Below are 71009 nucleotides of genomic sequence, written 5' to 3'. Positions count from 1 at the left end.
TTGTGTACCTCATCGACAACCTGCAGGTAAGATGCAAAGGCGGGGTGCCAGTGGGAAAGGCAGCTATTGAAAATTGAAGTGAAATATAAGAGGAAGAACGACATACCACTCTTCATGGGTTCTTGTTTCTCTACTTTTTAGAAAGACACATCTTCAAACTGCAGCTGCAGCACCGATGTAAGTAGATGCTCTTAAGAACTTTCGAAACTGATTTTTATATTCTCACCTGGGATCTTCACATCTGAAATTCCTCTTTTGCAGGCGGCTGATTGTTTGTGTCTGCCCATTTCCTCTGTAAGTATAGTAAAAGTGAATTATCTTGATCTTGTTTTATCTTAAGCTTTTAAGTCAAAATTGTTCGATTTGATGTATTTTAAGTAAGAAAGTGTGACTTCATTACAATCATTATAGATTAGTAACAATTTTGAAAACATTTCAAAATCTTGAAATTCTATACTGTACACATTTCTTTGCATTTAGTCTCCTTGAGAAGTCTGAACACTTTTCAATAAAAAGAATCTTGAATGTGTTTTGAGATTAGTGGCCATGTGCACAATTAAATCAGTCTGGGACTGAGAATAGAATAAGTGATGTCGTTCGTAGCGCATTGTTTTCTAATCCATTTACTGGTAACTCCAGGGTTGCAAAACAGTGTAGATAAGATGACAGCCCTTTGTCCTTCCTCTGGCCTCAACTGTGCATATGCTCTGTCTTCTCCCTCTGTCTGTCCCGCCCTGCTTCTCTCCTTCCATCCCTGTACTTCTCTTCAGCTGATTTATAGTGGTTATTGCAAGGTTTGAAGGCTGACCTCCGGGAGGATAGGGTGTCTGAGATTGCGGGTGGAGGGGAAGTAAAAAGGGTTTCCGGGGAGGAAAGCTTCTGAGGAGGAACCACACATTTATGGCCTAGCCCATCCCCTGGGTTTATAATCCACACTTTTAGCTGCTGCTGAAACAATGGTGGTGGTGGTTTAGTTGCTATGTCACGTCCAACACTTGCGATCCCGTGGATGCAAGGCTCCTCTGTCCATGGGATTCTCCAGGCAAGAATACTAGAGTGGGTTGCTATTGCCCTCTCCAGGGGATCTTCCCAACCCAGGGATCGAACTCGCATCTCTTGGATGGGCAGGCGGATTCTTTACCACTGAGCCACCTGGGAAGCCCAAGTTTAGATTACACTGGTTAAATTAAAATCGCCTTTAAAAGCATTCTCTGTGATTCCTACTCAAAGCTGCCTCTAGGTGTTTCTTTTCCTAACTCCCTGTTATTCACCAGGGCAACTGCTCCACAGCATGCTTCCAAGAGGGCCTGTCACAGCTGAGCAACTCCACAGTGAGCACGAGATTCCGCCTGACTGTCAACCAGTTGAAGAGAATAGTCGTAACCCTCAAGAGCAACAAGTGTGGAGTAAGTGTGTTTTTATATGTGATGTGCTCTGGTTAGTTATTTCTGTGTGAATGTCGATGCCAACTCCACCTGAATGAGAAAGGGTGATAAGGTTGGCACTGGTAGTTCAGGGTTGATTAGAGACATCTAAGAAACCTATTCAGAACAAGAGAATTAATATGAGCTCTGCCTGGAGGCCATGGGATCCCAGAGTCAGACACAGCTGAGCAACTGAACTGAACTAAACTGCCCGGATGGCTCATTGTTCTATCTCATTTTAAAAAAACACTCACCTCCCTGTTGGCTTTTACTTCTCTCCACCTCTTCAATAATGAAAGAATCTAGCCACATTGTAATTAGAAGCTAAATCTTGAGAATCAGGGCTATAGCCCCATACCATTCTAAATTATCCTAGAGATTCAGTTAGCTGTGTAGACGATGTGACCTGTAAGTTACAGGTTTTCTTTCCACTGTACAGGGAGGTGTTTAAAGGAAGACACATCCACATCCAGGTGGAAGCTTGTCACATGCCCTAAATGCCTGTATATATATATATATATATATATATATATATATATATATATATACACCCTAGACCCTGGAGGAAAGGGCAGGGGGTAAACTATTTCATTACTATTGCTACAAGGGCCCCTCCTCACTCAGTTACTGGATTGCAGAGGTTTCTGCCATCAATAGCATGCAGTTCTAAGTGCTTCATTTATACTGTTTCCCTGAATACCTGCCTTAATGACAATTGTCAGACTTAAGCCCTATGCTGTGAAGGAGGAAACTGACGCTCAGTGAGGTTAACTGATTTGCCCAAGGCTACATGTTTAACAAATGGCAGTGTTGAGATTTGAACTCTGGTCTATAAAACGGCCAAATCCTGTTCTTAGTCATTGTGCTATAAAACAACCTTGGAAGGACAACCAAACAGGACAACAACAAAATTTTAAGCCTCAAAGTATCTCAAGAAGACATCCTCTAATAAGATTTAGGACCCCTTGATAAGGGTGTGTGTGTGTGGCAAGCAGGCACCTGAAATCCTACCACAAAGTCAAGCATCTGTGCCACCTACACAAATGTTAGCCCTGGAGCCTCACTCATTTGCTTCTTACCTCAGGCCCCTTACTGCCTGCACACCCTCCATCCCAATGACCACCCCTCTCCTGCTCACCAGGTTCTAGGCAGGGCAGTTTCTGGGGTTGCTGGGCTCCATACTGTCCTAGTCACTCTGCCTTTTTCAACTTTTATCCCCACAGTCTTTTGCCTGTGAACAGCCATGCAACCGAACCACAACAGGCAATACGCTGACATTTCTGAACACTCTGCTGGAAAGTTTCCAGAATGAAAATATGAGAGGCAAAGTGTGAAGCTGAAATGTTATTTATTCTATTTATTGAATTTAGAAAGCCTCCTCTTTAAGTTGTTGTAATTTAAAAAATCAAATAATCCATGTTAAATCAAAATCAGCTGTAATAATTTGTTTAAATTTTTATGTGTTTATTTTGGAATAAATAGATATGGGAGAAAAGCTCAACCTGGTCTACAAGTGCTTATTTGTTCCTTGATGCTCAGAACAAAGAAAGCTACGAGCTCTGTCAATGAGCTGATGGGTCAAGTGAAAGTGGAAAGTGTTGATCGCTCAGTTGTGTCTGACTCTTTGTGACCCCATGGACTGCAGCCCATCAGGCTCCTCTGTCCATGGAACTCTTCTGGCAAGAACACTGGAGTGGGTAGCCATTCCCTTCTCCAAGGGATCTTCCTGACTCAGGGATCGAACCCAGGTCTCCTGCATTGCAGGCAGATTCTTTACTGTCTGAGCCACCAGGGAAGCTCCTGATGGATCAAATACTCCTGTAATAACTGTAAGGCTTATTCCCTGAACAAAAACTTGAAGCCTCAAGAACTGTGTCTGGGGTTGTTAGAAAGGGTACATGGGAGTGGGCAGACAGTCTGAGGGTGTTGGAGGGGAGGCCAGAGGCAGAACTGAGGTACCCTATCCATGGGTTTTGTTGGAGGGATGTTCAGGGCACTGCCAAGGCATTTGGGGTCCTGAAAAGCCAACTATGTATCTGAAATGGGAGAAGGCAGCAGTTTGGTCAGGCCAGGAGATGAAGGACACACAAGAACGTGGGCATGTGTGTTTGTAAGAGAGGAAAGCCCTTGACCAAGCTGAAGAAGCAGATGATCTGGGTCAGAGCAGAAAGCAGAGAAACCCTGGGGTCAACACAGTCACCCACTCCCCTGAAGGAGCCTCAGTTAGCACCCACCTTCTGCCAGATGCAGTGCCAAGCTGGGGTGCAGAGCTTCATGGGAGTGTACTGCAGCAATGGTTGAACTAGGTTGTCTGGCTGCCATGGTGTGACTGTAGCTATCTGTCAATTTTATGTGTCAACTTGACCAGGCCTGGCATGCCCAGATATTTGACTAAACGCTATTCTGAGTTTATGAGGGTGTTTCTGGAAGAGGTGAACACCTGAATTGGTAGATCGGATTAAGTGGATGCTCTCCTAGTGTGGGTGGGCCCCATCCAATCCACTGAGGGCCTGAAGAGAACACAAAGGAAAGGTAAGGAGAACTCACACTCCGCCCGACAGCTTGAGCTGGGACACTGGTCTCCTAACACTCGGACCAGGACTCACACCACCAGCTCCCCGGCTTCTCAGGCCTTTGACTTGGATTAGAACTACACCACCAGCTTTCTGGTCCTCCAGCCTGGAGACAGCAGAGAGGGGAACTCCTCAGCCTCCATAATTGCATTAGCCAATCCCTTATAATAAAGCTATCTGTCTATTTGCCTGTCTATCCATCCATCCACCTATCCATCAATCTTACTGGTTCTGTTTCTCTAGAGAACTCTGACTATTAAACCATCCATCTCCTGCCTGCCAATGCAGGAGATGTTAAAAAAGTAAGGGTTCCATCCCTGGGTCAGGAAGATCCCTTGGAGGTGGGCCTGGCAACCCACTCCAGTATTCTTGCCTGGAGAATCCCATGGACAGAGGAGCCTGGTGGGCTATGGTCCATAGGGTTGCAAAGAGTCAGGCACGACTGAAGCAACTTAGCATGCACACACCTTAATACTCAACCTACCTCCCCCCCCAAATCAGTACTTCTGATTCTGTTTCTATGCCACAGTGCTCACCGCCTTCTAGGATGCTCTCTCGTGTACTATTTCATCATGGTCACTGTTTACTGTCCTGAGGACAGAGAACTTGGTGTTGCTCACGTTTGTGTCCTGAATGCCTATCTTGGGCCTGTCCTGCTCGTGCCCTGGAGGAGGTGCTCTATAAATATTGACTGAATGGATGAAACGCCTTTAAGGTGAAAAGCAAAGGACAAAGTTGTATGTGGACAGGGAATGTGCCCACCTGTAGAAGGAATGGTACCCAGAGCATACTATACAAGCTCAGAAAGGTGAATTCCATTCAAACACCCCCAGGAGGGCCCACAGCATGGGATTCACATGGCCTGGCCCCTTGCGGGTGGTGGTGGAGGGGGCAGCCTGCCAGCATCCCTCCTGCTTGGCCTCCCTGGCTCTGTGTGATAGGCAGGAAGGAGGCAGGGTGAAGGGTCTCGGGGTTGGGGTGGTGTGGCAATCAGGATGGCTTTTTCCGCACTGCCTGAAGGCTCAGAGGCTTGGGAAGATCTTAGAGGAATCTAAGCAGGGCAGTCTTTTTCTAGGTACTGGCAAAATTAAAATGGTTTCTTTTTCCTATGAGTCTAGACCATCCTTTAGTGCTTCTGATGTCAATAATACGTAAAGCTCAGAGCAGCAAGAGCCAGGATTCCTCAAAGGGATTTCCTCAAAGGAATTTCCATCAGTTACAATGTCAAGCAATATCCAACATAACCTGCACAACAAATAGGCCTGGGCCAGAGATGAGGTTCCCTAATGATGTGGGCAGCATGGTCCCCGTAGCCATCCAGCATGGTTAGCAATGGGGTTGGCATGAATTTCACCCTCCACCTGCATCCAAGCCCCTCCCGCACAGGGAAAGTGGAGGAGTTTTGGCACAGGGGGCCAAAGTCAAGGGAGCTTTTTATTATTAGTGAGTCCATGGGAACATCCAATCACGACTATGTTAGTCTTGGTTTTGACACAGACAAGCTTCTCAGTGATGAATTCACAGTGCTGTGTTTGTCAAAGGGCAACAAGTTGGATCTTTAAGTCCAGAGGCTTTCAGGTCAGTGCTTTAAACCTGGTCCTCCCTCAGCACCAAATGCCATCAGGCACGTGGCAGGGGACACATACCTCCATACAGATGACAGTCACAATCTGTCGACCCTGAGAAAATGGAAAACTTCATGCAGCAGGGGTGGGGCACAGGCTTCCTCGGGATCTTCCGCAACCTTAGAATTCAGGCTCCAGCTATGACTGTTTTTACGCGCATCTCCCAGCAGCTCCTATATGACTTCCTCCGGGAGGTTCAAAGGCTGACCCCCACGTGTCCCCAGGGCTCTGCCTCTTGGCGCCCAGCTCCCAGGACTGGAGGCTGCCCTGCCGGCTGTGCTGAGGGCACAGCTCAGCTCTGGCTGCTGTGTGGGCTCCCCAGCTGGCCCGTGGAATCCCACAGAAAAGGCACGGTGAAAAAGGCCTATCAAATAATAGACTTACTATTATGTTTTAATATTACTCATGTAATATTAAGCCCTTACTCTCTATGGTCCTTATTGCAAAATTCAGACTTAAATTGAAGAAAGTAGGGAAAACCATTAGACCACTCAGGTATGACCTAAATCAAATCCCTTACAATTATACAGTGGAAGTGACAAGTAGATTCAAGGGATTAGATCTGATAGAGTGCCTGAAGAACTATGGATGAAGGTTCGTAACACTGTACAGAAGGCGGTGAACAAAACCATCCCCAAGAAGAAGAAATGCAAAAAGGCAAAATGGCTGTCTGAGGAGGCCTTATAAATAGCTGAGAAAAGAAGAGAAGCAAAAGGCAAAGGAGAAAAGGGAAGATATATCCATCTGAATGGGAGAAGGAAATGGCAACCCACTCCAGTATTCCTGCCTGGAAAATTCCATGAATGGAGGAGCCTGGTAGGCTATAGTTCATGGGGTCGCCAAGAGTTGGACACTCCTGAGCGACTTCACTTTCTTTCATTCTATAGTTCCTTTTGAAGAAGGAGATGGCAACCCACTCCAGTGTTCTTGCCTGGAGAATCCCATGGGCAGAGGGGCCTGGTGGGCTACAGTCTATGGGGTTGCAAAGAGTCCAACACAACTAAGCAACTAACACACACACACACACCCATCTGGATGCAGAGCTCCAAAGAATTGCAAGGAGAGACAAGAAAGTCTTCCTAAGTGATAAATGCAAAGTAATAGAGGAAAACAGAATGGGAAAGACTAGAGATCTCTTCAGGAAAACTAGAGATACCAAGGGAACATATCATGCAAAGATGGGCACAATAAAGGACAGAAATGGTATGGACCTAACAGAAGCAGAAGATATTAAGAAGAGGTGGCAAGAATACACAGAAGAACTGTACAAAAAAGATCTTCATGACCCAGATAACCACAATGGTGTAATCACTCACATAGAGCCAGACATCCTGGAATGTGAAGTCAAGTGGGCCTTAGGAAGCATCACTATGAACAAACCTAGTAGAGGCGATGGAATTCTAGTTGAGCTATTTCAAATCCTGAAAGATGTTGCTGTGAAAGTGCTGCACTCAGTATGCCAGCAAATTTGGAAAACTCAGCAGTGGCCACATGACTGGAAAAGGTCAGTTTTCATTCCAATCCTAAAAAAAGGCAATGTCACAGAATGTTCAAACTACCTCACAATTGCACTCATCTCATACGCTAGCAAAGCAATGCTCAAAATTCTCCAAGCCAGGCTTTAACAGTATGTGAACCAAGAACTTCCAGATGTTCAAGTTGGATTTAGAAAAGCAGAGGAACCAGAGATCAAATTTCCAATATCTGCTGGATCACAGAAAAAAGCGAGAGAGTTCAAGAAAAACATCTACTTCTGTTTTATTGACTACATCAAAGCCTTTGACTGTGTGGATCACAACAAACTGTGGAAAATTCTTAGAGATGGGAATACCAGACCACCTTACCTCCCTCCTGAGAAATCTGTACACAGGTCAAGAAGCAACAGTTAGAACTGGACATGGAACAATGGATTGGTTCAAAATTGGGAAAGGAGTACTTCAAGGCTGTATGTTGTCATCCTGCTTATTTAATTTATATGCAGAGTACATCATGTGAAATGCCAGGCTGGATGAATCACAAGCTGGAATCAAGATTGCTAGGAGAGATATCAATAACTTTAGATATGCAGATGATACCACCCTTATGGCAGAAAGCAAAGAGAAACTAAAGAGCCTCATGATGAGGGTGAAAGAGGAGAGAGAAAAAGCTGGCTTAAAACTTAGTATTCAAAGAACTGAGATCATGGCATTTGATCCCATCACTTCATGGCAAATAGATGGGGGGAAAATGGAAACAGTGATGGACTTTGTTTTCTTATGCTCCAAAATCACTGTGGATGATGACTGAAGCCATGAAATTAAAAGATGCTTGCTTCTTTGAAGAAAATCTATGACAAACCTAGACAGCATATTAAAAAGCAGAGACATTACTTTGCTCTAAAAGGTCCATAGAGTCAAAGCTATGGTTTTTCCGGTAGTCGTGTATGGATGAGACTGAGAAAGCTGAGAACCAAAGAACTGATGCTTTTGAACTGCGGTGTTGGAGGAGACTCTTGAGCGTCACTTGGACTGCAAGGAGATCCAACCAGTCCGTCCTAAAGAAATCAGTCATGAATATTCATTGGAAGGACTGATGCTGAAGCTGAAGCTTCAGTTCTTTGGCCACCTGATGTGAAGAACTGATTTATTGGAAAAGACCTTGATGCTGGGAGAGATTGAAGGCAGGAGAAGAGAACAACAGAGGATGAGAGGGTTGGATATCGTTAACTTGAGGGACGTGTGTTTGAGCAAGCTCTGGGAGTTAGTGATGGACAGAGAAGTCCAGCATGCTGCAGTCCACGGACTTGCAACGAGTCTGACATGACTGAGCAACTGAACTGAACTGAACTGTATGGACTGGACTCCTCGTGGCTCAGATGGTAAAGAAGCCCAAGGAATATGGGAGACCTGGATTTGATCCCTGGGTTGATAAGGTCCTCTGGGGAAGGGAATGGCAATCCACTCCAGTATTCTTGCCTTAGAGAATCCCCATGGACAGAGGCGCCTGGAGGGTGACAGCCGAGTCGGACACGATGGAGCGACTAACACTTTCTTCCTTCTTCCTGTATGTACTAAGCATGCATTATCTCATTTGTGTTACTCGCTCCTTCACATCTGACTCTGTGTGACCTCATGGACTGTATAGATCGCCAGGTTTCTCCATCCATTAGGATTCTCTAGGCAAGAATAATGGAGTGGGTTGCCATTCCCGTCTCCAGGAGATGTTCCCAACCCAGGGATCGAACCTGGGTCTCCCACATTGCAGGCAGATTCTTTACATCTGAGCATTTAACATCCTAGTAAACAGCAGGAGACAGGTATTATTTCTGTTTTACAGATGAGGAAATCAAGGCTCAAAAAGGTTAAATGACCTTCCCAAGGTCCCATGGGTTCTGAGATTCAGAGTAGTGATCCAGCCCCAGTTGTCTCTGATTCCAAACGCTTTGCTCTCTGCATTCTGCTCATTTCTTACACTGTGTAGATCAAGTTTCTATGTTGTGCTTCCTCTGATGACAGCCCAACAGTAAAACAGATTCATGATAATATGGGTCCACATTCTATTATCCAAAAACCTGGGGGCCAGAGGGTTTTCAGAATTCAAACTGTTTAGCCTTTTAGAAAGAGAATATGCTGTTCACACGCCATATATTACACAACATCCAAAGAGAGCCTGGGGTAGGATGCTGTAATTAAACACATTAATATTCTGCAAAACACACAGAGCCATCACCAAGGCAGTCAGGCTTGGCAGCCAAATGAGTCTCAACGAATCTTGGACTGTTTGGATTTCAGAAATGTGATAAGGGATTTGTTGGGTGTTTCTTCAGCTCTGACCCCACTTACAGAAACTGGGGGACACTCTCTCAGCTCCTCTCTGGGCTTTGCTGGGGCACCTACAGGAAGGTCAGAGACCTCGGTAGCTCCCTGGATGGCCCACCACGAGGCATCCAGGTCACGGCAGCAGGGCCTCCCCCTCTGCTCGCCTCTCCATCCATCTGGGTTTTCTGAATGACTGGTCCCAAACACAGAGCTGTGTCGTGTTACACAATGAGGTTTACAGCCTGCAGCTTCGGAAGTGCCTCCTCAGCAACACTCACCTCACACGGGGATCACAGCAAGGACACATGCTGGCAGTTGGGGATGATTTCAAACACAACCTAAGGACACGACCAGATGCCAGAGAAGATGGCAGAGAGATAAGCTGCAGCCCACTGTCACAGCTTAGTCACCAGCAGAGCTTTGTGGTTTCCCTCGGCTTTTCTGCAAAAGTGGTATTACCCACAGCTTGCACCCCTGCAGACAGCTCAGAGCAGGGTTCTCAGGGCTGTCTGCAGTGAGGTGCCCTGTTATAACTCTCCTTCCTGTGCCAGGGCAGTTGAGATTGATCTACAAGTCACCTTGCAGACAGGAGAAGAAGGACTAGTATTTACTGTTTACTATATTACCAGGCACTTGGTGAAGGATGTTTTGTTCACTCTCTAGTTGAAACTTCATGAAGCCCATGAGGTAGGTGTGAAAAGTGAAAGTGAAAGTCGCTCAGTCATACCTGACTCTTTGTGACCCCATGGACTATATAGCCCATGGAATTCTCTAGGCCAGAACACTGGAGTGGGCAGCCTTTCCCTTCTCCAAGGTAGGTGTAGGTAGGTTATTATGATCAGCTCACAAAAGAGGAAACTGAGGCCCAGAATGGTAATATAGCTTGCCTGGGCACACTGCTCACAAGTGGAGAAGCCAAGATTCCAACTCAGGTAACTGACTCTACAGCTACATTCTTAAATCTGACCCACAGGAGGGTGGGCCAGCTGCTTTGTTCATGTTGCCCGGTCCCTGGCGGGGCTGGTTTTCAGGAGATTCCAGACCAGGGCACGCTGCAGAGGGCCAAAGCCAAGCTCAGACACTGCTGGCCTGAGAGTTACCAGCCTACATGCACCTGTTGGTCTGTCCCTCTCTGCCCATCCATCCGATGTGAGGCAGGAAGATACTGTACAGTCTCAGCCCTGCAATTCCTTTCCTACCTTGCTCCCCTCCTTATTCATCCCAGACCAACACCTTTCATCCTCTGGGAAGGGAGTGCTCGGCAGAACTGCAAAGACCATTCACCTATTGACAGTGTACAAACTCAGTGGTTTTGAGTATATTGACAGGGCTGGGCAGCCATCAGCACAGTCTAATTTCAGAACATTTTCATCACCCACAAAAGAAACACATTAGCAGCCATTTCCTCTTCTCCCTTCCCCCAACCTAACCAACTAATAATCTTTCTGTCTCTATAAATTTGCCCCTTCTGAATTCCCCCATAAATGAAATATGACATGTGTTTTTCTGGGACTGGCTTCTTTGACTTATAATGATGCTTTCAAGGTTCATTATGTTGTAGTATGCATCAGTAGCTCATGTCTTTTTATCTCTTTATTATTATTTTTTTTAATTTGGCCATGCTACACAGCATGTGGGATCTTAGTGCCTTGACCAGGGATTGAACCCGCGCTCCCTGCAATGGAAGCCTGGAGTCTTAACCACTGGACCACCAGGGAAGTCCCGTTTCATTTCTTTTCATAGCCAAATAATATTCCACTGCATGGATATACTCTATTTTGTTTATCCAATCAGTTGATAGACATTTGCATTGATTCTGTTCTTTGGCTGTTATGAATAATGCTGCTGTAAATACTCATAGGGCTTCCCAGGTGGCTCAGTGGTTAAAACTCTGCCTGCCAAAGCAGGGGCCACAGGAGACATGGGTTTGATCCTTAGGCTGGGAAGATTCCCCTGGAGGAGGAAATGGAACCTGCCCTGGTATTCTTGTCTGGGAAACCCCATGGACAGAACAGCCTGGTGGGCAACAGTCCATGGGGTCACAAAGAGTTGGACGCGACTGAACCGTTGAGCACGCATGCATGCAAACATTCACATAAAGGTTTTTTGTGTGGATACGTCTTCATTTCTCTCAGGTATATACCTACGAGTGGAACTGCTGAGTCATAAGGTAATGCTGTGTTTAACTTTTGAGGAAATGTCAACCTGTTTACCAAGGTGGTTGCACCATTTTCCATTTCCACCCAGCAATGTATGAGGGTTCCAATTTCTCCACTTAATTGTCACCACTTGTAACTATCTTTCTGACGGCAGCCATCCTGGTGGACAGGAGCGGTACCTCGTGGTAGCTTTGATTTGCATTTCCCTTATAACTAGTGATACACCTTTCCATGTGCTCACTGGCCACCTGTAGAGAAATACCTATTCAAATCTTTTGTTTATTTTTAAGCTGAGTTGTCTTTTTATAGTTGAGTTGTAAGAGTTCTTTGTATCTTCTGGATAAAAGTACCTTATCTGACACAGGTTTTTGCAAATATTTTCTCCCATTTTGTGAGTTGTCTCTTTTCTTCAAGGTACTGATAGTACAAAAGTTTGAAAGTTATCATCCAATGTGTCTGTTTTGTTACCTGTACTTTCATTGTTCTAAGAACTCTTTGCCTAACCCAAGGTCACAAAGATATAGTTCTGTGTCTTCTTCTACTGGTTTCACAGTTTTACCTCTTACATCTAGGTCTATGATCTGTCTTGGGTTCATGTTTGAATATGGTATGAGATAAAGTTCCAACTTCTGGTATGTGGATGGATACCCAGTTGTCCCAACACCATTTGTTGAAAAGACTATTCTTTCTCCATTGAATTGTCTTGACACCCACATCAAAAACCAATTGGCCATGAATGTAAGGGTTTATTTCTGGACCCTCAGTTTTATCCTGTTGCTTTACAAGTCTATCCTGTGCCAGCATCACACTGCGTTGATCACTATAGCCTCAAAGTAGGAAAGTGTGAGTCCTCCAACTTTACTCTTCTTTATCAAAATTGTTTTGGTTGCTCTGGGTCCTTGGTGTTTCCATATGAATTTTAAGATTAGCTTTTCAGTTTTTGAAAGAAAAAAAAAAGTAGCTTGGAGTTTTAGAGAGACTGAATTAAATCTGTAAGTCAATTTGGGAAGTACTGCTATTGTAACAATATTTAGTTTTCTGATTCCTGACTTAGACTATCTTTCTGTTTATTGAGAGCTTTAAAAATTTCTTCCAATAAGGTTTATAGTTTTCAGTGTAGAAGTTCTGTACTTCTTTTTATTAAAGTGTGCCTAAGTATTTCATTTTTCAAATGCTATTGTAAATAGAATTGTTTGCTGAATTTCTGGATTCATTTCTGGAATTTTCATTGCTAAGTTATAAAAATAGAGCTGATTTTTGTAGGTTGATCTTACATCTGAAAACTTTGCTGAATTTGCTTATTGGGTCTATTGAATAGCAGGTTTTAGTGAATTCTTTAGGATTTCCTATGGACAAGATCATATCATCTGCAAGTAGAAATAACTTAGTTTTCCTTTCCTGTGTGGATGCTTTGTATTTCATTTTCTTACCTAATTACCCTGTCTATAACATCCAGTGCAATGTTGGATAGAAATGGCCAGAGTCTTGTTCCTGATCTTAGCAGGAAAGAATCTAGCCTTTCACCGTAAGTTTGATGTTGGCTGTGGACTATTTGAAGATGCACTTTATCAGGTTGAGGAAACCCTCTCTGTTTTCTTTCACTGAGCGTTTTTTATCATGAACAAGTATTGGAGTTTGTCCAACGTGTTTTTTGCATCAGTTGAGGTGACTGTTCTTTACTGATTAATATAGATGTTAATTCGTGGCTTTTGAATTTCCAAAGGTAGAGATTCTAGTTCTAGGGGAGGAAGTAACAACAATATGACCCGTGGAAGAGAAATTGGACAAGAGAGGATGATAGCAGACACTGGGGAGTGCCCGGCCCCCAGATAACCCTGGAGTGGTGGTGGCAGAAATCCAGAGAGGCTTGAGGACCTGAGAAGGAAGGGCTCCTGAGCTGCACGTCTTGTGCACCCTGGGAGATTACAATCCGAATTGCCTCCTGCTACCTACCAAGTGGTGTGGCATAGGGAGCCCCGGAAGGTGGAGCTGATGCCGGCCCTTGAGTAGCTTCACCGTTGACAGCAAGGCTTTTCCCCCAGAACCACGAAGGGCGTAGATGTGACATGGAGCACAGTAATGCCAGAGGAGCCTCGGGGTATGCAGAGGCCATGAGGCCAGGACCAGACGGGAATGAAGATGTCTGCACAGAAGCCACCATGCGGGGGAGGCCATGCCCCAGGACCGGACAGGAAGAGTGCTAGCACAGGGTGGAGCATCTCCCAAGAGCCAGAAGCCTCTCCCTCATACCCCAAACCCCAAGAATTAAGAGTCACCCCAGGAGAGGGAGGAGAAGAAGGAAGTACTGAACTGCCTGAATTTTACTTGGAATTTCTGAATTTTACATCTGAAATGGCAAAATCACTCTTTCTGCCACCAGGTAGAATGAAAGCTTGGAGAAAACTAAACTTCACTAAATTAAAAAAAAAAAACACAGCAAGTTTCTTTTTAAAAAATCTTTTGTACACCTGAGGACGCGGCTAAATCAGTCAGTGAACACCAGTAGAGCATGGAACGGGCACCAGTGCTGGGCTCAGCACAAAGGAGACGAAGACGCAGGGATATCTTCCCAAACTACAGGGAGCAGGAGCACAAGGCACTTAGGGGTGGGTCCTGGGATGGGTAAGGGTGACTGAGCCCTCAGCAAGCTGGCCCCTCCCCACGCCCAGCCAAGGGTGGGAAGCAGACAGCCTCTGCGTGGGTCTTCTGGTTCCCAGGTGCTCACAGGCTGGACTCCGCTGCTTGGCCAAATGTTTGCTGGAAACTTCTTTGATTATCAGCCCATCAGAGAGAGGCACTGGTAGTCAGAACACCAGAGGACGAGAATCAGTGACTCCACAGATATCCTGGGCATCAGAAAGGTCACACTGGCATTGGCATCCACCCACTCAAGCACACAAACCAGATGTCTACTTGGGGGTCCCAAAGGCCTAGGAGCCAAGCATTGCAAAAGTCAGAGCTTTACAGGCAGAGACAAGGCCCAGGGATCACTGTTGTAGCCACTCCATATCACCCCCTGGAAAATGCTAACAGCCCAGACTCAGAGAGAGGAAGGCAGGCTGAAACCAGCAACAAGAAATATCACAGAGTGCTCAGTGTCCACCACCGCCTCCCTATGTTTCGCACTTTACAAAACCACTTTATCACTAGCCCTGGAAGGTAAGTAAGGGAGAGCCACCCAGTGCGGCCATTTTACAATGAGGAAACTGAGGTCCAAGAGGGCCAAATCTTGCCAAGATTTATGAAGAAGGTAGCTGATTGCAGACCTGGAGCTAGAACCTAAGACAAGGTTTCCCTGGCCTGAAGTTAGTTCCACCACAGAGAAGTAAAAGAACAGTGACAATAATGGAGATGATGAGACCCCGAAAATAGGAAGAGAAGTGTCAGGGGGCCCAGGTGCTCTCACCAGTGACACCAATGCCACAAGGTACCAGAAGCGCCGACCTGTGGTGCATTTAGTTGATCTCTGCTGCCACCTAGTGGCGGTTTCACAGTTTATCAGCCAAGAGCATTTTCAGGTGACGTATGTGTGTGTGGGGGGGGGGGTGACGTGTGCGTGAGTGTGTGTATGCATATCAGGTGTTCTCAGTGACCCGTACTCAAAACTGTTTTCATATGACACCAAGATGTCGTCTGCCTTTTTACTCTCATCGCAAGTGTACAGTGGAGTTTTCAGAAAACTTCACGCCAAGAGTTCATCACAACTGAGTGAAAGCAGAAGCAAATATGGAATCCAACTGTCTTCTGTTTAAGCCAGACATTAGAAGATTTGCAAAAATGTCACACAGTGCAACTCTTTTCATTATTTGTTTTTGTTTGGAAAAAGTAACTGTTTCATTTAAATATGTGATGCTAACATTCTCACTATTCTTTAAGCAAATACTTTAAAAAATCTGTTTTTACTGATGGCCAAAAAGCACATGAAAAGATGCTCAAAATCACTCATTATTAAAGAGAGGCAAATCAAAACTACTGTGAGGTATCACCTCACACCAGTCAGGATGCTGATCACCAAAAAATCTACAAACAGTAAGTGCTGGAGAGGGTGTGGAGAAAAAGGAAACTTCCTACACTGCTGGTGGGCATATAAATTGGTACAATCACTATGAAGAACAGTACAGAGGTTCCTTTAAAAACTAAATATAGAACTACAAGATCCAGAAATTCCAATCCTGGGCATATATCTGGAGAAAAACATAATTCTAAAAGACACATGCACCCCGATGTTCCCTGCAGCACTATCGACAAGAGCAAAGACACGGGAGCGACCTGAATGTCCATCAACAGCGGAGTAGATAAGGAAGATGTTGTGTATATATACGTATATACATACACAACAGACTAGTACTCAGCCATAAACACTAAACTAAGGACGCTTGCAGCAGCGTGAATGAATCTAGAGACTAGCGCACTAAACGCAGAAACTCAGACAAACAACATACACCAGTGCTTACATGTAGACTCTGATAAAAATGGCACAAATGAACTTATTTACATAACAGAAACAGACTCAGAGATCTTGAAATCAAACTTCTGATTAGCAGGGGGAGAGGAGAGAGGGATAAATTGGGAGATTGAAACTGACCTACACACAATACTCCATATAGCTACAAATAGAATAGACAATAAGGACCTATTGCATCTCACAGGGACCTCTGCTTAATACTCTGTAATGACCTAGATGGGAAAATAATCTTAAAAAAAAAGGAGTGGATAACGTATACATAGAACTGATTCATTTTCCTATATACCTCTAACAACACTCTAAATCAACTATACTCCAATAGAAGTTTTTTCCTAAATTATCAGCTTTAGTTTCTGTAAATGTTATAATCTTCCTAAATAAAAATCCCTTGCAGCCCTCTGTAGTTTTGCAGGGTGGAAGGACCATGGTGGAGAACCTCTGTTGTAGAGTAACAGTCCCTGGTATTATTTTCGCTGTCCCCAGGAAGGTAAAAGGGCAAGTTTGAAGTTCTTCAAGCTCAGGATGCAGACACCAGACCTGGTACTCGACATGAAATTCTGTCTTCAGCCTCCCTTAAAACTGGAATTTCATAGGTAAACATATTGCTGATGATGACACAGGATCAGCCTGTACTAAGTTTCCTGAGGGCAGGGTCCCTGCCTGGGTCACTCACCACTTAGCACAAGCAATAAGCAGAGTCAGATTCAACACATGCTTTTTGGGGTTGAGTGAAAGAAAGGCTACTATGTGTGGACTAAGGAAAACCCCCAAACTGTTGGCCCCAATTATTCCCCAATATTATCTCCTCCAGGAGAATCTAAGAGGAAGCGAAGGCCATTGTCTGGTGACTCCTCCCAGGACTGGCTACATACCAGATTTGTCTGGGTTGGGGACAAACACCTTCATTAAGGTAGAGTTGCATCCTTTCCCATCCCAGGGGTTCCTCTGTGTGTGTGTGTATGTGTATGTACACAGAAAGTGTGCTGCAGGCTGTGTACAACTGGCCCGGGGTGGACAGGACAAGGTGGGCAGAGGAAGAGCTGTTGCTCAGAGCCTGGGTGAGCTTGGCCGGTGCAGCCGAGCCAGCAGGAGCCTGAGAAGTAAGTGCCTAGTACAGAACATGACTCTGAAAATAAACGTACCTTTATATTTTTAAAGTACAAAATCAATATACATTCATAAAAAATGTAAATACTATAATGGTGCACAGAGAAATCACCATCATCATCAAAGTAGAAATTGAAAGTCTTCCCCCAGTTCCATATTCCCAAAATAGCCGCTATTAGGTTTGCTGTGTCTCCTTCTGGATTCTTTCCAATATCTATGTAATTATCCATATGTGAATACTATATAACATATTTCAAAAAATGAATAATATCACGTTTTATCCTGCTACTTTATTTTTACACTTAATATACTGCCAACATCATATTTCCATTTTAACTTACCTCCTTCAAATCATGGAGAAGAGCCAAGATGATCAAGAGACCCTGGGACAGTTTCTACCTGAAGAAGGGCATCATGGATCTCAGCTCATTAGGAGCACCCAAGAGAACACCCCAGCTGGCCCAGTAAATACAACACTACTTCCAAGCAAACTGGCAACCAGCAGCAGCACTAGGCAATGATCCAACTGAGGAGGACTTAGTTAGCATGCTCTGGGCTGTGTGGCAGAAAGCACCTCAGGTTCCCCTGGTAATGGACCAGATGCCAGTCCTCTCTTCACCAGCATCCACAGTGCCTGCCCAGCCCAGGGATGCATGCAGACCCAGCTCTCGTGTAAACAGAACTGCCTGTCATGCTCCAGAGTGGAAGAACCACGGGGAACCCTCAAGGCTGTCCCCAGCATCAAGGACAGTGTCGAAATAGAGTAAACGCTCAAAGATGTTTGATGCCTGACGGAATGAGCAACACCCTGGTGCTGGCGGGATGGAGAGTTTAGACCACAGCCCGTAGAGCTGCCTTGGGATGCTGCAAGGCCAGGGCTAGTAAAGGAGGAAAATCAAGGAGACCATACTAAGGGTTTTATTTCAAGCAGGGAACCCTTTGCTACAGTAGCAGGATAAACTGACTAGACTGAACGTTTCGACTTTGCACCAGAGCCATGCTTTGTCCTGGCACTGGGTCTGTTAGGAGAGGGGATTTTCAGAGACATGCTCTTAATCACTCAAGGGGGATGGGGGCCTGTGGAGGAATCAAGGAAGACCCTTTCAAGGGGGGGGAAAAAGGGTGGGGGGTTTGGAATCTAAAGATACCTTCCCCACTGGGGTTTAGCTGGGAACAGATGCATCAGGCTGGCTGATGGTAGCTCCCCAGGGCACCATGTTGAGAAGGATTCAGAAACTGCATTCATCTCAGGAGGAAGGGGCTGCAGGACGGATGAGGGAAGTCTCTGGTGGGCACAGAAGCGGGAGTGACGTCATGGACACATAATAGCAAAAGAGCAGCGGTCTCCCCACGTGGTTCCAGTGAGAAGTCAAATTTAGATTAATGTCATCATAATGGAAATCAGACTGTGGATCAGGAGTTCACTTTGTTCTGTTTTGCTCTCCACGTGTAAAGAAGGCCCAGAGAATGCCCGCCCCACCTGCACTCAATGCTGGGCAAGAAGGGATTTCGAGGTGAGCCCGGCTGGCTTAGGGTCAGCGCGGAGGCCTTTTCTCTCTTCGGTCAATTCACTGCCGCAGGCTCTGGAGACGCCGCCACCATCAGCATCGGCTATCGCGGAATGAGGTCCTGGTCAGGTGATGCTGGACCTGGGGGAAAAGGAGGAAAGGTTAAGACTGTCATCTCACTGGGGTTATCAGTCAGCAAGATCTAGGAGTCAAACTGCTTTTGTGAAGCAACACTGGGCAAAGTATTACCGTGAGAACAGACTGGGGAGAGGCTATGAGGTTGCCCAGGGTTGTTTTGTGAAAGTTCAATGAAAGACGTTGCTGGGGGGGAAAAATGTATCTTTTTGCCTTGAAAATGAAATTTTCTTGAAATTGAGAGAGGGCCAGTGAGGTTTGAATGTCACGGAAGAGGGTGGGCCAGCACCATTCCAGAAATCGAGATATACAGCATCCCACCACTTGTTAGGAGCTGCAGGGCTCCTAATTCTCTGATTGCCTCACCCCACTCTGTCCTCAGTCTAGGCTACAAGGAGGGAATTGACTGCCTTGTCTTCAAAGCATGGCTGCTACTACTGCCAGAGATCTCAGCGCTACTTGGTAAATTCAGATCCAGGACTTGCTGAAGGGCCTTGGTGTTCTCGGGTTAGAGCAGGAAGCTGAACTCTCTGGGTGAGGCCTGTTCAAGACGAGGCTCCAGAAGAGTTCCTGGGAACCCCTCCTCCACCTGAGAGGCACTAGCCCCACCCACCCCTGCGCAGGAAAGACACACAGACATTTGTGCCCTTTGTCCTATCAGAGCATTTTCAGAAGGAAAAACTTCCAGTCACTGCTTTAAAAGGCCAAATCCAAGACAATCAGAATTGGGCTTGCTGGAAACGTCTTCCTTCCTCCTGAAGTAGCCAAATCAGGGTGGCCGCAAATGGCAGGGGGCCATGGCTCAGGCAAGTGTCCAGCAACTCTGGGATCTGTGAAGCCTTGGCATTAAAACCCTTTGCAGCTGAAGTTTAATGACATGGAAAAATGGTCCTGAACTATTAAATGGGAGGAGTGAGCTATACAACATTGCATAACATTGGATCCCATTTGGGGGATAAAAAAAAAGTTGGAAGAATATTAACAAGGCCATGGGATTAAAGGTATTTTTATTTTATTCTTTTTATTTGCATTTTCTATGTTTTCCTACATTAAAATGTATTGATTTTATGATAGGATTTTTTTTTTTAATCACTTTCATCTGTTAAAAGGAGGATGTGGCCAGTAGCTGAACACAGTTTTAAGAACCAGATTTATCCTCCTTGTCCTGAACATGACCTAAGTACAGTGACTGTTTACCCAGTGTATTTAATTATGCAAAATGTGTTGCTACCCTTTCCCTTTTGTAAGAGAGGCAAAAAGCCAGGAAGGCTGTGGATGTAGGTGCTTTAATAAAAAGCTACAGCATGTGACTAAAGCAAGCGTCCGGGGCAGGGCCTCGGCTCACTCTCATCAGCCTCATCCATCCTGCCCTTCCGCTGGCTCTAGGATCTGGCCCCATCCATACATCCTAGCTGTGCTCTTGTACAGGACAGGCAGCAGACAGGTTGGCTGGACAGTCCTAGTGAGAACCAACCACCCTTTCTAAGAGACTCTGCAGTCGCCATGACTGAAGCAAAATGGTCTCTTGTTTTCCAGAAAATTCAGTGACTCATCCCACTTTGTCTTCTGAGCTCTGAAACAAGAGAAAGGGAAACAAGGGAGAAAAGAGGAGGAGGAGTTGAGGGGATATTGGAAGCTGATCATCATCTACTCGATGATGTTTCTGTGCAACCACTTGTGTGCCAGATTTCGTGGGAAGCACTAGTGATACAAGGGTGAAGAAACAGTTATAGCTCCCCTGGAACTTTCAGCTGATTGGGGAGCAGAGCCTATAGTAGGTGTACCTCCTCCTGGCCAAGGCATCAGGGCAGGCTTCCTGCAGGAGGAGGCTTCTACACCAGGTCCTGGATCACAAAGAGGAGTTGGTGAGCCCAAGGACAAGAGGAAGGTCTGAGGAGAGGGTGTCAGGCTGGAAGAGCATGCACAAAGGCCCAGAGGCAAGAGTGAGGATGGTATGTTCAGGATGCTGCTGAGGACGAGGGCTTTAAGGACTGACACAACCTAGAGGGCAATCGGGAGCCATCGAGGGCAGTGCAGCAAGGGAGTCACTTATTCAGACTTCAGTTTTCAGATCCCTTTGGTTGCAGTGACTTTTCTACGATGAGAACAGGAAAAGGAGAGGGTGTGGGAGGCAGGGGTGGTGGCAAAGGCTGTTCTTTAGGAGCCTATTCAGTAGTGAGGTGGAGGGACAGTGTACCATAGGGTGGGCACCCTGGTTCCAGACCTCTGTCTTGGGTTACTGAATTTGTACGGTGAAGCTAATGGACTTCTCCCCAAGGGCTGAATGGGAAACATACAGGTGAGCTCGCTATAGACAGGTTAAGTTCTGGGCCAGCCTCAGTTACTGACCGCCTAGCTCATGATCAGCCACAGGTGGGCATTTCAGAAGAGTTTTTTGATGACAAGAAGGGTGGCAATTCTAGTCCTGAACGAACACAGATTCAACAGGAAACAAACAACAGAGGGAAATTTCCGAAGGCCACACCACTTTCACCGCAAAGAAGGGGTTTTAAGCTCCGGGAGGGCACAAGTGGCAGGGAAGGAGGTGCACTGACCTGGCGCTCAGGGACTGGTCACCACGCGGTCCCCACGGATCGCCTGCAGCGAGAGCTCGTACCCAAGGAACATGGCTGCGCTCATGGGGAAGCCCCGCACGGCGTTGACTGTGATGCCTCTGAAAAACACCTTTGGCGGGAGGTGGGGTTATCACAGGACACGGACCGGCACCCTCCTCAGGCATCCACACCTCCGCCCGCACCCACATCACTTCTGAAGGCACATTTCTTCGCAGGCCCAGTATGCACACGCTAGGTACTACCAGCTCACAGGTGAGTCCCGTGAACACCGCGAACGCTTGCTTAAAACTGTGCTCTCTCTCATGAGCACGCGAACACATGCTTGGTTCTGGGACTGCAAGTTACAGCTCCATACGCTCTGCAGTGGTAGACAGCGCCAGGCCCTGACCAAGCACTGTGACAGGTGCTTCACAGGGCGTCCCAGAAGGGGTAGGCTGGGGGAACTAACTCAGACCGTGCTCCGCTCCAGATGGCAGATGCGGAGTCCAGGCACAGCGTGGCCAGTTAGCAGCTATGTTAACCTGGGAAACTGGCCAAGGCTCTAGAACTCGATTTTCCCACCTGTCTAATGGGGGTAATAATACTGCTGACCTCCTACAGTTGTTGAGGGAATAAATGACATGTTGCTTTTAAAGGCATTTTCACAGTGCATGTCCTGCAGTAAACACTCCTTAACTGTTGACAAATCACACCATCCTTATTAACAATAGTGTATGAAATCACTACTTCATACAGAGTGGCACTCCACTTCCATCATAAATACGAATGCTGAGGAGTGCCTGTACTGAGCTGCTGAACTCCGCCTTTAATACAAGAAGACTGGGCTCATCTGTCACCCCTAGGGAACATGGTGAGGTGCTTCCCCTCCGCTGTGAATCTTCCCGCCTGGTGCTGGGTAGACACTGGTCTATGTGATGTGGTCCCAGCCCCTGGGAAGTGCATGACCTACTAGGGGACATAAGCCCCATTCAGGAATAATTGCAGTGTAACCTATAACATGATGAAAACAAATAAAGGCCTTGGTGAGGGGTGGGGTGGGGAGGTGTGCTGAGCTGCTTCAGCCATGAGCGACTCTTTGTGACCCCATAGGTTGTAGCCCTCCAGGCCCCTCTGTCCATGGAATTTTCCAGGCAATACTGGAATGGGTTGACATTCCCTCCTCCAGGGGATCTTCCCAACCCAGGGATTGAACCTGCATCTCCTGTGTCTCCTGCATTGGCAGGAGGGTTCTTTACCACTAGCGCCACCTGGGAAGCCCCAGGGTGGGGAGGAGCTGTCATTAAATGTCTTCTTTGGGGAGAGATGACACGTCTGAAGGCAAATCGCTGCCCACACATGAATGACCTGAGAACTGTCGGGTGTAAGAGGTAAGCCTGTATGATTTACTAGTCACAGACTACAACTCGGTACTTGTAATTTCCAGAAGATAGAAGCCCAGCCCTTTGCATGCCCCCAGTTTCCTTAGTTGTCACGGGCCAGGACACCAGGTGACATCCCTTCAGGAGAGGTGTCTGCAGCGTGACACTTGTGGAAACCTAGGACATGCAGCTTTGCCAGGAAGGAGAGAGAAGGGCCTCAGTACACCCGGGGTTGGGGGGAAGCCTTGGCCCCAGGGAAGGGAGCCGATGGGCCAAGAGCCACAGAGATGAGCAAGTGGCCAAGACAAACAGTGAAGCGTTCAGGCAGGGGGCAAGCAGGCTCCTTGTAACATTAGCACTCCTCTCTAATGCCTAACCTTTCTGGAATTCCACAGAGATGGAACTCACCCAGGGTGGCTGAATAACAAGGAATTGGGTCAGGCTCCAAGAGGAAAATTCCATGCTGGGTGTACACAGAGGCTCCCGTGTGCACCTCCACAAGGCAAGGCAGGCCAGGCAGGACCCAGTCTGGAGTGTGACCCTCCTCCCCCACAGCACTGGGTCATGTACGAGCTGTGGGCCACTTCAGACAGCCAGAGAGGACCTCCCCCAGCTGTGGCCTGCTCTGCTGTGAGGCCCAAAGATGGCAAGCAGAGTGCAGACCTGCTGGCTTTTACCCTGGCTTTTGGAACACAAAATCACGAGACAATCTTTCCTCACGAATCCTCTATGGCTCCCCACTTCCCAAGATCAAGTCCATACCCTTCCCTGACCTTCCAGGACCCACATGCCCCTTGCATTTCTCTGAGCTGCCTCTTACACTTGACACTGTGGGCAGTATATTGGCCTGCCATTCCTCCTACTGGGCCAGCTGTCTCCCACCACTGGCCCTCTTTTGGTCCCTGGCGCTGGAATGCCCTCCAGACTCGGCTCTACCCTCTGGTAGCCCTGCCACGGCCACACCAAGTAGGATTATGACCCATTGCTTCTGTGCCCTTGGTATCTCTGCCATCACAGGCCTTCTCACACCATCCTCCAATCACCTATGACTTGTCTATCCACTCATTAATAGTCCTAATCGGAGTAGTGAGAGCTGGGCTATGTGTACGGCTCCCATTTGAATCCCCAGCACCTGCCCTGTGCTTGGTCCAGAAGATCCTCTCTAAGTCTGATTAAATGAGTCAGTGGCTAGTTGGATGCGCAGATGAGTGAAGGAATGAGTGAATAAACAAATGAACAAACTCCTCAGTGAGAAAAAACAACAATCTCTGAGCCCAAAGAGTCCTCGTGGTGGTTGTGGTAGTGGCGAAGGGGGATTCCTGGAGCAGAAGAAAGGCTCCAGATCCCCCAAGCGGCAGAACCAAAGAGCAGAAGAAAGGCTCCAGATCCCCCAAGTGGCAGAACCAAAGAGCAACCAGCCCTGACGCCTCAGGAAGCTGCTTACAAACGGTCCTCTCCATCTCTCCTTAGAGTTATCCAGCTTCACCTCACTGTCCTGACCCCACTCGAAGCAGTCACCTCTGTGGAGCCAGAGGACATCAAGTCGCTCCTCCAGCCTCCTTACTGCAGATGGCAACTCTCCAAGTGTGAGCTATGGCCCACGTGGTTCAGGATGGTCCTCAAAGCAGGCAGAGAATGGATCCCAAACTACCCCACCTTTCTACCATTCTGACTTGGGGCTGCCCCCGAAGTCCATGGACTTCTAGTTCCCCCATCATCAAGACTGCTTTCCTGGTAATCACCGAGTTATAAGGGGCTACTAAAACTGGGCATCATCATCTTTATTTCACTCCTTTCCAGTTCTTTACTACATCGAGTTCTTCTTCCATAGGGAAGTGAGAACAGGTTGCAGCCTCAGTGAGCTGCAGCAGAACTCTGTGGGAATGGGGACTCCATAAAGCCAGCACTAAGCCCACTGGGACTGGAGCCAGCTCCAGGCTTAGGAAAAGGTGCTCTTCCTGCTACTGCTGGGGATCTGATGGGGAGACTACCCAACTTTCCAGGATGTATAGGATTTTTTCATGGTACTATGTATGTTTATATGCAAACACTTATACAAACACACATAAATACATATACATGCATATATGCGTGCACAGTTTGTGAATATTTGAAAATATCTCATGAGAAACTCATAACTGATTGCCTTTGAGAAAAGACTGGGGGTCACAAGAGGGTCACTCTTGTGTCCCCCTTATACCTTTTCAAGCTTCCTATTTTTATATTATAAATACTATAACATTTTTAACCAACTAATAAAAATAATTAGTCTCCATCAACAGTGTAATCAACTTTAATATTGCTATTATGACTTAAAACCTGTCTGAATATACACTGTGGGTCAGATGCTTTTGAGATTAAGAAATCAATCATCTGACCTCAGTTGTTTTCTAGGACTTTGCATTTAACAACACAGTAACATTTCATAGGAAATGATATCAGCAACATATTTTGCTTCTGCAGACTTTTTGGAAATAGAACACATTAATACTTGGGAAAACAGAATATCTCAAAAATTGAGCATCTCTTTTGAATCTCTCTTATGTTTCCCTCTGTACTTGGTTGAATCACCAACTGTGCTTCTGCTAAAAAAAAAAATACAAAAGACGATTCAGCATCCAATTGTGATAACAATTCTCAGTAAAGTGGGTATAGAGGGAATATACCTCAACATAATAAAGTCAGATATAACAAGCCCACAGCTAACTTCATTTTCAACGGTGAAAGCTGAAAGCATTTCCTCTAAGACTAGGAACAAGACAAGGAAATCCACTCTTACCACGTTTATCCGGCATAGTATTGGGAGTCCTAGCCACAGCAGTCAGAGAAGAAAAGGAAATAAAAGGAATTTAAATTTGAAAAGCAGTAAAACTGTCACTGTTTGCAGATGACATGATACTACACACAAAGGGAATCCTAAAGATGCCACCAGTAGTGATGTATGAGATTTTCCAGTAGTCTGCATGGCCACCTCATGAGAAGAGCTGACTCATTGGAAGACTGTGATGCTGGGAGGGACTGGGGGCAGGAGGAGAAGGGGACGACCGAGGACGAGATGGCTGGATGGCATCACGGACTCTATGGACGTGAGTCTGAGTGAACTCCGGGAGATGGTGATGGACAGGGAGGCCTGGCGTGCTGTGATTCATGGGGTCGCAAAGAGTCGGACACGACTGAGAGACTGAACTGAACTGAACTGAAGATTGTTTTGGCTATTCTGGGTCTTTTGTATTTCCATCCAAATTTTAGAATGATTTGTTCTAGTTCTGTGAAAAAATGTCATTGATATTTTGATAGGAATCACACTTAATTTGTAGATTATCTTAAGGAGCATGGTCTTTTAAATAATATTAATTATTTTAACAAGCATGAGCATAGTGTATCTTTCTATCTCTTTGTGTCATCACTGATGTCTTACAGTTCTCCAAGTACAAGTCTTTTACCTCCTTAGTTAAACTTATTTCTGTGTATTTTTATGCAACTGTAAAGAAAGACTGTTTTCTTGGTTTCTCTGTTAGTTCATTGTTAGCAACAAATTTCTATATATTAATTTTGCATCCTACAACTTTGCTAAATTCATTGAAGAATTCTAATATTTTTTTGGTGGTATCTTTCAGTTCAGTTCAGTTGTTCAGTCATGTCCGACTCTGTGTGACACCGTGAATCGCAGCACACCAGGCCTCCCTGTCCATCACCAACTCCCGGAATTCACTCAGATTCACGTCCATCGAGTCAGTGATGCCATCCAGCCGTCTCATCCTCGGTCGTCCCCTTCTCCTCCTGCCCCCAATCCCTCCCAGCATCACAGTCTTTGCTAATGAGTCAACTCTTCCTATGAGGTGGCCAAAGTACTGGAGTTTCAGCTTTAGCATCATTCCTTCCAAAGAAATCCCAGGGCTCATCTCCTTCAGAATGGACTGGTTGGATCTCCTTGCAGTCCAAGGGACTCTCCAGAGTCTTCTCCAACACCACAGTTCAAAAGCATTAGTTCTTCGGCGCTCAGCCTTCTTCACAGTCCAGCTCTCACATCCATACATGACCACAGGAAAAACCATAACCTTGACTAGACGGACCTTAGTCGGCAAAGCATTGTCTCTGCTTTTGAATATTCTATCTAGGTTGGTCATAACTTTTCTTCCAAGGAGTAAGCGTCTTTTAATTTCATGGCTGCAGTCACCATCTGCAGTGATTTGGGAGCCCAAAAAAATAAAGTCCGACACTGCACTGTTTCCCCACCTATTTCCCATGAAGTGATGGGACCAGATGCCATGATCTTCGTTTTCTGAATGTTGAGCTTTAAGCCGACTTTTTCGCTCTCCTTTTTCACTTTCATAAGAAAGAACAAAGCTGGAAGTATCATGTGCCCTGCTTTCAAACTATACTACAAATCTACAATAATCAAAATAGTATGGTACTGGTACAAAAACAAACAAATAGATTAATGGAACAGAATAGAGGGCCCAGAGATGACCCCACACTTACATGGGCAATTGATCTACAACAAAAGAGCTAAAAGTGTAAAATAGGGAGAAGACAGCCTCTCCATTAATGGTTTTGGAAAACCTGGACTACTTTCTCACACTCTATATAAATGCAAAATACATTAAAGACTTAAATGTAAGACCTGAAACTATAAAACTTCTAGAAGAGATCAAAGGCAGTACATTCTTTGGCATCAGTCTTAGCAGTATTTTATGAGCAGTCTCCTCAGGTAAGGAAAACAAAAACAAAAATAAACAAATGGGACTACATCAAACTAAAAAGCTTTTTCACAGTGAAGGAAACTACCAGCAAAAGGAAAAGTCTGCTTAATGAGTGAGAGAAGATATTTGCAAATGATATATCCAATGAGGTTAATATTCAAAATATACAAAGAATGTATACAACTCAATATCAAAAACCCAAACAACCTGATTTAAAAATGAACGGAGGGCCTGCATAGACATTTATCTAAAGAAGACATATAGATGCCCAACATACACATGGAAAGTGCTCAACATCACTAATCATCAGGGAAATGCAAATTAAAACCATAGTGGGATAGCACCTCACACCAGGCAGAATGACTGTCGTCAAAAAGACAAGAAATAACAAATGTTGTCAAGGACGTGGAGAAAAGTGTTCATAATGGTAAGTTGGTGCAGCCATTATGGAAAATAGTATGGAAGTTCCTCAAATAAATTAAAAAATAGAACAACCACACAATCTACTAATTCCACTCCTGGGTATTTACATAAAGAGAATGAAAACACTAATTAGAAAAGATATATGCACTCCTATGTTCATTGCAGCATTATTTACAGTAGCCAAGATATGGAAGAAAGCTAAGTGTGTATCAATTGATGCATGGGTAAAGAAGATACATATACATGCAATGGAATATTACCAAGCCATAAAAAGAATTAAATCTTGACATTTGTGAAAACATGGATGAATCTAGAAGGTATTATACTAAGTGAAATAAGACAAAGATAAAAACGTATGATTTCACTTATATGTGGAGTCTAAAAAACACAACAAATGAGCAAACATAACTAACCAGAAACACAGCCATAGATACAGAGAGAAAACAGGTGGTTGCCAGAGGGGAAGAGTGTTGAGGGGGAGAGAAATAGGTGAGGGAGATTAACAAGCACAAACTTTCAGTTACAAAATAAATGAGTCATGGGTATAAAATGTACTGCATGAGGAATGTAGTCAATGACTATGTGATATCTTTGTATGGTGACAGACGGTAACTAGACTTATCATGGTGATCATTTTGAAATGTACAGGAAAATCAAATCACTATGCTGTGTACCAGGAACTAACATTGTGTTGTAGGTCAATTATACTTCTAAAACAAACAAACAGAAAAAAACATTAGATTTGTGGTTACCAGAAGTGAAGGGTGATGGGAGGGGAAATTAGATGAAGGTGGTCAAAAGGCACAAACTTTGAGTTATAAGATAAATATGTACTAGGGATGTAATATACAATAAGATAAATATAATTAACACTGCTATACATCACATATGAAAGTGATTGAGAGGAAACCCTGAGTTCTTATTATAAGGAAAAAAAAAGTTTTTCTATGTTTTAGTTTTATATCTGTATGAGATGATGGATGTTCATTAAACTTATTGCATTAATCATTTCATGATATATGTAAGTCAAATCATTATGTTGTATACCTTAAACATCCACAATGCTGTACATCAATTATATCTCAGTAAAACTGGAGGGAAAAAACTGAAGTGAGAATTCTAAGAAGATGTCAGAGTAGAAGATGTCAGGACTCTGTCTCCCCACCTAGACAACTATTACACTGACAGAATTTGTCTGATGTAACTAGTGTAGAACTCTGGAGTTTACTGAAGGCTTCCAAGTTCCAGGGGAGCATTTGGGAAGTGGTTAATTCTGGTCAATGTTAGCTTTTAGCAGAGTAGCAGCTACCTATCCCCCACTCCAAGCCCTTTGGCAGGCAGCTGTGCACATGTTCCTGGAGCAACCTGCACACAGCTTGCAGGAACCAGGGTGGGCAACGAAACCCTCATCCTCCGAATATATTGGACATCTGCTCCTGGCCACTGATTGCTGTTTCTGATCATGAGGTGCAAAGAGGAAGACAGTCATTCTTGTTTAATGTCCCCCTCCATTTTGAAAGCCCCTCCTCCTCTGGCTGAAGTGATTTCCAGGGAATTTAAAGGAATGGTGACCCCTTTCCCTTCATTTTTCTCTTTTTTCCTCTTTTGAGAGCCAGACATTAAAGGCTAGGAAATTCAAAAGCAACTGCATGTATGGGGAAAATTAAAAGTGACTGTTCATGCCCAGGGAAAGGCACAGGCTCAGAAAAAAAACTGAGAAAACCTTAAGTTTACACCTCAGGTTGATCTTTGGCACAGAGATAGCCTACAACAATCAAAAACGAAACCTACCACACCCTGGGGAAGAGACAGAATCTGATTTCTAGAGTTACTACATTATTAGACTCAAATGTCTAGTTTTCAATTAAAAGAATTACAAGGCATATAAGAAATAGGAAAGTATGGTCCACTCAAAGAAAAAAAAAATCAACAAAAAATGTCCCCCAAAGAGACTTGATAGTATATCTGCTTGACAAAGACTTTAAAACACCCTTCTTAAAGGTGCTTGAAAAACTAAAGATGTGGAGAGTGTCAAGAAAATCATATATGAACAAAACAGAAATATCAACTAAAAAAATAGAAAACCCGGAAAGAAGCCAGACATATTCTGGAGCTGAAATGTACTGAATGAATAACTGAAATGAAAAAAATTTACCAGAAGGATTCAAAGGTTTATTTGAGCAGGTAGAGGAAAGAATGAGCAAACTTAAAGACAGGACAAGAGAAATCATTGAGTCTTGGACACAGAAAGAAAAAACAGTGAAGGAAAATGAACAGCGCCTAAGGGACTTGGGGGAAACTCTCAAGCAGAGTAGTATATTGTGGGAGTCCAAGAAGAATGGGGGCGGGCAGAGAGTATTTGAAGTAATATGGCCCAAAACTTCCCAAACTTGATGAAAAACATGAATGTAAATATTGAAGAAGCTCAATGAACTCCAAGTAATATGGACTCAAAGAGATCCACACTAAGACCCGTTATAATAAATTTTTGAAAGACAAAGAGAGAATCTTGCAAGCAGCAAGAGAGAAGTGACTCATTATATACAAAGGATCCTCTATAAGACTTTCAGCAGATTAGTCATCAGAGACTTCCATGACCAGAAAGCAATGGGCCAATATAAGCCAAGATCTAAAATAAAATAAAAACCGTTGAAAAAGGATTCTGTATCCAGAAAAACTATCCTTCAAGAGTGAGAGATAAATAAAAGCTGAAGAAGTACATTACCACTAGACCTAACCTGTAAGAGCTTTCCTGTGGCTCAGATGGTAAAGAGTCTGCCTGCAATGCGAGAGACCTGGGTTCAATCCCTGGGTTGGGAAGATCCCCTGGAGAAGGGAATGGCAACCCACTCCAGTATTCTTGCCCGAAGAATCCCATGGATGGAGGAGTCTGGCAGGCTACTGTCCATGGGATCACAAAGAGTCAGACATGACTGAGTGACTAACACTACCCTGTAAGTGAAGCTCAAGAGAGTCCTGCAGGCTGAAATAAAATATCACTAGATAGTGATTTGAAGGTGTATGAAGAAATAAAAATCTCACAATAGGTAGACACACAGGGAGAGTAACACCAGCATCGTGGCAGCACAGGACATCCTTCGTTTTGCCCTTACTTCAACAACAAAGATTAAACAACCATCCATGAACAAAGGTGCCTCTGTGGGAGCTGTGGGATCCAGCACCTTACACCAAGGGACCCAACAGGATGCTGCCCACCTGTGCATCAGCTAATAGGCAGATAGACCTCAGTCCTGGCAGGGAAATCTGCAGTGGCCTGTGAAAAGGTTCCAGCCACTCTTGGCTATAGGACCTGGAGAACACTGACTTGGGCAGTCTCACACAGAACCTTTGTGGAAGTCCAGGTTTCTGGAGGAGAAGTTCTGGCCCTTCACTGGAGTAAAAAAATAGAAGTTTGAACACACTTGGATGGCAGTTAGTAAAAAATGGAGGGTTTGGGATGAGGCAGCCATATGAGAGAAGGCCTAGAGGTCAGTAGTAAATTAGTACTAATACATACAAATACCAATGCTAATACTAATAAGTTAACTTTTTCTAAATGTTCTTTATGTATTATGCATTAAGCTGAGCACTTTTTACATGCCTCATTTAATGTAACCTTCAAATGTCTCTTCTGTTTATGGTAGGGATGGTTATCATAGGAGAAACTGAGGACTAGACAGATAAAGTTTGCCTGGATTCCCCTAGCTTACAAGTAGCCAGACCTGGTTTGGAACTCAAGTCTGCTGATTAAAGTTTTGCTGTTGTTTAGCCAAGTTGTTGTTTAGTCGCTAAGTCATGTCTGACTCTTCGCAACCCCATGGACTGTAGCCTGCCAGGCTTCTCCGTCTGTGGGATTTCCCAGGCAAGAGTACTGGAGTGGGTTGCCATTTCCTCCTCCAGGGGATCCAAGGATGGAATCCATGTCTCCTGCGTTGGCAGGCGGGTTTTTTTTTTTTTTTTTTAACCACAGAGCCACCAGAAAAGCCTCTAAGAAGCACTACAAGAAAGCCAGGGGCCCATTTGAGGAAGAGCAAGTATGAGGGGTCTAGGAGGTATCATGGGAGGGAAGATAGATAGGGATGAATTAGTTTATAACCTGAGACACTAGATGTGGAAACCTGATCTTCATTCTGAGATAGTTTAGAGGCAAGAAGAGGCTAGGATTTAGGACAAGCCCTCTGGGTTCAGGAGAAGAGAGACAAGGCCAGGCTGGAGGCTACTTCAATAGCCGAGACCAGAGGTGATGGAGTCTGGCTGGCATTGGGTGGAAAGCAGCAGACAGATCGGGGAATTGGACCTTGTGAGATATGATGACTGTGGCAGGTCTGGGAGTTCTTACTTGGCAAAGGGGTGAGGGCGAGGTGCTGAGCAGGGAGTGAGGAAGAAGTTCCCAGCCTATTTGGCTGAGGAGGCAGGGGATTGGCTCAAGTTGGTGGAGTAGAAGGATGCGTGCTTATCTTCTCCTGTGAGAACACCAACATCGCAGCTAGTTGTTGAACAACTATCAACAGGAGGACTCTGGAACCCACAAAAAAAAGATACTCCACATCTAAGGACAAAGGAGAAGCTGCGACCAGACGGCAGGAGGGGTGCAATCACAATAAAACCAAATCCCATACTCACCTGGTGCTGCTGCTGCTGCTGCTGCTAAGTCGCTTCAGTCGTGTCCGATTCTGTGCGACCCCATAGATGGCAGCCCACCAGGCTCCCCTGTCCCTGGGATTCTCCAGGCAAGAACACTGGAGTGGGTTGCCATTTCCCTCTCCAATGCAAGAAAGTGAAAAGTGAAAGTGAAGTCACTCAGTCGTGTCCGACTCTTAGCGACCCCATGGACTGCAGCCCGCCAGGCTCCTCCGTCCATGGGATTTTCCAGGCAAGAGTACTGGAGTGGGGTGCCATTGCCTTCTCCAATGCAAGAAAGTGAAAAGTGAAAGTGAAGTCGCTCAGTTGTGTCTGACTCTTAGCGACCCCATGGACTGCAGCCTACCAGGCTCCTCCGTCCATGGGATTTTCCAGGCAAGAGTACTGGGTGGGCGACCCACAAACCAGAGAACAATAATACCAAAGATTTTCTCCCACGGTTGTGAAGGCTCTAGGCCCCACATCAGGCTTCCCAGCCTGGGGATCTGGCAAAAGAACTGAGAATCTCCAGGGAATCTGCCTTTGAAGGCCAGTGGGATTTGACTATAGAGCTTCCACAGGACTGGATAAGGAGGCAAGCTTGGAGACTTGGAGGTGGGTCCAGGCCCCGGCTCTATCACGCGCCAGCTGTGTGACCTCAGATTGGTTACCAGTCCTCTCTGAACCTCTCAGCTCAGTATTTTTTGAACATGCCCAGGGGAGGGAGTCCAGGGTGAGGCCACTGCAGAAGGCTGGCAGCTCCCCAGAGGCAGTGCTCGCAGTGCTCGGTAATGGCAACCCCCAGCACTCTGGTTTCCCTATTAAAGCCTGACATCCCTGCATTTGTCTGACCCTGCCTCGGACACGACTGAAGCGACTTAGCAGCAGCAGCAGCAGCAGCCCTTGAAGTAGTTTGATCAAATGTCTAGTTCGATATATGATCAATGATTGTAATAGTGTAACTCTAGAAGGCAATGGCAACCCACTCCAGTACTCTTGCCTGGAAAATCCCATGGGCGGAGGAGCCTGGTAGGCTGCAGTCCATGGGGTTGCTAAGAGTTGGGCACGACTGAGCGACTTCACTTTCACTTTTCACTTTCATGCATTGGAGAAGGAAATGGCAACCCACTCCAGTATTCTTGCCTGGAGAATCCCAGGGATGGGGGGAGCCTCGTGGGCTTCCATCTATGGGGTCGCACAGAGTCGGACACGACTGAAGCGACTTAGCAGTGGCAGCAGCAGCCCTCCTGGGACTGACATTGACCCCAGACGTCACTGACATGTGACTGCTGCAGGGCTTACTTTAAGACCTTCTTTCTGATAACTCTGAGAGATGCAGTCCAGGACACCTCTGTATTTGTTTACATAAACCCCATCAGCTTGCAGTCGGCTCTTCATGACGTCCATAGGAGTTGCCGTTCCCCAAGAAATTGCTCCTGTAAAGAGAGAGACAAATAGCTATGAGGGGCTAGCTGGTCAGGGTCTGGAGGGGCGCTGGCTCCCTGTAGATTTCTGGAAGGAGCTCAGGGTAAGGACCTAGGAAAGGGGTCCCTGATCCTCCCTCACCACATGCTGTGGGACTCTACAGAAGTTTTCTGCCTCCTCTAGGCCTTGGGTTTGTCTTCTGTAAAATGTGCCAGCAGCACCTCTCTTCATGGGACTGCTGTGAGGACAAATGAACTAACACATATGAAGCATTTAGCACAGAGACAGGTGAGTAGTTAGTGCTTCCTAAGCAGAAGCCTGTATTGACAGCTTTTATTGCAAGAAAAGGCCCAGTACCTTCCAAGCACACACAGGGGAGGGAGTTCAGGGTGAGACCTGAGGCTGAAGGCTGGCAGCTCCCCAGAGGCACAATTTATTCTGAACACAGTTCAGTTCAGTTCAGTCGCTCAGTCGTGTCTGACTCTTTGTGACCCCATGAATCGCAGCACGCCAGGCCTCCCTGTCCATCACCAACTCCCAGAGTTCTCCTAGACTCACATCCATCGAGTCAGTGATGCCGTCCAGCCATCTCATCCTCTGTCGTCCCCTTCTCCTCCTGCCCCCAATCCCTCCCAGCATCAGAGTCTTTTCCAATGAGTCAATTCTCCGCAGGAGGTGGCCAAAGTACTGGAGTTTCAGCTTTAGCATCATTCCTTCCAAAGAAATCCCAGGGCTGATCTCCTTCAGAATGGACTGGTTGGATCTCCTTGCATTCCAAGGGACTCTCAAGAGTCTTCCCCAACACCACAGTTCAAAAGCATCAATTCTTCGGCACTCAGCCTTCTTCACAGTCCAACTCTCACATCCATACATAACCACTGGAAAAACCATAGCCTTGACTAGATGGACCTTAGTCGGCAAAGTAATGTCTCTGCTTTTGAATATACTATCTAGGTTGGTCATAACTTTTCTTCCAAGGAGTAAGCGTCTTTTAATTTCATGGCTGCAATCACCATTTGCAGTGGTTTTGAAGCCCCAAAAAATAAAGTCTGACACTGTTTCCACTGTTTCCCCACCTATTTCCCATGAAGTGATGGAACCAGATGCCATGATCTTCGTTTTCTGAATGTTGAGCTGTAAGCCAACTTTTTCACTCTCCACTTTCACTTTCATCAAGAGGCTTTTTAGTTCCTCTTCACTTTCTGCCATAAGGGTGGTGTCATCTGCTTATCTGAGGTTATTGATATTTCTCCCGGCAATCTTGATTCCAGCTTGTGTTTCTTCCAGCCCAGCGTTTCGCATGATGTACTCTGCATAGAAGTTAAATAAGCAGGGTGACAATATACAGCCTTGACGCGCTCCTTGTCCTATTTGGAAGCAGTCTGTTGTTCCATGTGCAGGTCTAACTGTTGCTTCCTGACCTGCATACAGGTTTCTCAGGAGGCAGGGCAGGTGGTCCACAGAGACGCTAAGCAAACACTAGCAGATAGGCTGCTGGCCAGCCCAGGGATTGCAGAGAAGAGCGGAGGGGCAGGTCTTTAAAGAGCGCTTATCTTTTGCAGTGATGTGGAATCGAAGAAGCCTTAGGACCATGTGCCACTGAGTCTTCTTCATCGGATAAAGCTCAGGTGTCCTGGTTTGAGCACTTTTGTGACTTTAAAGGACTCCAAGAAAACAGCCCCAGGTTATTGTGTAAACACAGACATTGGAACATTCTTTGATGGGGAGACAAAAACAAACTGATGCCAAAGTCCAAGGCAGCTGGTTTGCAAAGTTTTGTAACTGGTGCCCAGCAGCTCCCAAATGAGGCCTTAGCCTGTCCCCAGCTCCCTGCCCGTCCTGGCCTCCTAGCCTTGGTTCTCTGGGAACCCTCTGGGCATCTCCCACCTCCTGCCAGGAAAAATGGGGCTGCTTTCCCTGGAGTCAGTCCAGGTGCTTCCCTGGCATATCCCTCTGTTCTCAGCCTGTGGGCTTGCGTATTACAAAAACAGGTTTGCCTGCCAGGCTACATGCACCTGTTCTCACCAGAAATGAGAGCAGTAGGGGCCTGCCTGCCCTCTCAGCCAACAGGCACTTACTGAGCACTTACTGGGAGCTGGCACAGGCCAGGCCTCAGACATGCAGGGGCATGGGGAACACTGGGGTCTGATGGCTAAGATGTAGGCTCTTTTATGTATTTCCTGTTTCAAGCACAGCTGGTTATGATGAGGAGGAGAAAGAATGACAATTTTCTTTCTTTCTTTTTTTTTTAAAAAAAATATTTATTTCACTGCACTGGATCTTAGTTGCAGCACACGGGATCTTTAGTTGCAGCATCTGGTTCCCTGACTAGGGCTTGAACCCTGGGTCCCCTGCACTGGGAGTTCAGAGTCTTAGCCACTGGACCACCAGGGACGTCATGACAACTTTCTTCTTTCCAGTGGATCTTTCCTGTCAACATCAAACATACCAGGCTACAAGCCTTCTTAAGAAGCAATCCTCTCTTGACTTCCATTCCCCTCTCTGACTATAGCTGAGTTTCTCTCTTCCCCAGTACAGTGCAGTCAAATCCCTCAGAAGTGTTGTGCGTACTTGGGTTCTCCAATTTCTTTCATCCCATTCTCTCTTGATCCCACTTCAATCAGGTTCTCACACCCTTCTCTTCATCCAAATCTTGTCAAAGTCACTGGTGGCCTATGTGTTGCTAAATCCAAGCCCTGGGAATAGCAAGTGCAAAGACTTTGTGGTGGAGAGGGAGCCAGGCACGGTCAAGTTGCAGGAAATGGACCAGTGTGACTGACACTGAACTAAGCAAGGGGACGTGAGCAGAAAAGGAGTGCAGAAAGGTAACAAGCAGATTGCTGATGGCCTTGAAAGCACTGCAAGGTCACTGACTTCCAGCTGAAGTGACATGGAGATGCAGCATGGGTTCTGAGGAGGGAGGTTAAATAACCAGTCCATGGTCACAAAGTGACTAAGTGTGGATTTGAACTTGGCTCTTTCTGACGGCAGTGTCCCCGCTATACTGTCTGCATTAGCTGTGTGTCTTTGGGTTGGTCACTCTGAACTTGAGTTTTCTTATCTGAAAAATGGGGAGAGTGATTCCTACCTTCTGGGGAGAATGAAATCCTCATGTTAGAAAGACTTGGAGGGTGCCAATATTTTTAAAAGGTGGACCATGATAACAGAATTTCTTTCCAAAGCTCAGCGCTACCTGACAGAGTGAGTGCTCAAAATACACGTTCCAACTGAAAGCAGAAAGAGCCCAAGTAGGGACTCAGAGAGAAGGTGCGGGGAGAAAGAGGGGGGCCATTCCCCATCCCTAGCCCTTCCTCTGCCTGGCTAGGTTTGACCGTGTGTATGTGCATGCAAGTGTGTGAGTGTGTGTGTGTGTGTGTGTGTGTCTGTGTGAGTACATGTGTGTGTTAAGTCGCTGTGGTCATGTCCGACTCTTTGCGACCCCAGGGACTGTAGCCTGCCAGGCTCCTCTGTCCATGAGGATTCTTCAGGCAAGAATAGTGGAGCGGGTTGCCATGCTCTGCTCCGGGGGATCTTCCCAAGCCAGGGACTGAGCCCAAGCCCCCTACATCTCCTACACTGCAGGTAGGTTCTTTATCACTGCGCCACCAAGGAGGCCCCAGGTCTGACCATTGCAGGTGCTTAACGAAGACCTGTTGGAAGAGTGGCTGGATAGCCCCACCCTTGCCCCATGGTCCCACCACGGTGGTCAGCACAGGGTCAGGGGTCACCCATGCTGCCCTTACCCGCCACTCCGCCTGCCAGCCACACAGCACAGGGGCTGGGGCCTGCGCAGGCCTCGGGCGTGATCCAGTCACTCAGGAACACGTAGGGGATGAAGTAGAGGCAGTAGCCTGGAACGTCCCTCAGCAGCATGGCGCTGGCTCCCCGGTACAGCCCCGCCAGGCCTTCTGTCCGCACGATGGTTGCAAAGCAGTGCACAGGCCCCTGGTAGGCTGGCTGTTCCCCAAGAGCTGCCACTCTGGGCTTCAAACCGAGGTTGGCTGCAAAGACAGAGCAAAAAGGTGGCAAGTGGCCCAAGGCAGGAGACTGGCCATCTCTGGCACTGAGGCAGCCCAGCCCAGCCCATTGAGAGTTCCCACTCACGTCACCAATTGATTTTTACCAAACCTTCTGCCTGTCTTGGCAGCTCACATGGGGCTTCTGAAGTCCCAGTGTGGAGCCCTTGCCAGCACGTGCAGCCAGACTGGAGGCAGTCCCACCAGGTGACAAAAAACCAGTTGCCTTAGAATGCCCAGGGGTTCCCTGTCAACCATCACTATGGCATTCTGCGCAGATGTGACTGCACGATGTCTCAGAACAAATGTGCTGAGCCAGACCATGCTCTGTCTTGAAGCACAGGCTGTAAAATCCAACACACTGTGTGGGTATGTGTGTGTGTGTCTACTTGTGCATAGCATGCTAAAAATCATATGAGATTTAAAACTAAACTATTTGCCTGGAAATTTTCCTTTAACAAACTAGTCCCGTATTTTCTTTCCGTGTTGAGGGAAGAGAGGGATAATGGCCATGTGCGTTAGGCCAACTGCAGGAGGCCGAGTCCCATTCTCTTTTACAAGGGATCCCGCAGGGAGTGAGCAGGTGTGGCAGCCACATTTAGGGGCACAGAACACTCTGAGCTCAGGGCAAGGTCAGACACTGCAGTCTTTGAGAGCACTCTGAGAGATCACTGAACACTCCTTTCTCTCCCAAAGCCATTAGGATACCACCAGGGTCATCCTGGAAAAATTTGGCATTAAACCACATAGATGTAATTGTCCCAACATATAAACTTTGCCTGGGCCATGCTTACATGGAAGTACCAGTGATTTGTCCCTAAAATCAAAGTTTCCATGAATCAACTATGAGTACAATGTAGAGCTCAAAAGTTACTTACTGAAGGAGAGCTCCTGTTAACATTCTGCTTGTTTGGAGGTATAGATGTTGGAAAAAAAAAAAAAAACACCTGTCCAACCACCAACTGGCTTTGTCAACAAAAAATCTGCCCTTTTTCTCCTTTTCTTTTCAGGATAAGCAATAAGGAAATTCTCTCATAATCTTCTAAGATTATAACATAAGCAATCTAGCTTTAATTGCTTGAAAATGATCCATTTACAACTATTACATCAATATAATTATAATGCTGACCTGGAACATCAACACGAGTCTAAGCTGGTTGTCAGGGCCTTCTGGACACAAGGTGATACTGTGAAGCCCTCAACTCCTTGCAGCTCATCCCTGACATTTGTACATAAATTTTTTACTTGGAAATAATTTCAAATTTGAAAAAAAAAAGTACAAAAAAAAAAAGAGAAAATTTTACCCAGAACACGTTTACCCCTGCACCTATTTTTAACATTTTACCTTGTTTGTTTTATGGTTTGTGTGTCCTCTCCTTCCCTCCCTGTCCATACCCCTCCTCCACTCCTCACTCAAACATGGGTGTGCAATTAAACTGAACAGATGCCTTTGTCCCAATTCCTAAACCTTGCCTGGTTCAGCTCCAGGTAACAGTGACCTGACCTGGAGTCAAGGTTTTCATCAGTCAGTTGTGGGTACGATGTGACTTTCAGGAGTTACTGATAGAATGAGAGAGTCTGATAAAATTGGAAAAACATTTGGCCAAAGAGAGCCAACCTTGTCATCAAGACCCAACCCAGCACCAAATCTGCACTTTCTTTCTTTTTCTCCCAAAATAAGCAATAAGGAAATTTTTTGGCCCATACATACAATATACAATTTTATTCTCTGAGCCATTTCAGGGTGAGTTACATACAAAATAGCCCTTTACCCTTAAATTCTTCAGTCTGTGATTCCTAAGAATCAGGACGCCATCCTACACGTGGTGGGAAAGGAGCCAGGTTCATAATCCACACGGACAAGCCTTGTCTGACGTACTGCCCGTGCTCACGCTCTCGGAGGTCTCACGTTGGCCTTTAGCGTGTTTCTCCCCCACCCCACGACAGAATCCAGTCCATGAGGTATTATATTTCGTTATCATGTCTGTGTAGCTTCCTTTCATCTGGAGCATCTCCACAGCCTTGCTTTGTTTTTTCTTTATGATGACAATGACATTTTTTAAGAGTACACCACCCCCCTTCTTGTTAACAGAACTTTCCTTATCTGAGGTTTGTTTGATGTGTCCTTGTTATTACACTGAGATGACGCATGCTTGGCTGGACTTCTTCCCCATTCTCCAGTCTCACCTCTTTTCCCATGGAGACCAATCAGCCTCAAAATCCCCTCGTCTTCTCTGGCCTCTTCTACTTGTTTTCATTAGTTTGTTTTTTCAACCGAGGTATAATTTACATCCCATAAAAGGTGCAGCTTGTAAGTGCACAGTTGGTGAGTTTTGACCATGACATGCACCAGATACCACATCCTACTGAGAAAATGACATCTTATGCTTGAAGGAAGCCATTTTGGTCACTCAGGCAGAGCAAAACTCTGAAGGCTCCCTAGCCTCTCCTGCTTTTCAAGGTAAAAGGATTCTGTGATGTCAACGTGTCACCCGATGAAAAGCACATCTCTTCCAGGTGACAGTTGTTACTGGCCCACCTACTTTAGTGGTAGTGGTATGGACGATTCACACAGGACCACGAGGCAGAAGACAGCAGGCATTCTGATCAGTTGCTCAACCCACAAGATGCTCCATGGCTCAGCTGGGGAAGGTGTTGCCAGGGAGTCCTGGCAGCCAGACTTAGAAAAGCTCTGAATCGGAGCCTCTGGTAACTCTAACTCTGGACCAGTTTTAGTCTGGGTAAAACAAATTTTGGTGACCCTTAAAAACTGACTTGGGAGGTTGCTGGCAAGCAGCTCTCAGAAATATACACAACTGATACATGTGAATTTGTATGTCTTTGTGCAAGGAACCAAGGAAGGAGGTGGGTACTTTGCTCACACTAAACCTCCCCTCAGCCTGTTGTTCAGGAACCTCCAGGGCCTGGGCTTGGGGGTGCACACATGCCCGTGAAGGGATTCACATTAGGTATACTTCCTTCTAGGGTGAAATGTATTTAGTTTCCCTCACGAGAACTTTTTGTTCTGAAGTAAGGATAAGATGATGAATCAAATTTTTATTATTTCCTACCCTGAATGCTTTGCTATTTGCTTTGCTATTGAGGCCATTTTTTACTGTCCTCTTTAAACTAAGAGCCTTTTACTAAAATAGGTGCAGTAACACTCAAGATGTCTGTGGGTTTCTTTGTTTTCCTAAATTCATTTAGGATCAACTCAAGCTCACAAGACAGGCAGGATGTTCAAAGTCAGTAATATCAGCCCCCACTCTGCTCCTCACCTTCACCTAAGAGCACAGAAAGCCTCCACAGTTCTAAAAAGACCCCTCCTCCGGGCTCCCCTGCGTTGTTCGGCCCAGTCCCCTCCTGGCTCCTTGGACCACACGCTGGGCCACGTGGCTCACTGCTCAGCAGCAGCATCGCTCCTTGGACCACACGCTGTGGCCATCTGGCCCCACTGCTCAGCAGCAGCATCTGGCACCTGGCTTGCTGGCTCCTGCCTGGGCCAGGAGGCCCCTCTGATGGCAGGCGCCTCTTCAGAGAGCTTTGCAGGAGATGGGGGCGTCCAGGTTTAGCCAGTCCTCACAGGTACCCACACAGTCACTCCTTGGGGGATCCTCCTACCTCAGAGAGGCTGCACTGGCCCAACTACAGGCTGAGGTCCCTGCAGATCTGCCTCTGGCGCCCCTCTTCTGAGAACCCAGGGACCTGCTGCAGCATCCCACGGTACCCTTCCCAGACACAAACACAAACATTTTTAACTCTTTCCTTCCTCAGGCAATGCTGTTGTGTCTTCAGTGGGTCATGGCCTTGGAGACAGGAAAGTCAGGTGAAGCACAGTAACTAATCACAGATCCACTTGAAGTAAGGAGAGCCCAGGCCTCAGGGACACAAAGGACTGACCACTCCCTGGAAGGGAGAGCACCGCCAGACCTCCTCTGTTTGTCGGTGGGGGTTGGAGGTGGACACAACATCATTTCTGAAAACATCAGTTTCTCCAGAAAATCCTTAGCAAGTCAGCCACCCACAGATGAGGCCCTGCTGGTCCCCAGTCAACAATGAGCAGGCTCACCAAGTGTTCTGTGCTCAAATACCCCGGGCCAGCAGGCTCTCAAGTGCAAGGGGGGAGCACAGGTTTACTTCAAGGGACCCACAAATCCACAAGCCTTGAAGACTGATAGAATTCCTCAAATATCTCATATACATGTCTGACCATTTTTCTCACATGTGTAGGTGCTATTGTGGGAACTCAATAAAAATTACTTAAATGCACTGATAATCCACAGTAGTTTCTTATCATATGTGTTTTCTTAATCATGGACAAAAGGTAAAGCCACTGTTCTATGGACTGGACTCCATTTCATATATTTAAATAGTATTCGTAGGGACTTTCCTGGTGGTCCAGTGGTTAAGAATCCACCTTCCAGGACTCAGTTCGATCCCTGGTCTGGGAAAACAAGACACAACATGCCTATAGGCAGCTAAGCCTGAGTTCCACAACAACCAAGCCAGAGGGCTGAAACTAAGGCCCAACATGGCCAAATAGGATAGATAATTTTTTAAAAGGTACTCATAGAAAAACCAGGACCCCTAGAGCCTGCCAAGGCTGCACCCTGTCATGGTCTGTTTTGGTGGCTTCTCTTCTTGGAGCACACGGTTTCCCCCTAACTGGCTCAGTGAGTTTTCTGGTATTGGAACCACACACTGTGATGTGTCCCAGGCCCTGTGACCCTGTGCCTGACACTGTGGGCTGTATGTGCCTCAGCACCATTCAGAGAACACTTGAGCATCTGATCGGCAGCTCTAGCAGTGGGGCCTCCCAGAGCCTCACCCCCCATGTTGGATGTTCCTCCAAGCCCAGCCCTGTCTGATCCTTGTGCCAGAGACTAAAAGACACTTCCAAATCATGGTATAAGCTTCCACACTGGTCTAAGATGCTGTGGAAGCAGCCAGTACTATGGATGGACATCCTCCAATAGACAGGCTGGGTATAACCTCTGTGGTTTGCATTTGAACAGGCTGGGGGACCCTGGGTTCACCTCCCCAGGATATTACCAATGGGAAGCTCTGGCCTGGTTCCTATTTGTAGAGTGTATGGCAGTTTTCTCATGATCTAGAGAGTCCATGATAGGCAGATGGTTTACTAGAAAGAGCTCTGTGTTAGGAGCAGCTGGAGTTTGCTCTGGTGCTCAGTTGCTATTTTCTGTACAACCTAGTGCAAAAGACTCCCCCAACACTAGCCTTCAGTCTCCTTGTCATATACAAAAGGGGAAGAATAAGAGGCCTCTCCATATCCTCACTGGGCTTTTGTGAAAATTAACTGAGAATGCACTTTGGCAAGCAGTTTACCAAAACGTGTGTTGTACAAATGTATTTTACTTGAGGCAAATAGTTATTGCTCTTGTCTTTATTAACTTGTCCTGATGTAATTTCAGATTCCAGAAGAGCCAGACCTGCCAATCTCAGGCAGCTGTGCCCTGCCGTGACCTGCCATGACCTGCCAAGCCTCCTGTGGAAGACTGTGGAAACCCACACACCACTGAGAGCTACCAACGCTAGTGTCAAGTATAGAGACCAAGACAGTATTTGCCCTTGTCAGTTGACTGAAAGAACAGATGGGTGTGTCCCTATTTACTGTATGCAACTTGTACAATGGTGTGTCATGTTGTGTACATCATCATTAATTGTGGAAAGCTATGTGAGACCACAGCTTGAAAAAGATTCAAACTGTCCAGAACTCAAGGGTGCCTCTTGAACTGCATGGCTATATGCCTGGCCTCTTCACAAAACGCCTCCCTCCACTTTCGGGCTGCCATCACTCCAGCCCTCACTTCCTGTTGGCATACAGCCTACTTGAGAAGAAGGCCCCAACTGTGGTTTCTGTGCCACTTGTCACATTCCAAGAATTCCTGCCTTCCCATAGGCTTCCTTCTTTAGAAACTGATGGAGCAACATATATCTCTTTACAGAGCTTAGCATCAATCATTCCTGCCCTGAACTGGGAAATTCTTAGAAAGTATCAGATGGCTAACCTGCCTAGAGATAAATATGCCCCTGAGCATCCACACATCTTTATGAGAGCAATAAAACTATGTTGCCAAAGAGACAAACTGATGTAGTCAGGGCCTCTGAGGCACAGTTACTGCCCTTTTCCCAGTCAGACATTTCTGAAGGTCCAGGGAAATCGCAGAAATGGTTTCACCCCATTTTGTCATCAGACAGCCTTCCAGACTCAAATGGGCTTTGTGTTCAGGTGAGTGGCTGATGATCACCCCTCGGCTGGCACTCCCCACTGCTGCCATCCAACCCAGCCCTTGTCAGCGTGTCCTCTCCTCGAGGAGGACCCTCTCCTCCTCGAATCCTGGCTACACTCTCTATCTGCCCTTCATCCCATCAGATTATATTAAATATGGTAGGGTCAGGCTCCCTCAACTTCCTTCCTCTTGCCTCAAAACTCTCTCTCAATTATCTCTGTCCTTCTTCTCTCCCGATTTGGAAGAGAAAGTCTTTTTCTTTGGTCTCCATTCACTGTCACCCTGGCTTCAGCAGCTCCCCCCTCTTCCCTCTCCTCCCCACGACGGTGACAGTAGTCTCTCAGGACTGTGCTTCCAGGGTGTGGAACTGCACGGAAAAGTCACTTAAACGCAGTGTCCATTTCCCCACCCACCAGATAGAGACTGACAGTGCATATCTCACAGAGTTGCTGTGGTGACTGAATCTCAGGGTGTGTGTTAGCACAGAACACACGGTCAGGCACGGCACTTGTCAGCTACAGCTGTGAGCGTCAGTACAGCTCCTTCTCAAGCCCCTTGGCGCGTTTTCTCATTGCCAGTCCCCTCTGTTTTTGCAGCTCATCGTGGCATTCGCATCTAATGTCACGACTGCAGCTGTCACTGTGACGTCTGTCACATTCCTGTCGAGACCTCCTGCCCTAGCATTTCAGCTGGAGTTCCCCCCTCCCCAGCAACAGGAACCAAGGCAGGTCTCCACATTCTCACTTGAGACTGCCTCTCCAGCCGGGATCCAAACCGTCACGCGCAAGGACGAGCGTGCGTGCTGACCCACTCCCACCAAGCTCTGTCTCGCAGGCTTCATCTGCTGTTTCATTCCCTGTGCAGGTGGTACCACCTCCCTCATCGCTACCCAGCTTTGAAATCCTGGGTCATTTTCGGCACTCTCTTCTCTCCTTATTGGCCTGTTGGTTCTGCATTATCGATGCCTCTCTGAGTTACTGCTCCCCTGTGTTCCCAAAGTCCATGGCCCTGAGACAGGTGTTCCCAGCCTCTCGCCTGGTCTGTGGCAGCAGCTTCCTTACCTCTACCATTCCCACCCCTTCCATTCCTCTGAAGGTCAGGTTCATCACTTCCTGCCACACAGCTTTGCTCAGGTCATGCTGGTGTCCAAGACACCCCATTGCCTGCAGAATAGCACAGAAACCCATACTCAGCTAATAACCCAAGCTCTTCACACCTGCCCCTGCATCTTCCACCCCTCCCCACTCATCCCCACACAGACCTGCCCTTCCTGCCCCTGACTCCTTCCCTCCATCGGGTCCTCAGTCTGAAACACCTCCCCCTCCCCACCTCCAATTCCTAGCCAGTATTCAAGCGCCCAATTGACAGCCACTTCCTCTCTGGAGCCTTCCTGGTATGCAGAGCCAGATTCTGAGGTTCCAGAGTCTTCCACGGGCCTTTCTCGCTCCAGTGCACATTTGATTCCCCACCAGACTGAGGGCTCCATGAACACAGGGGCTGTGTGCGCCTGATGCCTGATGTACCCACTCAGCTTGGCTCATTGCAGAGGCTGGGAAAATGCTAGTGAATGAATGAATGGAAGGGTGGATTAAGCAGGCATAACACTCAGCCCTTTGCCTCCAGCTGGGCCTAGTGAAATCACTGCAAAGGTCAGCACAGAGTTAATGCTGAGTCTTCCTCCGGTCCCCCAAACCCTGGCCTCCTGTGGTGTTACGGGCTTTGTGATCTGCACATTAATTAGGTTCTTAGTGAAAACACAGACCTGAAAGCTCCCAGATGGGGGAGGAGTGAGTGTCACTGGCCACTGGGCTCTAGGATGTGACTTGGCCCAGGTAGAAGAACTGCTGGCCCTGGACCTCAGCCCCGAATACCAGCATGGGCCCAGCAGGGAGCCTAGTGCAGCTCATGCCTGTGGGAATGGCAGCTTGAAAATGGCACCTTCACAGGCACCTTACTGTCAAGGCCAGATCTGAAAGAGTTCAGGCCAAGTGACAGAGACCCCGGGGAGAAAACCTCCGCGAAGCTGGGAGTTTTCATGAGGATGACTGCCATCCAGCATGTGCTGGTAGGCAGTGCCAATGGACATTCCCTTTAAACTTCAGCAAATGCTAATAGCATTTGGTAAAACCCCTCTATGTAACAAATTTCACAACACGTACCAAGAATCCTAAAAATGACCATACTCTTTGACCTATTCATGAATCAAAGAGCCCACACATTTAGGGAAATGACTGTAAATGAAGGCAACTCTTTATGGACAAATTTGCTGACCACATCACTATTTTTAAAAGAGGAAAAACTGTAAACAACCTAAATTTAAAATAGTAGGAAGACTTCTAAATAATAAGTTTAACTGTATTGCTAACATTTATCTCATGTTTTCAGTGTATCAGACGTTGTGCTCAGATCTTCATGTGTTATGCATGATTCTATCCCATCCCAGTTATGAACGAGCTACTCTTGTTATTCCTGTATTGCAGATGAGTAAACTGAGGCTTGCGCTTCCCAGGTGGCACTAGTAGTAAAAAACAAACAAATAAAAAACCCACCTGCCAAAGCAGGAGACTTAAAGATGCTGGTTTGATCCCTGGATAGGGAAAATCTCCTGGAGTAGGAAACGGAAACCCACGCAATATTCATGCCTAGAGAATCCCATGGACAGAGGAGCCTGGCAGGTTACAATCCATAGGATTGCAAAGAGTTTGACACTACTGAAGTGACTTAGCACAGCACACAAACTGAGGCTTCTTGACGATCGGTGAAGGTAACAGAAGCAGGTATCTAACCCCAGAAACTGAATTCTCTCCATGCTATACCATCCCTCTCAAAATACGTGTGTGTATTTTATGGACTATTGTACATCTGTTTTGAATATTATCCATCTATTTTCATTTTATAATGTTATTTTAGTAACATGGAAAATGTTCGTTACACTGTTAACAACAGGATATGAAACTGTCTAGATAACATGAGTAAAACCTCTTAAAACATTTCATCTATGCACACTGAAAAGGAAGAAGAAATACACCAATGTATTAATGGTGACTGTACTTGGTTGGATGGCTACTCTTTCCCTCCACATTCAGACAATCAGGATGAACTCAATGGCTTTATATCTGCATGTCTCCAATCAGATGAGCGGGGTTCTCACCTCAGCATGGCCTGCATTCCACCTGACATCTGCCCCCAAACAGGGAAGCCAGAGGCCTCTGGCCCCTGCCTTCAGTATGGAGCGTGGTCTCTCACAGACCCCCATTGTCACCACCCAGGAAGTGGACTGGCAATTCTGGGGTAAAGCCGCAAGCCATGAGCAATCCCACAAGCCCCGCACAAGGCAGCCTAAATTTATGCATCTCAGCACAGTTGTCAGGGAGAGTGGGCCTGACTCAGAGCAGAGACCACAAGCTGGAGGCTAACCACAGCCCACTGTCTAGTCCACACAATGGTCTGGGATGCATGGTGTTATGTTGGTTTGCATTTGACTTTGGTTTTGATTGAACTATCTGACGATTTCCAATTAAAAGATCCTGGGAAAATCTAGCTCTCTGTTTTCTTTTAAAAAGCAAAAGATCCAGGCTGTGTGGCAATAGTCGGCTGGAGCAGAGTCGAAGCCACCCCCTTAGAGAGGATTTGGGCAACTTGCAACTATTCCCATCACTCCCCATTGCCTCCCAGGCACCAAGGCTGAATGACTGCATTTCTAATATGAGAGTGACATGGAAAGTAAGTATGTTTTGTTTTTCTATAAGAAGGGGGGAAATGAAGCACAGGCTCGGGTGGGGGGGGGGGCTGCAGGTGTTCAAACGCTGGAAAAGGGTGCACCCTCCAGGCACCAGTGCTCACTGATGCTTCCTGCCTGGGCCCAGCGAGTCTACCCCCTACCTTTGGCCTAGAGGGTTTCTGAGGAACAAGAGAAAGAAAAACCACATCCTTCCTCTACTTCTGGAGGGATTCCGGGCAGAAAGCACTGCCTGGGGACCCATCCCCTGCCTCCCCATCTTTATCCCCAGTAGTTGGTCCTGCATGGATGGCACCCATGGGCACCAAAGCCCCCTCTCTCGAGCATCTGAGGGGACGAGGGAGGTAAGGAAGAGAAGAGCAGCCCAAAGCCAGAGAATTCAGACCCATCCCTTGGAGCCCACGGGCTGTGCCCACTACTTGAACAATGTCATTTTAGAGTCAAGTTCCCACTTCCCTTCCCTCCCTCAAAGTCTGCAACTGGTTTTGTACATGATGATTCTGTGCAAAGGCCCAGATGTTACCAAAGTCGCTGCAGCCTCAGCTTCTACAAAACCCTGGGGGCAGAAGCAGAAACAGCATCAGTGGTCCTGAGTCAGCTGCCTGGGCCCTCATCTCAGCTCCACCCCCAACTTGGGCAGGGGCCTCGGGCAGGCAGTGGAATCTCCCTGTGCCTCTGTCTCCCCTTTGTAAATGTCCAGGAACCGAGTTTTTGTGAATATTAAACACACTGAGCTCTTCACACAGTGCCTGCCACATGGTAAGCCCGAGTAAACACTGGCTCCTTGCCCCCGCAACCAGGAGTGTTCTGGCTTAGTCCAGATTGGAGGTTCTAGGGCACAGCTGAGGAGGACCCTCCAGCCTTGGTTTCTACCTTCTCTCCACACATTCAGGTCAACTCCTTTGCGTTCGCACTGTCAGATAAGCCCCTGGGACCAGGTGCCGATGACTTCAAGCTTCGAAGGGCTGAGAAAAGTTTTTCTGTGTGCAGGGCCTCCCCTGGTCTAAGAGCCTTCCCTGAGTTCCCTAAAGGCTAGCTTCCTGGCACCCTGGGAAGGACAGAACAAGTGCATTTTCATTTTCTGTTGCTGCCTCAAGGGGTTTGCTTAAGAACCGGTTTCCTTCTGGTACAGCAGATAACCTTACAACCTGGGCCATGGTCCCATCCATGCAGGAGTAGGATGAGATGCTGGGGAGGAATACGGAGAGCGCACGCCCCCACGTCCTCCCTGCTCAGAGGACTTATCCAGCTAACAAGGGCTCCACAAGAGTCCTGACGTCCCAGATGGCAGTTCTAGGGAGTTCTGCCCCAGGCCCCCAGGACCCAGGTGAGCAGGCACAGGTGGCCCTCAGTGTGGCCTTGACCAGGTGCCCAGTCCTGACCTCCAGGCCCTCTTTCGACTCCTCCCACCACCTTCGCCAAAGCCCTTCCTGACCCCCAGCCTGACTGAGAGCCCCTCCCACTCTCCCCCACCCTATCTGGAGTGGCCCAATGCCTGTCTGCCCATTCGCTGGACGGAGAGCTGCAAGAGGAACAAGACAGAGTCTTCTGTCCACCACTATGGCCTCAGCACTTAGCCATAGGCCTGGCACACAGCAGGTGCATAACTATTGTGTATTGGGTAAATGATCCTCACACTGTCGGGTGGCTGTTAAATGGGGCCATGCATAAACAGCACTTAACACAGTGTCAGGACACGATGAGCACTTAGCAGCTTTGGCAGCTCCTAACGGAGGCTGCTCCGCTCCCTAAAAGTCAGGCTCCTGCACACCCAGGGGTGGGGCCTTTCTTGGGTCTGGCTATTCTGGAGCTGCTCCCGTCCTTCCTCTAGTTTCGGAGGCTTCTAGTCCGGCCTCAGGATTCCTGTAGCTCAGGCCTTAGCCTGCTAAGTCAGCCCCCATTCTAGAACCCTCTTCAGGGAAAGCGTAGGTGGGCGAGGGAAGAACAAAGGATGGAACCCAGCACTGTCAAAGTTCACCGATGAACTTGTCTGTGAATGTCCCGGCATGCTGCGTCCCAGCACTCTCCCTGGGTGTCCAGGCTGGCTGGGGGCCCTCACAGATACGCATGCACACCTGCCCCGCTCTCCTCCCCTTCCCGGGATGAGGCGCCTTGGTTGTGAAGCGGGCGGGGCTGCCCCCATGAACCGAGGAGCCCCAGCACTGACACTCGTCCGACATGTGGACCCCGAAGAGCTCCAAGGCTTATGGAGAGGGACCTACTCTGCACCCTAGACCAACACAACTTTGCGAAAGTAGACAGGAGAGCACAAAAAACCAGCCTGGGGGTCAGGACTCCTGCGCTCTAGGCCTGTTCACAATGCCCCTTCATTTCTCTACATCTTTGCTTCTGCCTCTGACACAGGACCAGATCAGCGAGCTTCGAACTCTTTTCAGAGGTGCAACCCTTTGGTCAAACTGAACGGTACCAAGACATGACTCAGCATAGGTAGGTGGGGGTGAGGATGCCCCTGCCCTGCATCTCCTCAGTGGCCCCCAGCGGGGCGTGCTCTGTGACTCTCTGGGTGAACCATCCCAGTGTTGCTCTGCATCTCCCTGCATGCTCACAGTGACCATGGGCCCTGGGGCACTGAGCACCTAGCAGCTGTGACTCCTATTCTTGGGGTAGGAGGGGCCCTTGTGAGGAGCATCAGCACCATGCTTGGAGTCTGTGCAGACCTGCCCTGGACACCTGCCCAGCTGAGCGGGGAGGGCAGGTGAATCAAGGAGCCTGGGTAACAGTCGGGGGAGGAGAGGCACTGGCCCAGGATGCTCCTGAGTGACCTTTTGGGGCTTCAGCCATGTGTCAGCACAGCTGACTCCCCACCCAGCCTCTGTGGGCAGAGGGCTCACATGGAGGCCACTTAGAAGGCGGCCAAGCAGAGGGGTCTTATCCACAACATCTGTCAGGTATATAGCTGAGGTCACAGGAAGAACCAAGATGCAATCCTTCCATCATACAGATAAGGAGACTGAGGCCCAGAAAGGGATGGTATCTTCCCTGAGAAGGCAGACTAAAATGAGAGCCAAGGACCAGACTCCAAGGTATTGGAATTTGTCTAAGAGCCCCCAGCTCGTCCTTTCTCTACAGCCGGCCCTCTCTGTCCACACAGCAAGTGCCTTCTCGTTCTTTCCAACCTCCTTTATCAAAACTGGTCCCAGGAGAAGAGGCAGGCACCTCCTTCCAGCAGGGAGGAGATGTCAGCTCCGGCTCACCACGGGGCAGAGTAGCTAGCTACACAGCAGATAAGAAATGAAACTCTAATGGAACATAGATGGCAAGGTGAGGGGCACCCACTTCATGAACCAGCAGCCAATCCAGCTCAAGGCCTCCTGGCTGCACTCCAGGAGGAGTGTGGGGCAGGTGTGGTTCTGAGACTCGGACAGTCACACAGGGCCCCTCACTTGACTCAATGCTCTACTCTTGCCCTTTTAAAATTCTTACTAATTTGTAATTAAGAGATTATTTTCGTTTCAAACTATAAAGCTGGTGCTGACTGGCCAGTCATGAATTGTGTGTCCTTGAATAAGTATCTCAACCTCTGGGAGCCTCAGTTTTCCCATCTGCAAAATGGAAACAATCACAGCGCCTGCCTCAGGAAATTGTTCTGAAGATGAATTAAGAGAACACATGTGGGGCTCTTCACAAACGTCTGGTACATAGTAAACTCTTGACTAATGAGAGTTACTGCTATCAATAAAAATGATTTGACATAGCTGCCCTGCTCCATAAAAAGGATATTAACTAAATCCCAGAGCTAGGAAGCCACGAGAGGGTCACAGGTGCCCAGACACCAGGCCGCCTCCCAGGCCTCTTACCTTCCTGAAATGGCTCTGCTTGCATCTGCAGCCGGATCTTGATGAGGTCCACGGGCGCACCCAGCCCGACAGAGACCACGCCGGCCACCACGCTGGCCAGAAGCAGGTCAGACAGCACGTGGGGCGGGCCAGCCTCAGGCTCTCGGCACCGGTGGTGGCTGAGGAACCTCTGTGTGTTGCTGAAGACCCCAAACACCACTGAGTTGTAGACGGCGATGCTGGCAAGGGGGAAGGACATGCCCTTGAAGAAGCCAAACACCTGTGAGGAGACCCAGGAGGAGGACGCATGAGGGCCTGTGCCACCCCTGGCACAGACTTTGCCTTCCTGGAGCCCACAGCCTGGTGGGGGAGACACCACAGGAAAAGCAAGCCAGTATGTCGGTGGAAAGAATAAGTGGGCGCTGATGTGAAAGGAGAAACAGGGGAGCAGGAGAGCATCCTTGCCTGAGGAGGAACTGGCTTCTGCATGAAGCTGTTTCTTGAGCCATGGTGTGCTGGGCCTGGGACCTGCATTTGTCACCAGAGTGGCAGTGTTCCTGGGCTGTGGCCGAGGGCAGCCCATGGAGGCCCAGTGAGCTTGCCGAGCACCACATGCTCCCTGCTCATGCGCCACTCCAACAAAAGCATTCTCTGGGCATGTGCCAGGCCCTGCAGGACAAGAAGAAAGAAGCACTTTCCGCGGGCACTGAGCTCACAATCTGGAGGCGGGGCAGGGAGGGACCCAGGCAGACAGACTGACAGGCAAGTAAAATATAGTGCGCTAAGTCTGTAGTGGTGGGGTGTGAAGGGTCCCACAGCTCCCCCAGGGGCACCTGGGCCAGCAGGTGGCTGGGTGCCCCTGAGCATGTGCTTCTGTTGGGACAGAGCCAGAGGGAGAATCCCCAAATGAACAGCATGAAAGGCTTCTGTACACACATACTGCATTCTCAGCAGACACCACAGATGTGCCACGGAGCCTGGAAAATCCCAGAGGCCCTTGGAGGAGTCGGGGCACATCCAGGGCACCAAAGGTGACAAAGCACTGGGAAGCCATTGTAAAAACTCCAGGCTGTACTCAAGCCGGTTCAGCCTGACCTGCATGCCTGCACCCTGTTTACAAGAGCCTGGACACCACCTCACACAAGCCTCCACACACGCGTGTGCATGCAAACACACATGCGTGCACTCACCATACTCCAGACTCCGCCTCTCCGATAACTTGGGACATCACTTAGCTTTGAACCACCGTGTCTTAGAGGAACGCCAACAGTCCCCACAGAAACCCCAGGGCACATGTCCCAAAAAGGAGAATCAACAGCTGCCATTCAGAGGATGGAGGCGTAGGACAACATTACACCAGAACAGCTAGTGCTGGGTTTGCAGGGCTCACCCTGAGCAGACCATCCAGAGAATCAGAACAACACGCAAACACAAGACACACTTCAACCAAGGAGAAGAAACTCCAGGTGCGAGCAGGAGCCTCCTGAGCTCCAGGCCACTTCCCAGGAGGGAGCCTGGTGGGGACAGAGGCCAATAAGGGGGTCATGTTCCCAGTGACTCAAGGAAAAGCCCAGTGCTGCCACAGGCTTACACCTATTTCTTTTTTTAAAATTAATTTTTATTGGAGTGTAACTGCTTTACAATGTTGTGTTAGTTTCTGCTCTACAGCGAAGTGAATCAACTATACGTACACAAATAGCTACAATTTTTTGGATTTCCTTCCTATTTAGGTCACTACAGAGCACTGAGTAGAGTGTCCTGTTCTATGCTGGAGGTTCTCACTAGTTATCTGTTTTATACATGGTAATGTGTATATATATATATATATATATATATATATATATGCATATATATCAATCCCAATCTCCCAATTCATCCCACCCCCACTTTATCTCCTAGTATCTGTATATTTGTTCTCTGTCTGCTTATGCCTATTTCTTTAATAGCTCATTTCATCCTAAATTTTAAAATTTATTTAAAATTCCCCAAGGAGGAGTCTTGGAAAGTCTTCAAAAAGCACATACTCATTCTCAAGAATGGCACCTGATGCTTCTATAAAATCTGTTACTCAGATTTTCCCCTCTGCAGAGAAAACCCCTGGGTCCCCTGGTCTGGAGGCATGTGATACAAGCCTGCTCTGGGTGTCTGGGACCAGAAGAATCACCCCACTCCCACCCCTTGCCCCACTCTGGGATAAAGGGAGCTCGTGGGTTAAAGTGGCTTACCTGCCACTCATCTGATTTTGAAAACCTGACAGGTCACCCTGTTTTTGCAGGAATTTTCCACTCCATGTTTCTAAGTGCCTCAAAATTTCTCCAAAGAGATGACACAGTTTTTTTCCTCAATAATATTGCACCCAGGGACAGGGTTAAGTTTAGGTAATACATATTTGAGGAGTGGTGTGAGATGAAGAGGGAACACTGAGCCAAAGGTGATGAGCGTCATGAACAGAGGGTGAGGACGGTGACCTTGGTCCCCAGGAGAACCTTCCCGCCAGGAGCACTTACACTCTCCCTCCTGTACACCGTGCGAATGCAGCTGAGGGTGCTCCCATAGCCAGAGCCGGCCTGCAGGCGAGCCTGCGGAGAGAGGCAAAGGCAAGGGCCTGAGGGCCAGGCGGAGACAAGTCACGTCCCCACCACTCCCATGATACTGGGCTCCCAGCATGCGGCCCCAGAGAGGGGAAGGCCCTGCCCCTGTGACCCCGTCTCAGCCTGGCTGGCCTTCCGTCTTCTACCCGCACCGCCTCCCTACACATCCCATTCGCCCCTTGCTAAATGCAGCAGGAGGCCCCTCGAGCTTCGAGAAGAAGACAGGCCAGTTTGTTGCACAAGAACAACACTGGTTTGGATACATATGGTTTTGCTGCATCTTGAATACAAGAGCTAACCTGTGGCTCCGGCCTGTCTGCTGTCCAGCACCCTGCCCTCCCAAATACTCCTGGGAGTGGCCTGCTCACCTCACTTCCCGACAGATACAGAACCCCCGTATCTGTCCCCCCAGTGATGCACTGGGCTCCTCAATGGCCTCCTGCTCCCCTGCTCACTCCTTTTTCTGTATCGACACAACAGTCAGCCTAATCTTTTCCCAACAACGATGCATGTTTGTCACTGCTGTATCAAGCTCTGCAGAGGCCTCCCTCCAAAATCAGAAAAATCCCACCCTTAACCAGCACCACAGAGGTCCTGGGTGGTGCCTCTGTGGTGCCTCTCACCAACTCCAGGCAATTTCCTCCACACCTGCTGTGCCTGCCACATTACACATTCCTGGACCCTGGACCATCAGTTTCTTCCTGCTTCCAGAACATTCCACCTACATTTCTCCCCTGGAAGGCTCTTTACTCAGCTTCTTCAGCTCATCTTTTGGGTCTGAACTTTAGTGCTCCAATGATGTGACCTGCTTATCTGTTTTGCTGTTGTTGCTATTCCGTTGCTAAGTCATGTCCTACTCTTTGTGTCCCCGTGGACTGCAGCATGCCAGGCTCCTCTACCCTTCACCATCTCCCAGAGTCCGCTCAAATTCATGTCCATTGAGTCAGTGATATTATCTGACCATCTCATCCTCTGCCGCCCCCTTCTCATTTTGCCTTCAATCTTTCCCAGCATCAGGGTCTTTTCCAATGAGCTGGCTCTTCATATCAGATGGCCAAACTATTGGAGCTTCAGCTTCAGCATCAGTTTTTCCAATGAATATTCAGGGCTGACTTCCTTTAGGATTGACTGGTTTGATCTTGCAGTCCAAGGGACTCTCAAGAGTCTTCTCCAACACCACAGACCAAAAGTATCAGTTCTTCAGCACTCAGCCTTCTTTATGGTCCAACTCTCACATCCATACATGACTACTGGAAAAACCATAGCTTTGACTATACGGATCTTTTATGGTAAAGTAATGTCTCTGCTTTTTAATACACTGTCTAGATTTGTTATAGTTTTCCTTCCAAGGAGCAAACTTTTTTTTTTTTTTCATTTCATGGCTGCAGTCATTGTCCACAGTGATTTTGGAACCCAAGAATATAAAATCAGTCGCTGTTTCTACTTTTTCCCCTTCTATTTGCCATGAAGTGACATGACCGGATGCCATGATTTTGGTTTTTTGAATGTTCAGTTTCAAGCCAGCTTTTCACTCTCCTCTTTCACCCTCATCAAGACGCTCTTTACTTCCTCTACAGTTTCTGCCATTAGAGTGGTATTATCTGCATTTCTGAGGTTGTTGATATTTCTCCCAGCAATCTTGATTCCAGCTTGTGCTTTATCCAGCCTGGCATTTTGCATGATGTACTCTGCATAGAAGTTAAATAAGCAGGGTGACAATACATAGCCTTGACATAGTCCTTTCCCAATCCTGAGCCAGTCAGTTGTTCCATGTCCTAACCGTTGCTTCTTGACCCTAATACAAGTTTCTTAAGAGACAGGTAAGGTGGTCGGTTATTCCCATCTCTTTAAGAATTTTCCACAGTTTGTGGTGATCCACATAGTCAAAGGCTTTAGCATAGTCAATAAAGCAGTAGATGTTTTTTTCTGGAGCTCCTTTGCTTTCTCCATGGTCCAGTGAATGTTGGCAATTTGATTTCTGGTTCTTCTGCCTCTCTGAAGCCCAGCTTACACAGTGGAAAGTTCTTGGTTCACATAACTACTGAAGCCTAGCTTGAAGGATTTTGAGCATAACCTTGCTAGCAAGTGAAATGAATGCAATTGTACAGGAGTTTGAACATTCTTTGGCATTGCTCTTCTTTGAAATTGGAACAAAACTGGTCTTTTCCAATCCTGTGGCCAGTGCTGAATTTTTCAAATTTGCTGACATATTGAGTGCAGCACTTTAACAGCATCATCTGTTAGGATATTCTGTCACCTCCATTTGCTTTGTAGGGTATTTGGGTTTCCCATGTGGAACAGGGCCATCTTGTATTTTCCTCTCATCCCTGGAGCAGAGCGTGGCCCTGGCACTTGGCCCTTTGCACAGACTGACCACAGGGCTGGAAGATGAGTTGGTGGCATACTCTAATGGAGGCTGACTCCGCTGCCTGGGGTATCTGTAGACAGGCAGAGGGTCTGAGTAAGGCCACAGAGAAGCCCAGGGCATATTTCACCCTGGGCCTAGACCAGAGCAAAGGTCTGTCGGCCCTGGAGAAAGGTGACACCCAGGCCAGCAGCACAGCTCAAGCCTCTAGGGTCTCCAACTGCAACAGGAGCTAGCACATAATATGCACCTACTGCATACGTGGGGAAATACTGAGCATCTTATAGAACTTATCTCACAGAATCCCACAAATGCTATGAGGTGTGGATACTATCCCCACCTCACTGATGAAAAAAGCTGATTCCCTGTATAGTTTCTGATTGCTGCTGTAACAACATATGATAAATTTAGTGGCTTAAAACAATGCAACTTTATTTTCTTACAGTGTTCTCAATGGTCTATAGAGAACTGAGCCCTGATTAGAGAACCCTGGTCACACTGCATCAGACATAAACTTTAAGCATACCAGGTGTGCCAGGAGCCCACAGTGAATCCTGACCCCAGCTCTGCTGCCCCAAGCAGCCAGCCTGGCTCTCCCGCCTGTAGGGTGGGAGTCTCTGCCCCAGGTCAGCAGCCTGGATCCTTCCAGCTTGGCTCTTTCAGAGGGGAGCCTGGGGACCTGGGACAAGCCGCTTGTCTGCATCACCACACTCCAGAACATGTGCTCTTCAGGACGGAAAGGCTCGCTCACTGCTCTACCCTTGCTGCCAACGTGACAGTCCTCATGACAGAGCCACTGGTGGAAGGGGCTCACTGTCCACTTTATAGATGAGGAAACTGAGGCTCAGAGAGGTTAAGGGAGAAAATACAGGAAGTGGGAACTGGACTCCAGGCTCTTCTGACTCTAGGAGTCTGGCCCAGACCTTTCTCAGGGAATAGGAACTCTAGAGTAAATGCCAGCCAGAAGGAAGGAAAATGTTCTGGAGAGAAACAAGGGCCCCAGGCCAGCCCCGGGCTGGACCCAGAGGCCAGCCATGGAAGCTGGCATCATCAGGCTGGTACTCTCAACAGAGAGATTCTCAGGTGGAACAAAGACTAGATTTTATGTGTTGGGAAAGCTTCCCTGTAGAGGTTCAGGGGGAGGAGTGGAGAAAAGGAGGAGAGTCTTATCCTTTACAGCTGACATGTGGCACAGGGTGGCCAGGCTTACCACGCCAGGGGCAGATGAAGATGGGGCTTCCAAACAGGCTCTACCAGCCCCTGACCAGGCTGTGGGTGAGGGAAGGAGACTCTATCGGGGAAACACACTGGTTGCCTGGGTAAAAAACTGTAACTGCAGGCTGTTAGATCTGCAGGGGCAGGGACAGGACTTGCTTTGTCCACCACCTCTGCCCTGCCAGCCCCACAGCACCTGCATGGAGAAAGCATCCAGGATGTGTTTGATATATGAGCAAAAGTCTGGACTTGTGTGAGGCAGGAAATACCTTCAACTATCTAGACATGTAGGCTGACCTCCCCATCAGAAGAGAGCAGGCCTGGGCTCTGACGGAGGAGGGGCCCACAGTCACATGGAGGGGAAGATGGGGAGAAAAGGGGCCACAGCGGCCCCTGGAGAAGGGCCTGAGAGGTTCCTCTTTGTGCACAATCCTGGCGGAGCATTAGATACGAATGTGAAAGCCAGGGTGAAGAGGCACTGTTAGTGGCCGCCTTCTCAGGGCATAGCTGTGGGTGCTGCTCAGCACCGGGACGGGAGGCAGGGGTCGGGGTGGAATCAGGCGTCCCTTTATACGAATGTGAAAGCCAGGGTGAAGAGGCACTGTTAGTGGCCGCCTTCTCAGGGTATAGCTGTGGGTGCTGCTCAGCACCGGGACGGGAGGCAGGGGTCGGGGTGGAATCAGGCGTCCCTTTATACGAATGTGAAAGCCAGGGTGAAGAGGCACTGTTAGTGGCCGCCTTCTCAGGGTATAGCTGTGGGTGCTGCTTAGCACCGGGACGGGAGGCAGGGGTCGGGGTGCAGTCAGACGTCCCTTTGCAGCACCTCACTTCCCAGTGCTTCAGCGTGTTATGACCTGGGCTAAGCCCTTCCCCTTTCTGGGCCAGTTTCCAAACCTGTAGAACAAGGGGCATGGATGATTCCAATGCCAAGGGGCTTTGCTGGCTCCATCAAGTTACCGTGGCTTCCCGTTCCCAACCTAGGTCCAGAGTCCTAAGCTGATATTCAAGACCTACAAGGATTGACTGCCCACCTACCCTTCCTGGACTCTGATCCGTAGCTGCTTTCAGAAACCTGAGGCATCAGCAAAACTGGCCATGTTGGCCTTTCTTAAGCGTGACCCCCAGGCAGTGTCCCTACTTCAGTGCCTTTGCCCATTCTGTTCTCTGTGCCTGGGATAACTTTTCCAATCGCCTGACCTTAGATGCTGGTTCAGATGCCACCTCACACTGGAAGCCTTTTCTGGTTCCTTAGTTTCACAGAGGCTTGCAGGAGGACACTCCCAGTGCCCTCGCCCCCTCCCCTGAAGCTCCTGAGAATCTAGAGGCAGAAATGGAGCATTCATGAAAACAAAATCACTGCCAAGCAATGAGGGTAGAGCATTCCAGGCCGGGCCTCCTAGCTCTCCACCCCCATGGACTGGCACAGAGAGCTGGCCCTGGGCTGGCGACCTTCTGGGGGTCAGAAACAGCAGGCACACTACTGGAGGCAGACTCGCTCCAGGCCTCTTTCCAGAAGGTAATGGTGACATGGCTACCGTACCTTGACTGTATCCAGAGGGTGGCCGACGATGACACTGGCTGCACCTGGGGATCAAGAAGACTTGCTAGTTACTCAGCCCCTGGACTTTGAGCTTGCACCAGCTGGCTCTCAGGACAGAACAGAGCACCCAGGCACTTACATTCACTTACTCGGTCCATGCCCAGTCACCAGAAGGGAACCTCAGGCATGGGTTCACACACAGAGCAAGGCAAAGAGAGTGGAGTAAAACCTGGGCCTTGCCTCCAGGACAAGTACGCTATAGAAAGGGAGGTAAAGGTGCTGGGATAACTGGGTATCAGTGCAAAAGAATAAAGTTAGACTCTTCCTCATACCATATAGGGGCTTCCCTGAGAGCTTAGCTGGTAAAGAATCTGCCTGCAATGCAAGAGACCCTGGTTGGATTCCTGGGTCAGGAAGATCTGCTGGAGAAGGGATAGGCTACCCACTCCAGTATTCTTGGGCTTTCCCCTGTGGCTCAGCTGGTAAAGAATCCACTTGCAATGTGGGAGACCTGGGTTCGATCTCTGGGTTGGGAAGATCCCCTGGAGAAGGGAATGGCTACCCACTCCAGTATTCTGGCCTGGAGACTTCCATGGACTCTACAGTCCAAGGGAGTCACAAAGAGCTGGACATGACTGAGCGACTTTCACTTTCATACCATATACAAAGTTAACTCAAAAGAAGCCAAAGATCTATCCGGAAGTACTAAAACTATGGAAATCATATACTAAAACCCAGAGGGAAATCTCTATGACTATAGATTTATAACAGATTCTGAAAGTAGATTAGTGGTTGCCCAGAGGGAGAGGAATGGAATGGGGTTTCTCAATAAATAGGTGTGAGGGATCTTACTGGGGGATGAAATGTTCTAAAGCTAACTTACAGTAATGGTTGCACCACTTAGTAAAATTACTAATAATCACTAAACTGTATACTTGAAATGAGTGGATTTTATGATATGTAAAATAACCGCAATAAAGTTGCTTTAAACGTAACCGTATAGCATTTAGGGGCTTCCTAAGTGTCACAGTGGTAAAGAATCCACCTGCCAATGCAGGAGACACAGAGATGTGGGTTCAACCCCTGTGTCAGGAACATCCTCTGGAGGAGGGAATGGCAACCCACTCCAGTATTCTTGCCTGGAGAATGCCATGGACAGAGGAGCCTGGCGGGCTAGAGTCCATGGGGTCACAAAGAGTCAGACACAACTGAGCAACTGACCACACAGATAGCATTTAAACAGCACCTGAAACTTATTAAGTATTCCCTGCTGGTACACTTATCTTCATTTCATGGAAGCAAAACCCTGTTGATGTAAACAAAATAAGGCCAATCTCAGAATAAAGGGTGACCCAGTACTTGCCGTGTGAGGTGCAGAGTCTTTGTGTCATCAGAGATTTTGAGACACTCTGGTAGCCTCACCCTCAGGACATTTCTCAAATCATGTCCCGGGCAGCCCTACTGAAGTTGGTCAGACTACTGAAGGAGCAGTCAAGGAACGTTTCTCCCTCTCAACAGCTGAAAAGTTGCCTGGAGAGGGCCTGGATGTGCCCACGGGGTCTCTGGGCACAGCCCCCTGACTGGTAAATTTAGCCCTACCCAAGGGAGCCTGTGCAACCGAACTGGCCCCAGTGAAAGAGATCATCTCTGCTTGGGAGGGTGAGAGACAGGAGCCCTACAGCTTCTGTCCCCCCTACCTGTGGGGGACAGACATGGACTCCTGCTAGGTGGGAGGGGCCACCAGAAGAGGAACCACCGATTCCAGATGCTGTTTCTGTTTTTTCCTTTCCTACAAGTCTCCTGGTCTCCACACCTAGGACACTTGATGGGGCACAAACATGATGGCCACAGCCTCTACCCGAGCATGTCAGTATTTTGCTTTGTCTTTGGGAAGCGGCTGCATTCATCAACATCTCTTTTCTGATAATCCTCTTGCGAACATGCATGCTAAGTCGCTTCAGGCCTGTCTGACTCTTTGCGACCCCATGAACTGTGGCCCGCCAGGCTCCTCTGTCCGTGGGATTCTCCAGGCAAGGATACTGGAGTGGGTTGCCATGCCCTCCTCTGGAGGATCTTCCCAACCTGTGACTCCTGCATTGCAGGTGGATTCTTTACTGCCGAGCCGCCAGGGAGGCCCAATGATCCTCTTAGATGGAGCCAAAAGAAAGACTGTATTTTACAATAAGCAAAGTCTCTCAAACCTCCAGTAGCTGAACAAAGGAGGGACAGACTGACCCCCTGCTGGACAGAGAAGAATGAAGAAGGGAGGCAGTGGATGTGACTCTTGCCCAAGCAAACACACCCAGCAGACAGCGGCTCCAGGAGCGGTAGGTAGGGATCAGCCGGCCCAACAGTGCCAGAGGAGAGGTGTGACAGTTGGCAGCAGCTGAAAACCATAAGGGTTCCCCCTGGCTGGCGGGGGGCGTCTGCTGCCGACTGTTGGGTCCCCAGCCCTGCGCTGCAGCTCCCCCAACAGCCGGACGCCCGAAGAGCCAGCCTGACTGTGGTGCCCGGCTCGCATCCTGCGCGCCTGGCGTGCTGTGGTCAAGCGCCACCCTCACCTACAAGTCCCCAGGAGTGCCCAAATTCAGGTGCGCACCGGGGCGCCGAAGGGCGTGTACGCGCCGGCATGCTCCATTGGCTGTCCACTTTGATGGGCGGTTTAATCATTACGGATCAGGATCCAGTTTTGCAAACCCGAACTTTGAGGCAATCGCAGGCTCCGGAAGAATCTGAGTGGGGCTCGCGGCAGCAGTCGAGAAGCCGCAAGACCAGCCGGGCGGCGGGCGGCGTGCGCCTGGGTAGTGTGTGGGCAGTAGGTGGCTGGCGCGGAGTTCCCGAATCAGGCACCGCGTGGAGACCCCGCCCGTGCAGCGCCCGTCGCCTCGCTCTCTTCCTGTCGGGCAGGGCTGTCCCCGTCCACACTCACATCTGGGGGTCCCTCCATCCCTCCCGCCCGGGGGTGCGCTCACCTCCGATCCAGCCCGCGACAAAGTCTTCCAGTTGGAAGTTGCCCATGGCCCCGGCCGCGGCGCCTCGCTTTCCCGTAGCTGGGTCAGTGCCCATTTAGTGTCTTCTGGACAGGGCCTGCGGGCAAGCGCGCCAGACGGGTGAAGTCAGGGACACGGATTCCCTGCAGGCGGGTCCTCCTCCACACCGGGCTGCCCCACTCTCCGCTCGGGGTGCCCGCGGGCGGCTGACATCACGCCCCCATTGGACCTTAAAGGCACAGAGCGCGGGCCGGCGAGGGAGTATCCACCTGCAGTTATTCACATCTCTGAGACACTGGAAATGATTTCAGGGACATTTTTCAAATGACAAGAGGTAAAGAGGAAGGCTCTGTCTGAGGTCGGGAAGTATTTGATTACAAACACCAAGGTCACTCTGTGACTGAATTATTTAGCTGGATGGACACATCTTCTTCTCAGCTAAAACAGAGCTGGAATAATTGTAATTGAATGCCCAACTATTTGTCAATAATCTGCCTGCAATGCAGGAGTTACAGGAGAGACAGGTTTGGTCCCTGGGTTGGGAAGATCCCCTGCAGAAGGGAATGGCAACCCACTCCAGTATTCTTGCCTGGAGAATCCCATGGACAGAGGAACCTGGTGGGCTACAGTCCATGGGGTCACAGAGTCGGACACGACTGAAGCGACTTAGCATGCACACGCATCCAACTATCATCTAAATCAGAAGTTCTCAATTCTTTGAGCTGATTGAAAGCCATGGACAGCTTCGCAATAAAATACAAAGGACAGACAATTTTCCATAACAACTTTAGCAGTCAGGGGCTCTTCTCCGCCCCACCTTCCACATCTTTCACAAGCCCCCAGGTTTCAAAATCCGGTCTATTCCTGAATCACTGAAATAATGTGTGGAAAATACCTAGCCCAGGTGGGCTCCAAATCGTCTCTAAATACTATCTTAATAATGTCCAACATGCCCTGAGCACTGGAATCAGGCATCGTCACTGTACCTGGGCTTACTCCTACAGCAGCCCTTGAAATAGGTGTTACCACTACCCCCATTCCTAGGAACATGATGGTATGTCACATAAATTTTACATAGATTTTAATCTTTTAGAAAACTGGTCAAATTAGGAGATGAAAGTTGTCACATCTGAGCTGTAGGTTTAGGGGGGAATGGACAGATTTGAGCTTATTCCCAAAGACCTGGCTACCACAGTGGACCACCCAGGGGAGACCCCACCAGATCTGAAGGTCCGGCAGCACCCCTGTCTGAGGGCACAGAGTCCCCTGCTGAGAGCACCCGGGCCAGGTAGGAATTTCTAAGGCCCTGGAAACTCTCAGCCTGTCCCTGGCCAGGCCTTCAGGAGGGGTGAGGCGAGCCTGGAAGTTTCCTCTGACTGCTGCCTAGACATGATGTCTGGGTGGCCAGGTAGCAAGCACACAGTGCCTCTGGAAGTGTGAACCTTGCAGGTCCCAGAAGCTACTGATGCCTCGCCCCCAAGGCTGTCTGGACCAGCCCCCATCCCCAGCAGGCAAGCAGGCCCAAACCCAGCTCAGCCACCTTGACTGAGACACTTCCTGCCACCCCCAAATGTATACCCCTCTGTCTCTGCCCACGTGCTGCAGACAAGCCCATGGAGCCCCTGCTGCCTTGCCCTGAAGACGTGCTCAAGCCAGAGTTTAGGCACAGTCTCACTTCCTCCTCACAGTGGCTGTGAGGAGGCACTGGTGTCACCCCAGCGATGGCCACTCTTAGGTGTCAACTTGGCTGGTGACAGTGCCCAGTGATTTAATCAAACACGGATCTAGGTGTGGCTGTGAAGTGAATCTGTGGATGTGGCGGCCAACAGATTTTAAGCCAGGGAGTTTATCCTTGATAATGAGCAAACTTCATCCAACATGGAGGTTTCCCTGAGGAAGAAATTCCACATGGGATATGAGTGGTTCCAGCCTCCCAGACTGCCCTCCAGATTTCACGTTGCGCAGCCAAACCCTACTGTTAGGTCACAAAGAATCTCATGCTGGTTTTACTGTGTACACCTGTGAAACAGACAAGGTGGCTCATAGCGGGCGTAGGGAGGTTTAATGAGACCCCATCTGGTCAGGGGTTCTCATGACCCCAGAGCTGCGAGCTGGGGAGGCATTCTAGGAACAACCTAACAGATTGCCCTTGACCTTCCCCCACACATTTCTCATCCCTCCCACCTTCCTGTCCAGCTCCTTGCCTCAAAATGGCGGTGGGGTGCTCATGTCTCCCTGGGCCTGTGCTGAGCCCCATCAGCCATGGATTCTCTCTTCCCTGTCCATCCCCAGGCAGGGATGCTTACTGTCATCCCAGCTGTGTCCCACTAGCTGCCCTGGGCCCAGAGACAGCAGGACATGGAGGTCCAAGGTCACGTCAAACTCTTCAGGGACCCAGCTCCCTCCAGGCTCAGGCTCAGCCTGCACTGTCCAGCCTGAAAGGCAGGGGGCGGGGCAGTCATCTCTCTCTCAATCCCACTCTGGAGGCAGGTCCTGCACCCAGCCAGGCCCCAGCTGGAGGTACATGCTTACTAGAAACATGATCTATCTATGTGGAGTGAGGGCTCCCTGGCACCCCCAGTGTCCTGCTACTTCCCAGCAGGGCACCTGGCCTTAGCACCTGAGGTTGCAGGAAGTGGCAGGGGGTAAGGTCTGGGGGAGGGGCCTCTGCTGGGCCCGCCTTTCTCCCCCACCCCACACAGCGATGTCACATCATCCAGGGCAGCATGGCACGACCGCTGCCCAGGCCTCCCTCCTCCAAAGCAAGACAGAGTCTGCCACTGAGGCTTGATCTTAAAAGGGCCGAGACAAGTGAGGGCTACCAGTAGCAACAACCAAACTGTGCCCCGCCATGCTTGGGACACATGCCAGGGCAGTGATGAGAAATCAAAGATCTCCAAAGAGTGGTCATTTTGTGAACTCACCTTGGAGCCCATCCACAGTGGCAAGCCTGCCAGTTCCCCCAGGTCCACTCTTTTGGGGGAACACCCAGCAGGTGCCAGGGGAGGGGGTGCTGTCATTCCCTCAGGCCCTCAGTTTGGCACCAAACGGGAAGGTCCCGAGTTGGCAGGCAGAGGCCCCGGAGCCCTGGGACAGCCTCCTGAGCCCAGAAAGCAGCTGCTTGAACTGCTAATGAGCTGCAGCAGTGCCAAGGGTGTGAGCTCCTTTCCAGAAGGAAGCTCTGTGCTCCATCCCCAAATGTGGGCCACAGATCTGACCACGAGGCTCCCCACTGAGGGGGGTGGGGAGTACTGGTTCTCGTGGCAGCTGGGGGCGGGCTACAGAACCCTAGACCCGGGAGGACGCTGAGTGTGGGGAGGGCTCTGGGCTGCTGCTTGGTCCTAGCATCCCCACGTTGGAGCAGTGTTTGTGGTGCTGCTGTGCACACTGTATGCCTTGGGAGAGAGCAGGTGAAGCAACTGAGGCAAAGAGATGTCAACTCCCTGGAGTGCTAGGGCCAGAAAGATCCCCCAGCTCCTTTCTTCCTCAGCTCCTTCCCCAAAGGTAACCCCCAGAGCAGCTTCCACCACAGTGGCAGTGAGGATGTGCAGATGGGCGGTGCTCTGACAATCAGTGGTGCACATCCCATTTCTCACTTGTCCTTTCTAGTCGGCATCAGTCTCTGCTCTCAGGAAGGTCTCTGTCAGAGAGGGGACTGTTTGCCCGAGACGCCACAGGGGGCGACTGTGAGAACACTGGGTGAGCTGTGTGCCAGGTAGAAGTCAGGGAAGGCCCCCAGGCTGGGAGCCTCCTGGTTGCACCCTGAGTCTCTCCGGCCTCGGGTCTCTACATCCTCAACACTCTAGGCCAAGCCCAGGTCCCCTGCCTGTGCCCACCTACTATACCTGGGCCAGCTGCTGCTCCTGCCTGACCCCCACCCCCACCCCCACCCCCGTGGCAAAGACCCTGCTCTCTCTCTATCCTCAGAGTTCATCCCCTGCTCCTCTTTCCATTTGGGGACCCTCAGGGCCCTCACCTGGCCCCCTCCCAGCTGCATCCGTCATCTCTCAGCTCACGACCCCCACACCTTGTCTCCCGCCTGTCTTTCCTCAGCACCTCAGCTCAGATGGCCCTGCTCCCCTCTGTTGAGGGGCCATTAGCAACTCCCCATAGCCATGGGCATGGCTGTCTTTCTTCTTTGGGTGCTTGTACCTCCTGCCTCACTCTGTGCCAGCCTCGGATAATGGGAATTCTGGGGTCCCGTCCCTGAGTCTGGTTCTGATTTTCAAGGTGCTACTGGAGTTCTTCATTTGGGGCAGGATTCCTTACTTTACTTTCTCTCTGAGAAAGTCTATTCAGAGCCATGTTCTGACTGTATTTGGGTCTAGGTCCATTCAATTTGATGCTCCAAGTCAAAAAATAGAAGTGACTGGCTGTGAAGTGAGGGGGGCCAAGCAGCTGCCAGGATTCTGGGCTGCCTGGGCTCTGCTTATGGTGCTGCTGTTCACTGGGGGCACCTTGGGCAGGTCCAGGCCTCAATTTCCCCTCTGCCTTTTGTAGCAAAGTAGAAGTCTGAAATTGTGGACATGAAGATGACAGAGGTGGATGTCTTCTTAAGACATGCCACCAGAGGGCGCTGCTGCACAGCATTTGGGGCTCTCACGAAGCGAAGACAGGCTTACCTGTGGCAAGGGGGAGGGGTTGCTGGCCTACTTTCCCTGGCGCTAGGCTGGCAGGCAGAGCCAGTATACACGTGGGCACTGAAAGAGCTGCTGACACGGAGGCTCAGGAGGAGTCTGAGGGTGCCAGGGTGAACCTCTCAGAGGCCTGATGAGGACTTGCCTGGTAGTCAGGGACTAAGACTCCACTCTCCCAATTCAGGGGGTCCAGGTTTGATCCCTGGTCAGGGAACTAGATCCCACAGGCTGCAACTAAAGGTCCTGCATGCCGCAACCAAGATCAAAGATCCTGTGTGTCGCAACTATGACCTGGCACAGCTAAGTAAATAAATAAATATTTAAAAGTAAAAAAAGAAATTTGAGACCAGACTTAAGACCCCACACCTTGAAAAAAGAATCTGGGTAACAAACTCAGCTCTGAACCCACCCAAACCCATGACTCTCTGCTCCAGGGTGAGCATGAACATGGCAAAGAGCAGTTTCCTGTTTTTAAGAGAGGGGAGATGTGAAGGATTCCCAGGACATCTCATTTTTGATGCGACTACAAAGAAAAAGACTTCAAAGAATAAAATCTCAAAACCATATGGATTCGATTTTCTCCAAAATAGAGACTTCCTAAGTGACAAATGATTTGCCAAGGGAGAGGCTGAAGAGAACCAGCCTTAAATGAGGTTCAAGTTCATTTGCAGGGGAGTGGGCAGAAGGGAAGTTGCCTGCTGTCCCGTGGTTACGTGGTTCTGCTGAAGCCAGGTCTCCTGGCAAAGCAGGCAAGCTCCAGCCCTCTCTCCACTGCAGGAACACTGCCTAAGGGGACCCCCACCTTCTCCCTCCACCCAGGCGCCTCATAATGACCACTCCTCCCCTAACTTTAGACATAAAACCACGTTGGGCCCCTTTTCTGCATTATTGATGCTTTATCCAACAATTGACCTGAGTACCTACCAGGAACCCTGATGCTGGGAAAGACTGAAGGCAGGAGGAGAGGGGACAATGGAGCATGAGATGGTTGGATGGCATCACTGACTCAATGGACATGAGTTTGAGCAAGCTCCAGGAGTTGGTGATGGACAGGGAAGCCTGGCATGCTGCAGTCCATGGGGTTGCAAAGAGTCGGACATGACTGAGCGGCTGAGCTGAACAGAACCTACCAGAAACTAGGTATAATCTGGGGACTGGGAATATAGTCATTGTCTTAGCACATTCCTCCCAAGTGTAGAGTTAAGACTACTTCCCTCTGACTCTCCTACCCTAACTCCAGAGCCTGATCCGGTGAATGAGCCCTTTCTCCCCATGAACCCCCAGAATTTGGCACTATATTTTATGGTAGCTGGTCTCCAAGATGATGGTCTTTTGACCACTCACACCCTTGTGAGGTCTCTTTGCACACTGAATTAGAACTCACCTGTGTGGCCAACAGAGTATGGTAGAGGTGACGCTATGTGACTTTGAAGACTCAGCTGTGTTAGGCATCCCAGCTTCTGTCTCTGGGATTGATCACTCTGGGGAAGCCAGTCACCATGTTGTGAGGCTGCTCAGGTAGCCTTGTAGAAAAGCCTCCTCACAAGGTGAGGAGCGGAGGCCTCCTGCCAACAACCAGCACAGATTTGCCAACCATGTGAGGCAGGAAGCAGGTCCTCCAGTCCACAGTCAAGCCTTCAAGCGACTGCAGCCCTGGTCAACATCTTACCTGCAGCTTCATGAGAGGTCCCAAGCTATAACCACCCAGCCAAGCTGCTCCCAGACTCCCTAACCTTGAGGCTGGGAGAAAATTCATGTTTATTGTTTTTTTTTTTTTTTTTCATGTTTATTGTTATGTTAAGCTACTGAAAGTGTTAGTTGCTCAGTGGTGTTTGACTCTTGGCTATCCCATAGAGCCAGCCGGGCTCCTCTGTCATGGAATTCTCCAGGCAAGAATACCGGAGTGGGTAGCCATTTCCTTCTCCGGGAGATCTTCCCAACCTAGGGATCAAACCTGGGTCTCTGGCGTTGCAGGCAGATTCTTTACCATCTGATCCACCAGGGAAGCCCACTGAGCGACTAACAAACTTAATATAAACATAACATAAACATAACTAAGCGTTGAGATAATATGTTATATGTGCTGTGCTTAGTCACTCAGCCATGTCCGAGTCTTTGCAACCCCACGGACTGTAGCCCACCAGGCTCCTCTCTCCATGGGGATTCTCCAGGCAAGATTACTGGAATGGGTTGCCATGCCCTCCTCCAGCAGATCTTCCCAACCCAGAGATTGAACCCAGGTCTCCCGCATTGCAAGTGGATTCTTTACCATCTGAGCCACCAGGGAAGCCCAATATATTACATGGAAATAGATGTTGATTTTGAGTTCGACAGAACTTCAGTTAGGTACTGTTAGCAGCCCCATTTGACAGAGGCGGCTGTCCAGGTACAGGGGGATTAAATGGCCAGCCAAAGAATGCAGAGCTGGAAAGCACTAGAGCCAGGATCAAAACACTACCCAGCTCTGGAGTCCCTGCTCCTAACTAGTGTGCTAGTATTGTCTGTGCCATGTGCTGTGCTCAGACGCTGGTTGTGTCCAATTATTTGCGACCCTGTGGACTGTAGCTTTCCATCTCTGTATTCTTTGGTTGGCCATTTAATCCCCCTGTGCCTGGACCTCCTTCTCGGTAAAATGGAGCTGCTAACAGTACCTAGCTGAAGTGGTACCGAACTCAAAATCAACATGTTACGTGACGTACAGTGCTCAGCACTGTGGTTGGAGCACAATGAACACTCAACGGAAGTTACTTCTCAACCTTGTTCCAGCCTCTGTTCTCACGTTGTGTGCATGTCTGTGTCGACCCAGAGCAGCTTCCGGCTGGTGCTAGCTGGATGGATGAGAAGCAACCTGCTCTTGAAGATAAACCCTCCCACCCTCCCAACCAGGACCTCTCTGCCCCAGATCCTTCCTTCAAACCACTCCCTCAAGAGAGCTCCCAGTCTTGAAAAGCTCCAGGGTCTCTTCAGCCCCATGAGCAAGTGAGGTCCCACCCGCTTGCTCAGGAGATGATGGTGCTTGGCGGCAGGGCTCCCAGCCTGACGTGCACTCTACAAGCCCCACACACAGGACCAGGGAGTCATCCCTGGGGCCCGGCTCAGAAAGCACAGGAAGGGGTAGCCCTGGTTTCTCACATACCCAGACACACGTCCTAACTGTCTGAGGGCAGTGAGGGCTCAAGGATGCCAGCCAGCACAGATCCACCCACACCCGGCTCTGAGGAACACACAAGGGGTCAGGCCAGTCCCCTCAGGCCAAGCCAAGGAGTCTTCCAGCAAGGCCACTAGATTTCATCCATCACACTCCTAACCCCAAGTCTCCCAGCCCAAAGGGAAACCACAGCAAACAACAAAAGCGAAACTTTTTAGAAGAAATTCTTGCATGTACCTGAAGTGTGAGTGACTGCTTTCTTTCCCGTCCTCCTCAACTTCCCCATCCTCAGGAAGAGTGGGGAGCAGGGGCAGGCATCCCCCTGGTCAGGAACAAATCAGCCACCGGGGTGTGTGGACAGGGAGCCAGTACGGCGGGACAGAGTGGCTGTGAGCATGGGGCACGGTGGGCGTGACCGGGCACTAGGGACGGTTTCAAACAGTGGCCAGTGAGCACGTGCACAGCCCCAGGTGCAGCACACGGCCCGCATCCACCTGCTTCAGCCTCAGGGCCCTCAGCTGCGGTACACGGGGTGAACCTGGAGTTGGGGCACCAGACAGCATGTCCACGCGGTCCAAGCAGGCAGGGGCTTGGCAGACTACGTTGCTCCAAAGAGCAGAGAGCTGGAGGAGGAAAGGCAGAGGGGCAGTGAGGAGGAGGGAGGCGGGGGCAGGTCCAGGGCAGCCCGTCAGGGAGCAGCTGACTCTCCCCTGGCTGTGTCAAGACTCCCCGAGGAGGGGCATGAGGGCAAGTGCTCAAGCGCTCAGCGCCCCAGGTCAGACGGACCTGGGTGTGAATCCCTGCTCTGCTCTCCATGAGCTG

General features: G+C 48.6%; 2 protein-coding genes across 2 annotated transcripts in view; one reads left to right on the top strand and one right to left on the bottom strand.

Moving 5' to 3' along the window:
* IL9 (interleukin 9) overlaps nucleotides 1–2758 on the top strand; it is a 2846-nt gene extending 88 nt beyond the window's left edge. The window contains exons 1-5 of the mRNA XM_068979446.1: nucleotides 1–26; nucleotides 142–177; nucleotides 262–294; nucleotides 1275–1406; nucleotides 2648–2758. The exon at nucleotides 1–26 is cut by the window's left edge and continues 88 nt beyond it. Of these exons, the coding sequence (XP_068835547.1) occupies nucleotides 1–26; nucleotides 142–177; nucleotides 262–294; nucleotides 1275–1406; nucleotides 2648–2758 (338 nt within the window). The remainder of the gene's footprint in view (nucleotides 27–141; nucleotides 178–261; nucleotides 295–1274; nucleotides 1407–2647) is intronic.
* A 15437-nt stretch (nucleotides 2759–18195) lies between these two features.
* SLC25A48 (solute carrier family 25 member 48) lies at nucleotides 18196–62430 on the bottom strand. Its single transcript, XM_068981216.1, has 8 exons — nucleotides 62385–62430; nucleotides 59413–59456; nucleotides 54209–54280; nucleotides 51723–51981; nucleotides 37642–37899; nucleotides 33776–33909; nucleotides 21349–21478; nucleotides 18196–18799 (listed from the first exon to the last, which is right to left on the bottom strand). Exons 1-7 carry the CDS (start codon nucleotides 62428–62430, stop codon nucleotides 21356–21358), a joined length of 936 nt encoding a protein of 311 aa, XP_068837317.1. The 3' UTR covers nucleotides 18196–18799; nucleotides 21349–21355.
* Between the last annotated feature and the right edge of the window lie 8579 nt (nucleotides 62431–71009).

This window comes from Capricornis sumatraensis, chromosome 9 (genome assembly GCF_032405125.1).
Source record: "Capricornis sumatraensis isolate serow.1 chromosome 9, serow.2, whole genome shotgun sequence".
In the NCBI taxonomy this organism is placed as follows: domain Eukaryota; kingdom Metazoa; phylum Chordata; class Mammalia; order Artiodactyla; family Bovidae; genus Capricornis; species Capricornis sumatraensis.
Note: the sequence above shows the minus strand (reverse complement) of the source record. Positions and strands in the feature narration are given on the sequence as shown.

What these genes read in the sequence shown, in the direction of transcription:
- SLC25A48 (XM_068981216.1), bottom strand. Translation starts at nt 62,430, where the DNA reads ATGGGCAACTTCCAACTGGAAGACTTTGTCGCGGGCTGGATCGGAG. An exon ending in CGGTGTACAGGAGGGAGAGT is followed by an intron (nt 51,982 to 54,208) that starts GTAAGTGCTCCT and finishes GTCTCCTCACAG; the next exon opens with GTGTTTGGCTTCTTCAAGGG. An exon ending in AGCAGAGCCATTTCAGGAAG is followed by an intron (nt 37,900 to 51,722) that starts GTAAGAGGCCTG and finishes CTGTCTTTGCAG; the next exon opens with CCAACCTCGGTTTGAAGCCC.